Source organism: Haemorhous mexicanus, chromosome 18 (assembly GCF_027477595.1).
Source record: "Haemorhous mexicanus isolate bHaeMex1 chromosome 18, bHaeMex1.pri, whole genome shotgun sequence".
NCBI lineage: Eukaryota > Metazoa > Chordata > Aves > Passeriformes > Fringillidae > Haemorhous > Haemorhous mexicanus.
This window is the reverse complement of record NC_082358.1, coordinates 9,391,064-9,460,405: the sequence shown is the minus strand read 5'-3', so window position 1 is coordinate 9,460,405 and position 69,342 is coordinate 9,391,064. Positions and strand designations below refer to the sequence as shown.

At 52.9% G+C, this 69,342-nt stretch overlaps 3 protein-coding genes and 1 long non-coding RNA gene across 5 annotated transcripts; 3 read left to right on the top strand and 1 right to left on the bottom strand.

Moving 5' to 3' along the window:
- Positions 1-24,103: 24,103 nt before the first annotated feature.
- RGS19 (regulator of G protein signaling 19) lies at positions 24,104-32,514 on the top strand. Its single transcript, XM_059862367.1, has 6 exons — positions 24,104-24,724; positions 27,467-27,603; positions 27,756-27,892; positions 29,250-29,324; positions 30,330-30,564; positions 31,094-32,514. The coding sequence occupies exons 1-6, from the start codon at positions 24,640-24,642 to the stop codon at positions 31,280-31,282; spliced, it is 858 nt and encodes a 285-aa protein (XP_059718350.1). The 5' UTR covers positions 24,104-24,639; the 3' UTR covers positions 31,283-32,514.
- A 2,073-nt stretch (positions 32,515-34,587) lies between these two features.
- Positions 34,588-49,850, bottom strand: TCEA2 (transcription elongation factor A2). Of its 2 annotated transcripts, XM_059862365.1 has the most exons (10): positions 49,655-49,850; positions 47,201-47,263; positions 46,473-46,578; positions 45,296-45,386; positions 40,149-40,282; positions 38,660-38,716; positions 37,816-37,970; positions 37,316-37,462; positions 35,419-35,490; positions 34,588-34,885 (listed from the first exon to the last, which is right to left on the bottom strand). In XM_059862365.1, the coding sequence occupies exons 1-10, from the start codon at positions 49,721-49,723 to the stop codon at positions 34,877-34,879; spliced, it is 903 nt and encodes a 300-aa protein (XP_059718348.1). In that variant the 5' UTR covers positions 49,724-49,850; the 3' UTR covers positions 34,588-34,876. The 2 variants fall into 2 exon arrangements, with proteins under 2 accessions (XP_059718348.1, XP_059718347.1); XM_059862364.1 differs by lacking the exon at positions 34,588-34,885 and having other exon boundaries at positions 35,374-35,490.
- A 151-nt stretch (positions 49,851-50,001) lies between these two features.
- LOC132335706 (uncharacterized) lies at positions 50,002-54,164 on the top strand. The gene is made up of 2 exons (XR_009488722.1): positions 50,002-52,623; positions 53,368-54,164. It is a non-coding gene; the product is annotated as an uncharacterized LOC132335706 (long non-coding RNA).
- Positions 54,165-64,953: 10,789 nt separating this feature from the next.
- SOX18 (SRY-box transcription factor 18) lies at positions 64,954-68,948 on the top strand. The gene is made up of 2 exons (XM_059862683.1): positions 64,954-65,679; positions 67,181-68,948. Exons 1-2 carry the CDS (start codon positions 65,277-65,279, stop codon positions 68,029-68,031), a joined length of 1,254 nt encoding a protein of 417 aa, XP_059718666.1. The 5' UTR covers positions 64,954-65,276; the 3' UTR covers positions 68,032-68,948.
- The last annotated feature ends 394 nt before the right edge of the window (positions 68,949-69,342 follow it).

Here is a 69,342-nt window from a genome sequence, read left to right as displayed (position 1 = left end):
AGGTGGGAACCTGCATTTTGTTATAGGCTCACCAATATAACACTGTAATGAACCATTTATGAGCAAGCCTTATGAATAACTCTTTTACTCTAGGTTTGAATTTAAGGGCTCTGAGAGAAATTTACGATTTTTTTGGTTCATGCAGCTACTGACCTGAACTCAACTGCTTAAAAGCCGTGTAGATTAGCTGAAAAGAATCTGAGCTACAGTAGCTACACAGGAAAAGAAGCACAGACTTAGACTCTGTGCAGAAATACACAGGCACCTTCACTGAAAATATGCCAAATAGATACAGAGAGAGAGAGAGAGAGAGAGAGAGAGAGAGAGATAGATAGGTGAGAGATAGATATAGATAGAGATATAGAGATATAGATAGATAGATATATAGATAGATTATATATAGATATATAAATATATATAAATATATACATATATAAATATAGATATCTAGAATAGATATATAGAGATATAGATATAGATATAGATATAGATATAGATATATAGATGGAAAGATTGATTGATAGATAGATAGATAGATAGGTCAGAGATAGATAGAGATATAGAGATATAGAGATATAGATAGATATAGATATATAGAGATATAGATAGATTATATATAGATATATAGATATATAAATATATAAATATATATAAAAATATATAAATATATAAATATATATTTATATATATATTATTTATATAATCTATCTATCTCTATATATCTATATATAGATATAGATATATAGAGATATAGATAGATTATATATAGATATATAGATATATAAATATACAAATATATAAAAATATAAAAATATAAAAATATAAAAATATATAAATATAGATATCTAGAATAGATATATAGAGATATAGATATAGATATAGATAGATAGATAGATATGGATATATACACTCACAAAAATTCTGTTGGTGCACCCCTATGTATTATTTTTGTGCACAGTTATTTTTAAGCATATTCAAATCTGTGGCAAATGAGTGTCTAGAACAGAAACTGTTTTCATTTGCAGCAGCACATGTGATGGCAGCAGTCACACGAGGCTGTCTGCTGACAAACCCCCCTGCACCTCCTGGGGAGCAAAGGGCTCTGCTGCTGCCTTTGAACCTGCACACCACATCAAGGGGAAAGGAAAACAACACGCCAAGGACCTCAATAAAGATGGATTATCTTGTTTGCTGTAATCACCTCAAAATGGCCAAGGCAGGCTGCAGTTCCCCAGGAGTGGAGTGCTTTGCCCTGTTTCTACAATAACACCTCCTCCCCACAAGTGTCCCCACGAGTGTCCCAGGACTCTCGTGAGCTGGGGCCTTCCCCAGACACCTCGGGGAAGGCTTCACAAGTTTCAGTTCCTGGGGTTTTGCAAGAGCCCAGCAGCACCCTGGAGCCAGAGGGGCTGGGGCAGTTTGGGGTTTGGCTCAGGGGTGCTCACAGAGCTCCCCAGGCTCTCCATCCCCAGCTGGGCACAGCTGGGGTGGGACTGGCAGGAGCACCAACCCTCCTTGAGAGCCCAGCACGGCTGGCAGGGCTCAGTGTCATCCCCAAAACCACTTCCTTCTCCTCGTCAGCACATCCTGTGTGATTTCCTGTGCTGTTTTGTAAGAGCAGCACAAATGAAAGGATTCCTCATTTATAGAAAGCCTTTCTCTGTCTTTAGCAGCTTTTCTTTCAAATCTACTTACAAAATCCCTCTTTAAAGCATTTTTCTACCAGGTTTTCTTGTTTCTTTTCTTCTTTTTTTTTCTCTTCTTTTCCCCTGGAATTCAGAGTATTTTCTGTACAGTCAAAATCTTTCCTCACTTTTTTCTGTTTTTTTTTTTTTTTTAAATACAATTACTGTTCACATAGAAGCCCCAAGATTCCCAATTTCTGTTACAAAACATATTTACAGCACAGCAAAGCTTTTAGGTCATGCACAGGAACCAATTTTTCACTGTAATCACTTACTGGTCATAATAACCACAAACATTGTTGGCTTTATTTCAAATAGAAATTAATTTCCTTTCCATCTTGATCCCAAAATCCAGCGTGAAAAGCTAATGTATTCTGAGTCATTTGCAGGCACTATGCACCACTCCCACTGTGGTTGGGATGCCACTCCCTCCCACAGGAACATAAACTGCTGACTCAAAGACCCAGCTTTACACTGCTTTGATGGATCCTAACTTGAGATAAGTTGGAATTTTCTGGCAGAAATTTAACCTCCTATACACTCAACTAGATTATTTTAGTCTCAGTTAAATCACCATCTGCCTTCCATTGTGTGTTATAAACCCTCCAAACACTCTAAACCTTCTTCTTTTCTATTAATACACAAATTCAATCAATTTACTTCCCTGCTAGTCATGTTCATCAGGGTGCAGCTCTGAGGAGAGCCCAGCTGAGGCAAAGGCAGACTGTTTACACTCCACAATATTCCTCTGCTCACAACATGTTATTCTTCATGGCTTGTTGGCTTCTCTGCTCAGAGTCAAAGCCATTTCCTCAGTCTCTCTTGTTATTAAGAGCATTGCCCATGTAATAATCCCGGGGGTCTCTGCAGCACAGACAAATTCAAGGTTTGTTCACACCACGGGGATCAAACACATTTGTTCCTCCTGACCAGCAGCGTTTCCTGTGATAATAATCACTTCTGGTTACCACAGGCTGCCACATATTTACTACAAATTCCAGTTTCTGAGAACAAAGTAAGGTGTGCCCTTCGTGTGAAACTCGACAGGTTTGGTTCACATGACGTGGTGGAAACAACCCCAGCTCCCAGAGTCCATCCATGGGTTTGTTCTGTTCCCCCTGTGTCTTTCCCCTCTCCACATTTCAGCCATAATATCTGTGTCTTATCCACCTTGAGTATAGTTTTCACCTGTGGCCACCTTGTTTTAACCTGCAGCCAGCTGTGTTTTACCCTGAGGGCTGGAAGCAGGAGCTGAACTGCAGGGTTTATTCTGGAACACTGCTGGGACTCCAAAGAACCTGTGTCAGGAGCAACAAGCTAAACTCGACAGCAGTTCCTGTTTCACACAGCCTGTTTCCAGAAGCTGTTGGCCTCACCCTGCCTGTCTCTGCTGTGATGACACCCAGCCTGTGGGAGCCCCGGGTCTGTGTCACAGTGCTGTGCTCCAGAGCTGTGGTTTCCCCGTGCTGGGATGGATTCTGGGCAGTGCTCCCCAGCTGCTGTCCCTGCTGCAGGTGTGTGAGAGGCATGAGCAGAACTCCCCGAGGCCCAGGTTTAATGTGGGTGCTGAGTTTGCACTCCTTAGTCAGCTAATTACTATTTGTGGCCTCAGTAAAATGAAGATTGTGCTATTTGGGATCTTCCCAGGCCTTTTACACCAATCCCTTGGTTAATGTTTGTGGAAGGTTAGAATATGTATGATGCCTTTTGAGCACCATATATGTATAAACATATATATAAGCTTTGGTGGTTTTGTTTTTTTTTTTTTAGGATCCATCAAAGCAGTATTGAGACTTCTTGAGCAGCAGATATGCAGTGGTTCATACCCTCTCTGTTGTTTTCAGCCAGAAGCAAAGCACACACAAGGCAGCATCTCTGTGCTTTTTATACTTGGCAAGACCATGGCAGCCCCTCGTGGCTTTGACTCATGCCCTCAGCTCACACTGCAGCTGGGATGGCCACTGGCAACCTCAGCACTGAGCCTGGATTGAACCACAGCTCCAGGAATGCTGCCTGGCCCAGCCTCCCCACTGCTCTGAGCTGGGGAGCTGTGCTGACTTGCTCTGCCCAGCACCTGCACACCCAGCTCCTTCCTGAGATTTTGGGCTGGTTTCAATTCCTGCCTTGGAGCTGAGGGGGGCCATGGATCTCTCAGGATGCACTTGACAGGCTGACATGGTCTGAGCTAGTCTAACAGCCCCAGCCCACTTTCCCTGTGGTCCCTGAACACTTCCAATCTTTTTGCTTCACTGTGAGTGAAATTATTCCCTGTTAATTGTGCTTCTGCTGCAGATATTCTGCTTCCACCCAGAGAGAGCTTTTCCCAGAACTTGAAAACATTGTTCTTTCACCAACCAGATTGGACTTTGAATCTCATGAGTGGCAGGGACTAAGTACACTGTGCCTGTAATGCCCCATCTGTCTTCTCTGAAGTTGCACAGTGCACAGCCAGAGGACCTTTGGGCTCATGAAACCTGAACTAAAAATAGTAATTACTGGGAAACAAAGGGGACAACCTGACCCTGCAGCTGGCAGCCTCAGAACAACAGCAGCGAGCTGTAATTGCCTGCATATTTCTGGACTACACTGGGGAGCAGCTTCCAGGAGCTTCCAAGGAGAGATCCACACACAGCTCTGACAGATGGTTCCTCCTTGCAGGAGAGAGGGCTCCTTAGGCTCTCCAATCCCCATCCCAAATACAGACCAGGCTGTCTGGAATATTGCAGCTCAACTACCAGCAAAATATCCCAAGTGGGCCAGACCTGACTCTATTCCCTGACAGCAGAGGATTTGAAGAGAACAGTGAAGCTCTAAATTACCCTGATGAAATAAGACTGGGTCACTGTAAGAGTAAAGCCCTCTGTGGTGGTAGAAATCCCAGCGTAGATCAGGGTCCTGTATTATTTGGCAGTGAATGAATGTCCTGCAGTTCTTGAAGAGAAAATGGGCATAGCCCAAGAAATGACAAAGATTTGAGTTTGAGAGGGCTAAAGGACAGATCAGCATCAAAGCCACAAGTGTTGTCTATCTTCTGAGCCTGACAGCAATACTTTTATTTGCTGGCTGAATTAAAGAAGCTATTGACACTCTAAATTAGTACTAATGTCAGTTAACTTCTTCTATCCACTCCCTTGGCCAGATGACCTTTGCATTTTATCTTGTAACTCATACCAGATAATTCAAAAATCCTCTGTCCTCATACACAAATATCATTCCCTCATCTTCTTCCTCTCTTTTTCTCCTTTAGTCTGCTTTGCAATGTACAGGTGCAATAAAGATGACTTCAAGACAAAGAAAGTCACACACACAGAGGATTATTGCTAAACCAAAAGCATCCCTCTGTCTAACACAACTCAAAACAAGGTATATGATGTTTGCCCACTGCTGAGAAGATGAAAACCTTGCTGCCCTCCCACACCTTTGTGGTGGAGAACAGTTACTTCCCAAGTCAAGCCCAGAACAGGTAAAGAGCAAAAGAAAGAGGCTGGGGTTGTCAGGCTGCTCAGAGCTGCAGAAGCCCAAAATCTCCTTGAGAGCTGAGATTCTGCTCTCAGGATCTAAGTTAACCATCAGAGGATCTCTCACCAGGGATGCAGCTGCAGCAGTGAGAGGCAGGGCTAATGAATGCAGTGTATGCATCAGACTGGTTCAGCCTATCCCAAAATGTCACTTTTCAGATGCTGTCTGCATGAGCAGAATCAGGAAGAGCAGAAATAAAGACATTTCATTTTTTTACAGTGTGTTCAAGTTTATCCAATGCTTTCCATGGGGGGACTCCCTCTAATCCAACCCACTAAACTGAGGGAAAACATCCCAATGGTTATCACAGACATCTGCATGGGGCAAAACCCTCTTGCCTGGCATTAGAGAAGAAAAGAAATTTGAAATGGAATTTTGAGGGAAAACATCCCAATGGTTATCACAGACATCTGCATGGGGCAAAAACCTCTTGCCTGGCATTAGAGAAGAAAAAGAAATTGGATATGGAATTTTGTACCACAATTCTATGGTCCTTTATGCCAGGTTTGAGCACGAGTGGATCCTTTAGCAGGACAAATTCAATCCAGACCGTGCCTGGGCACACAAGGAGGTTTCTGTTGGATCAGCCAGGGCTCACAACACGGCGTTTGTGCTGGCTGCACGCCGGCAGCAGGGAGAAAGACAATATCTAATCTGGCATCAAGCCTACCAATACAGACCTCATGCCATAACTTCTTGAACAATTTTGAATGGGATCGGTGCTTTGGGTTGTGTGGTCTAGGATTTTGTACCCAGGAGCCCTAAAGCCAGGTTTCCTGTTTTATCAAAAAATGACCATTTTTTGCTGTGCATCAAATTTTCTCTTGTTATGAGAGACCCTTATCCCATTCGAGTGCTTTCTGTAATTCATGATAGTGCTGTACTCTCTAAAACAGATATTCAGGATGTCCCTCACAAGAGCCTTTCCCAGTTGCTCCTGCAGATCTCTGTGTGTGTGCAATTGTGTGTAAATTTTGTACAACAAACATCCCAGCTGTTTGCTCAACTGGGCCAATGGATGCCCAGGAGCTGGGACTGCTTTGTGCAGTTCCTCCAACGCTGCCCACAGAGCTGTGGCAGCTGGCAGTGCTGGCCTCTGCAATGATCATTTCTGAAGGGACCTTCTCTCCACTGCAGAGCTGGGGTTGGAAAGGCTGAGCTTGCTCCCACTCCCGGAAGGTGCTGTTTTCTAAGAAAACTGACAGAGTGCCAGGCTGTCATTCCCTGAGGAACTTGGAAGAATCTGCTCTCTGAGCTGTTTTACCTGCTGACACTTCTCATCCAGTCAGTTTTACCAGAGTAATCCTCCTAATTTACTGCCACGGGCTGGTGTTTGTGTAGTCTTTGGGAGAAAACTTACACTGGAAAAGTTGCTTATTTTAGAACCCACAGCCTCAAGGAAGATATTTTCCCCTAATCCTAAACTAAATGATATCATACTTGGCTAGTGCTGTAACCATGGTACTGCAGTTATTTATGACTCTGAAATTAATGCTATAGTTAGCAACACTGGAACAGGGTTCCTTCTATGCTACTGTCCAAGTGCTTTCCTCCCCCAGGCTGAGGCTACACTGGAAAGCAAGACAGAGTGTCTCCAAAGGGTCTTTAATTTGCAGTAAACAATGTCAGCCTCTGCTGATTTCCAAAACTTGGCAACACACAAGTGGATGTGTACAAAGATGCATCTTCTAAGCAAAACAAAGCACTTGGCTATGTTTTTATTGATCTTGTTTTGTGAGGAGATTTATTTGGGTTTTGTTTGTTTTAGTTCTTAAAGTAAATGTTAATTTCTGTGAAAGGACCTGGAACTCCAGTGTGAAGAGCCAGGGCTGGCAGGAGGAGGGAGATCTGGGCTGGACACTGCTCATCAGCTCCACATCAGGGAATCACCACGAGGGCAAAGAGGAGAGGTCAGCTCTATGCCTGGGACACTCTGGAAGTCACCTCCTGGAAATGGACAGCCTGGGTGTACAAGACATCTGGGGACCAAACCAGCATTATTCCAGCCTGATCCCTCTGCAAAGAAATCCCAGAGAAAGCTGGGGAGAATCCAGCAAAGTAGAACAGAGGAAACACAGAAAACCACCCAATGCTGAATCCCTCCTGGTCAGAGATCAGGCAGTTCCCTGATTCCACAGTGCAGATCCCTGTCAGGAATACTCAGGGCCATATCCTGAGGGTCAGATGGCAGCCTGGAGACCCAGGCACTTCTCTCTGCTCTTGGAGGGAACTCGTGCCAGCAGCAGTAGCTTCTGCATGCCTTACACAGTGCATCACCCTCAGTCAGGGAATGAGGAGAACCATAAAACAAAACTGCAACAAAAGCACTGAAACAGAAATAGAGAGGGCAAAATGCAAAAGTGGGGGGGGGGAAAAAAGGAAAGGAAAGGAAAGAAAAGAAAAAGAAAACAAAGGAAGGAGAGACAGAGCCAAGTATGAAGATGTGATGGGATTGTGCTGTGGGATGCAAAGGCAGCCCATCCTCTGATCCACACCTAGGGGCAGTTGGAGTGGATTTGGGTGAAGGAAGCTCAGGTCACAGTGTAGGCAAGTGCCCATCCTCAGTGCCTGCTCTGGGACAGCAGCCTGGGGTAGGGACTCAGCACAGCATGGCTGGACACCTGTGCCACTGCCATTTGATGTAAGGGTCTGACTTCATGTCAGCTCTGCTGCCTGGATTAACCTTTTTATGCTGCCTCTGCACAGCAGTTAACAGAGTATTCTAATTCTGCTTATGCCAAGAATAAGGAGGATCCAAGTCATTACCCCCCAGTTTAGGATTTTCCAGACTCTCTGGCCTTGGGCCCAATCTGATTTACAAGTTGGTGGAAGAAAGTCTCAGAGCCTTCACTGAGAAGCAGATAAGGCATTCTGGGAAAATTTATTGGGTGAGAATGTAGCATTTATTTGGGGTTTCAGTTTTATTTTGGTTTACAGTCTAAATTTCCAATTCCCAGAGCCACAATTCTCTCATTGCCTTCATGGGATTTATAGTGGAGTCACTTGACCGGGTTTTGCTATGTCTAACATGTTTCTTTATTTTTTCTTTTTTTAATTTTTTCTCCTTTTGACCACAGGCAAAGCAAATAAATAATCTGACATCGTGCCAGCAAACTGCTACAGGCACTTTGAGATTGGAGGAGTTTCTCGTGTCCCAAAAGAGCATTAAAAAAAAAACTGGCTGATAACTTGGATGGGGTTCAGGTATGTTTGTGCACATACCAGCAGTTAAACTTATTTCTTTCACTATCTTATCTGTCCATTTCTGGTTTTAAAGGGGAGGAAGTTTGGCAGGCAAGTTACTCTTGGAATGCACTCAGTAAACCATGGGCAAGAGAAGTGAAGAGCATAAACAGAAATAACCATAGGTACAGCAGCTGGGAGCCTGACTGCTGGCTTCTATTCCTGGCTTTACCCATGACTCAGTTGGTGACCTCAGACAGCCACTTCACCCCTCCATTCTCCAGCTTTCTCACAGGCAAAATCACCCAGCCCACGGGTCACCCCAGCCAGAGGGACCCTGTGTCTTCCAGATGGGGGTGTAAAAGCACTGAAATAGAAAAATTCCTCTTTTTTTTTTCCAGGAAAAGCCCCATCCTAGTCCCTCTGCCAGCCCCAGAGCCCTCCACCACACAGGATCAGGACGTGGTGCCTCCCTCCCTGAGGGGAGCTGGCAACTTTACCCGAGTGCATTTTGTGAAGGAAAAGCACTATAACAAAATGTTGCTAATTTTAGCGTGACAGCATACAACACATTCCTGCTCTGGACAGAGCTCTGCTATCAGCCAACTTAATTATCCAGTACCTTTGCCCAGTTCCCTCCTTGTTAATCGTGCCCAAAGCACTCAGCAAGGCCAATTTGCTGCTTGCTCTCCATTTCTCCTTATGCAAGACCAATTCCTTGACAGCCTGGGCAGGTGCTGCGCTTTCCCCCCCAGCAGCTGCAAACGCGGCTCTGCACTTTGTTCCTGCAGCAGATTCCTGGGATGTTAATGCCAGGCACAGCCCCGCTCCGGGATCAGCAGTCCCATGGCTGGGGCAGGATGGAGCTCTGCTGCTGCTGCTGCTGCAAACAGCCCGGAATGCACCCCTGGAAAAGCAGACTCTGGTTTTGCAGGAAAAGCTTCTCCCTGGTGCTTGGGAGAAGCTCCTGCACCGCTTGGTCGGAGGGATGGACGGGAATGGAGGGATGGAGGGGAATGGAGGGATGTCCCTCCATCCTCAAACCCGAGATCTGTCCGTGGGCTGCAGCCAGGAGGATGTCAAGCACCAGCAGAAAAACAGAAATAAAACTCCGAGAGCCCACGGACAGCCTCTGTGTGCATCGGGACCGGCAGCCGCACAAAGGCATCCTGGATCTATCGAATTTCTGTGTGAAAACAGGAAACTGCCCCTCCCTTCACCAAAGCAGAGGGAGAGCTGCGCGTCTTGCATCTGTCTCACCGAGAAAAGGGGCGGAGGAAGGAGCCAACAGCTCCCTTCCTCTTGGCCCGGAGCGTGTCAGAAAGAGGATGCATCAGTCAATTTGTTCCTGGGACAAGGAAGTCTGTCCCCAGGACAGGTCTTAGAAAACAGTGAGAAGATTTCAGAGCTCAGAGCAGACAGGCTCAGACCTCTCCTAACACCCATTTGCAGCAGGAGAAGCAGAGTGGGGGATTGGTACGAGCAGCAGGGCAGGGATGACCCCCCCAAAACACCCTGGGAGTTTCAGGTGGTTCAGGCTCAGTTTGGGCTTAGGGCAGCTGAACCCCAGTGTCACCTTCTCTGAGGGTTCTTAGTGACCTGGAGGAAATGAATCCTCACACACAAACCTGCCTGGCCTCCCCTCCTCCTCCTCCAGCCTCACAGCAGGGAAAGCTGAGAGTGATCCAAGGCTGAGCAAAAATAAACCCTTTCCCTTCAGAAACGGTGCCTCCCCCACTGAGCCAGGCTTTGTGAGGCCCGGGGAAGGCTCTCACTTCTGACACTTAATTCTACAGAGAAAGCATCTTAAGAGAGCAGGGATGTCAAATAATACCTGGCCTCTGCCCCACATCCACTACAGAAAGAAGAGGGGAAAGTGAGAAAATATCTATATTCCTGCTGTCATTATTGCCCTGGACTGAGGGAAATTTATGATCATAACTTGGGAACTCACATATTTGCTCAGGGCACAGCACCCTGCTCTCCTTTACTCATCCTCTCACCAGGTCTGAGTGATGTAAGATGCCAATATAAATCCTGCAGCTCCACTGTTTGCTCTGGCATTGCAGGCAATGCAAATCAGGCTGTAATCAAAGCTTTACCCATCTCAGAGTCAACGAAATCAATGAGAAATAAGGATTGGTGTTATGGTGTTAAACCAAAAACCACATTCAAACACCATTGCTCTGCATGTCAAAGTTGTTCTCAGCTTAGAATAAAAGTGAGAAACCTCAAAATCATGACCAGCTTTTCCTGACAATGACTCCTGGACGTTGCTGTGTTCAAAAGGAAATATCAGGGTGATATTTGTTCACACACTCATAACCATCATTTGCTTTTTCTGCTGCCTTGTAGTCAGCAGGTCATGAACTCTGTGTACCAAATGATTTAGAGATGAGGAAGCAATGGGAAGATGCTCTTCATGCAAGGAGAATAAAAAGGGGAGAATGTAGATTCTTCTTGGGGTATATTATACAGCTGAGAGTATCTTTATCCTCCCCTTTTGGGCAAAGCATTTCTTTTCATGATAGACACTTGGCTTCTCAAACTTTCCTCTCAAATACACTCTTCTCATCTCTAAGCATCACCTTTCCCCTGCAGTCCAAGAGTGGAGACTTCCCATGGGCTCTCCACACATCCTCAGGAGCTGATCCACCTGCTTGGGAAATTTGATACAGGGACCAGACCAAACCATGCTCATTTTTACAGCTGGAAGAGCTCCAAAGTGTATCTCAATTCCTGTCTGTTCCAATCTGCTGTGATAGTTCCAAAACATCTGTGACTTTTTAAAATGTGGTCCAGCTTTTTCCACTGTCCATCTTGTAGTCAAGGAAAGGGCACATCTGCCCAGCCCTCCCCTGCTGGCTCAATTTCAGCCAAAAGTAATCAGAGGAGTCCAACTACCTCAGCTCTGTCCTTGTTGTCACCACTTCTCTCTGACATACCTCATAACGAGTGTTCAGCCACCACTCAAACACTGATGAGAGTTTGAGAGAAGGTCTGTAGGTCACTGAGAGGCTCAGGTGACAACTGTAATATGGATTTTAGTGCCCTCCAAGGCACTATCAGTTTGTGCCACCCAGCAGCAGAGCTGATAGCTTGCAGTGACTCCTTCAAGGGCAGCATCTTTACACCACCACAGGCAGGCTTTGGGACCTTTAGCCCCAACCTGGAACACCAGCACTGGCCCTTTTGGCCAAGATTTCTGCTAAGCTCCTTCTCCCTGCCTGCCCCCTCCCAGCCTGGCACCAGAAAGCAAACAAACATCTCTGGGAGCTGCAGGATCTGCAGAGTCTGGCTTTCAGCAGGCTGGCGTCTCTGGGGGGACAGACCTGGGTGCCCGCGAGGGCACAAACCCTGACTGAAGCTTTTCCCACGGTTTGGGCATCAATCAAATGTCAGCTCCTGTGGATTCTCCAGTGTCTAATAAGGTCTGACAGCATGTGTTGGTTTTTCTCACAGCTGCAGCCCTGGCAGGGTCATTCTTTGCCCAGCTGTTTGTAATGGCAGGAGCTCAGCTCTAACCACTCTCAGTTTTTGATAGAACTGGCCAAAGGGTTAAAAAGATTTTGAAGATAATAATTTGGAGGAACAGGAGTGGGCTGATATACAATGTGATTGCATAAGCTCTGTTACATTAGGAAATCAAAATAATCAACCCTTTTCCCTCTAAACAGGATAGAATTTAAATGCTGAGCCTGGTAGCACAAAATCCTCTTTTAAACTTTGCTCCACGACCTCCAGACACACTCCAGAACTTCAAGTTGCTGCTTTATCTTCAAGCTTGAGCACAGGAGAGGCAATCTTTGCACTTCAGGTCCCTGTGAAAAAAAAGCCATCAGAATGGCTCTTGAGTCAGCCTGTGAGCAGCCCTGGGGAGCCACAGAGCTATGCAGGTTTGTAGCACACCCGATAGCCAAGGCAGAGATTGGGATTGGAAACGTGTCTCTGACATTCCACAGGAAGCTTTGAGGCCTTAAAAGAGTAAAAAGGCTGTAAAGGGTGCACAGGTACTTCTCACAAGGAATAAATTCGCTGTCATGAGACTGCACAGCTCAAACCAGGTATTCTGCAAAGACAGCTCCACCACTGAGATTCACAGGGTGGATTTATGGCCTGGAGCAGGGCTGGTCCCCAGAGCAGCTCTGCTTCCTGCACCCTCACGTGCCAGCTCTGTGCACACACAGGAGCATCACCTCAACGTGTCCCCAGCTGCCCTCAGCACAGGAGCTGCACGTTCAGGGACAGGGTGAACATGACCTTTACAATCTCAGCTCTGACAAGCACTTCCTGCAGGGTGACAGCACAGAGCTGCTTCTCCTCTGCCTCTCACTTGGGCTGCAGAAGATCGAGGACTGTTGCTTCCTCAGAGCCCAGTGCCAGGAGCTTCTCTTTTGGTCACTCCAGTCTGAACATGCTCTGCTGCTTGGAAAGCTTTAAAAAGCCCACATAGCTGGTGGGAAAAAGGCTTTCCTACAGCAAAACATCTCTGAAGCCTTCATCCATCCAGCTTCATCACGTGCCAGCCTCTCAAGGAACTCACAAGCTGGAAACAGCCTGGAAGGGATCAGCCCGTTCTGCTGCTGCAGCCAGGCTGATACTGCAGAGCACTTTGGAGATGCCACTGAGCAACGCTGAAGGATTTCTCCAGCAAATTGTGCTTTGCAGACCCATTGGGAACCTTCTGTATCTCAGTCCTGACACAGGCTGGCTCATCTCAGATATTCATCAAAGGAGACCTCCTTCTCCTGAGCATCCTGCCTGGAGTTACTGGAGTTCTCCTTGAAGAGGAACACCAGCTCTGCAGGTGCTGCTGTTGTGCTGTACTCACAGCTCCCTGCAACCTATGGCAGAGCTCACCTCTGCTCACCCAGCACCTTCTTAGAATCACAGAATCAGAATGAAAAAGAATTGTTTGAGTTGGAAAAGATCATCAAGTCCAACCATTACCCCATGGCTGCCAAGCCCACCACTAAACCATGTCACCAAGTGCCACATCCACAGGGCTTTTAAATCCCTTCAGGGATGGGGACTCCACCACTGCCCTGGGCAGCTTTTCCAATGCTGAACAACCTTTTCTGGAAGAAATTTTCCCTTTTATCCAACCTAAACCTCCCATGGTGCAACTTGAGGCTCTTTTCTCTTGTCCAGTTACTTGTCCCCTGGGAAGATCCTTCCTGAGCCTCCTTCTCTCCAGACTGAGATCCCTCAGCTCCCTCAACAGCTCCTTGTGTTCCAGGCCTTTCCTTAGCTCTATTCCCTTCTGTGGACACCTCCAGCCCCTAAATGTCACCTTTTCAACCAAACACCGGTTTTGAGGTGTGACCTCAGCAGTTCCCAGCACAGGGAGGGCAGTCGCTGTCCTGGTCCTGCTGGCCAGGTCTGAGCCTACTTAGCAACACCAGCAGAAAAATAGGAGAAACACGGATGGAGTGCCCAGCTCCTGCTGTCAGGACTTTCTTCTGATGTGTCCGTCGGATCCCGAGGAACCGGCAGCAGCTCCCGGGATGGTGAGCGGCTGCCCCACGCTCCTGGGGCGCTGTAGTGGGTCCGCTCCCCGCTCCGCACAAGCTCCTTCTCCCGGCGACCGGCGGGGGCAGGGAGCCACCAGAGCCCCGCCGAACCGCCGGGAACCCCCGACCCACCGAGCCACGGGGACCTCCGAGCCGCCGGGGATGCCCGAACCGCCGGGACCTGCCGGGCTCCCGGGGATGCCCGAACCGCCGGGACCTGCCGGGCTCCCGGGGATGCCCGAACCGCCGGGACCTGCCGGGCTCCCGGGGATGCCCGAACCGCCGGGACCTGCCGGGCTCCCGGGCCCCCCCAGCCGCCGCTCCCGGCGGAGTCGGGCGGCACCTGCGGGCAGGTCCCGCTACTGCAGCGGCGGCCGCGGGGCCGGCACCGCCGGGACGGCTCCGGTGCGGGAACGGCTCCGGGGCACCGGCACGGGGAGCACCGGGCAGCGCCTCGGCCCCCGGCTGTCACCGTCCGGCACCGACACGGCTCCACCGAGGATGCCGCTCTCTCCGCCGGTGCCTCTGGGTGCGGCAGGATGCTGCCAGTCCTTCCCCGGGAGCTCTCCAGGCTGGCGCGGGGGGAAAGCAGCTTTCCAGCCCCCAGCTGTGTTCCCGGCTATCGATGGCAGCGTTTCCAACTGCTGGAAAAGGTGCGAGGCAGAGCTGCTGCACCCTGGGCAGCCAGTGGTGCGAGTCTGGCTGTTCACTGCCAGCCCCATGGTGTAGGGGGTTTGGAAGATCCAAGCATTTCCTCACAACCCACACTGATTTTAAAAAAGTGTGATTTGTCCTCATCATATGAAGGGACAGACTGGATGGAGAATCATAAGAAATCACAAGCCCAGAATGGCATGGATGAGAAGAGACCTTAAAGCTCATCTCATCCCAGCCTCTTGCCATGGGCAGGGACACCTTCCACTAGACCAGGTTGTTCCAAGCCCCATCCAACCTGGCCTTGAGCAATTCCAGGGTTGAGGCAAATGTTTGTGCAAATTTCTAAAAATCCCAAAGACACACTGAAAAGTAGTTCCTGAAGACGTGGGAGCCTTTATGGGCATTTGTGAGCTTCCAGTTAAATTGCTAAAGAAAATCGTGAGGGCTGGTGGCCCGGTCACACAGCAGGAGGGAGCAGCCTGGCAGTCACAACTCCACACTGGAGTTGCTCCCGAGATTTGCACAAGTTGCAGTCAGAGGAAGAACCCTGCTTTGTCTGCAGAGCTCCTGGGGCAGGTCCCCCCGGGTGAGAGCTGTGGAGATCCCACTGTCGTGAACTGGATGGGTGAAAAGATGAAAATCCAGAGTGCTGGATAGGGCAGGTTGAAAATGTGGGAGGCACTTTGGGTCTGTCTGATCCCCCAGTGCAGAGGCAGAGGGATCAGCTCAGAGATGCTGCTCGCATGGGTGGGGGTCAGGGTGGAGTTTTCACGGCAGGAGTCACATTTGGGGCCTGTTTTAAACACGTCCCCCACGTCGCCGAGTGCGCGTCTCGAGGATTGAAATAGATGGAGGTTTGATCATTGTCTCTCACAGGGAAATGGTTTTTAATGAGGTTTTAAATAATAAAGTGGGATAATTTCCCTGGCTGGCAAGATCATGAAATTTTTATGCCTCCTTTCTCTCCCAAAGTTTTATCACCCTTTATTTTTAGTGATGTATAATCCCCACTTTTGAGAAAAAAAAAGAAAAAAAACCCAAAAAACAGCAGAGAAACCACTGACACAGGGAAAGCCACTCCTGTACAAGGAGCCTTAGGTGGGAAGCAGTCTGGGGGAAGCTTCACAGACAGCCCTTCCTCATCCCCTGGGGATGGGAGAGCACCCCAGAGGGGCACAGGGGATCCCCAGTGTTGGTGGTGTTGGTGCCAGTATTGGGTGCACGATGCTGATGCAGGGTGTAAGTACAGAGTGCAGGGTGTGAGTGCTGGGTGTGTGATGCTGATGCAGGCTGTAGTACTGGCTGCATGGTGCCGGTACTGGGAGCCAGTGCTGGGTCCGTGATGCTGGTGATGGGTGCCAATAGTGGGTGCACAGTGCTGGTACTGTACCGAGTGCTGGTACTGGTTATCAATAGTGGGAGCACGGTGCTTGTCCTGTGTGCCAATATTTGACACTGGGAGCTGGTACAGGGTGCTGGTACTGAGTGCAGGGTGCTGGCACTGGGTACCAGTGCTGGTTCTGTGATGCTGGTGCTGGGCACAGCAGTGGGTGCCTGGTGCTGGCGCTGGGGGCAGGGGTCGGGGCCGTGGGTGGTGCGGGTGGGTGTCTGTGTGTGTGTGCGTGTGTGTGCCGTGAGGAAGTGCCAAGGCTGCAATCGCTTTCGGAAGTGGCCGGCGGGGCCGGGCCGGAGCCTGCGCAGTGCCGCCGCCGCCGCTTGGCTCCCGCTGCCGCTCCCTCTCCCTCCGGTGCCCAGCCCGGCGGCAGCGCAGCGGCGGCGGCCGGGGGCGGCGGCGGCGGCGCGGATGCCCGGCCCGTGAGTACCCCGCGCCCCGGCCGGGGGCTGCCGCGGGTGGGGGGGACGCGCGCCCATCGCCCCCTCCCTCGCCCGCTGCCCAGCCCAGCCCCGCTCCCCCGGCGGACCCCGCTTTACCCACCCCCTCTCCCTCCCCCAGCCCCTCCGCACGCTCCCCCTGCATGGACCCCTGCCCCGAGCATCCTCCCTCCTGCACCGCTCCCCCCACACGCGCCGAGCCCCGCGGAGGATGGAGAGCCCTGCCCGTGCCTGTCTGTCCGTGCGTCCGTGTGTCCGGCTGCCGCCTGTCACCGGCCCCATGTGCGAGCGCTGGGGCGGGGGGATGCTCCGTGGGGACCGGCCGGCGGGGCGGGGGGACCCCGAGCACCGAGCAGGGAGGGGGAACTCCCCGCCGCATCCCCCCGGGGGAGGGCAGGGCTCCTGCCAGGAGGAGGAGGAGGATGGAGAGGGGGAAGGAGGGGGGCACCCTCCAGCCGCAGGGCCGTCTGCGCCGGGGTTTGCCCAGCCCGGGGCGGGGGTTGCAGGGAGGATCCCCCCCGGAGGCCTCCCCGGCTCTTCTGCACCCACAGGTGGGTGCCAGGGCGGTGCCGGAGCATCCACGCAGCGGCTCGGCCGGGCAGAGCTCCCTGCCCGTGCGGCTCCCCGGGCACCGTGCGAAGGGTGCCGAGCCCCGCCCGGGCACTGGGCAGCCCTGAGCCGGGGCTCGGGGAGCGCCGGGGCTCGGGAAGGTTGCCTGAGGTCAGGGCAGCCTCGAGCTGCGGTCCCCGCGGGGTTCTCCAGCAGCGGCACGGCCGAGGGCTGGCTGAGGGACCTGCCTCGGTGGTGTCGAGGACGCGGCTGTCCCCCGAAGGGACGTGACATGCGACGGTCGCCCAGCACGAGCCCATCACGTGCACGGCGTCGCGGGATGCCCTCGCTTGGCGCTGGGACTCGGTGGCCAAGGGATGGAGAGGGCCAGCACGGCCACCGCGCCGTGTGCGGGTCACCGCGCGTCCCCCGGCACCCAGAGCCTCCCCGGGAAGCTCCCTCTCCCCGCTGCTTCCATGAGGCTGCTCTGGCACGGATCCACGGCCTTATTTAAGAAACTAAACAAAACGTGTGAAGCGAGTGGGAGGGATTCCCCTGCTGCGAGGGGAGTTCATTCCCCTCTGGATGCGTCTCCATCCCCGTCAGTGGAGATGCTCATCCTGTGTCACGCTGGGTGAGCGGAGCTGTGGCATTTGCTGGCCTGGTGCACGGCGTTTTCTTTGGGAAAACGGGTCACCCCAGTGGGCACTTATTTCAGAGTATCTCCCAAGGGAGAGCGCCACATCAGACTTCCCTACAAGGATTTTAGCTGCTCTGCATCAGCCCTTCCCCACAAATGACTCAAGCCACTGATCAAAATACAGTCATGCTCTTCAGCAATTAAACATCCTCCACCTCACAGGATTGTAGTGGAGAAGCAGGAGTTTAGTGACAGGAATATATCTCAGTCAGGGTGCAGGCACCCATTTTGATATTATTATTTAAGAAAAGAAAGAACTGAAGGCAGATAAATAATTCAAATGAAACCCAGAAAGGGTAAGGGAGAAAAATACCTTGGCAGGGTTGCTGGTTCTGAGTCTGCCCAAGGTGTTGGAGCAGCCTGTCTCAGCCATCTCCTGAAGTGCATCCTCTCCCATCTTGGCTGAGCTTTGGTTCTAGTCTTTGCTTTTAGGCTGGACCTGGGTTTCAGCTGGGCTGATGTGAAGTGAGTGGGTGAACTCAGTGCTCTGAGCTCTTCCCTGTGAGCAACAGGTCAGGAGTAGCAAAGCAGCCACAGTGTCACTCCTCAACCTCTGCAGAGCATGAGCTTGAGCTGCTGAGGCTTTTCCTCTTTTTTTTTTTCCCAAATTTTTATCCTCTGGATAAAAATAATTTTGGAAAGCTCATGAGGAGGTAAGATCCACTCTGCTTTCCCCCCCCAGCTCCTCCTGCTCCTCGGATTAGTTCATGCACCAACCCCTGGCCATGCCTGAGCACCCCAAAAAAGAACAGGCAGGGCACAGCAAGGCCAGCAGGCACCCCCTGCCATGCCACACTCTCAGGGTTCAGCAGTGGGCTCTTGCCTGGAATAGCAGCAGGTTCTGAGTGATCTGGTGCCCAGGGCCTTCACCCGAGACTTCCTATTGCTCAGTTCCTTATTCATCTGCACATCCCTCTCTGCATTTCCATTACAGAAGCTCATCAGAGAGGGGGGTATAAATCCAGATGGTTTTATGCATTATTTCATAATTGTCACTTATTCTGGGGAGAAAAAAAGATCCTGGACCTTATCAGTGATTTTTTACATCCCCCCAGCGTGTTACAACCTGGGTTTCACCTGTGGGGAGGACAGGAGAGGGAAGTGTCCGACATCTTCTGTGGTGTGAGAGGGGAAGGAGCTGAACTCGCAGGGACTCTAAACACCCTGTCACAGAGGGGAAGCAGCTCTGTGGTGCCATCACTTCCCCAGCTCTGGCAGCTCAGGGAACGGGCATCCAGCCACAGCATCTCCCTATTCACTGCCCATCCTGCACCAGCACCACTCGAGCCTCCTCCAGCTCATTCCCATCACTGCTGGGCTCAGCCAGCCCTTTTCCTTTCCCAGCTGCCACTCCATGGGTTGCCCCATGCAGTACAGGGAGGGTGACCTGCAGAAAATCCTGAATCCTCACTGCCCTGGCCATCCAAAGGGTGTGATCGTAACTCCAGTAACACCACTGGCCAGCTCTCCACTGCTCCCACGGGTTTCAGGACATCCAGAACTTCTCACAGGGATCAAACATCTTAAATCCAGCTGTGCATGCTCTGCAGGAGCCATTGGCTGTGCTGGTTCACAAGCCCTGGGGTGAGTTCCCTGTGCAGCTGCCCAATCTTCCTCAGGACCTGGAGACACAGGAGCTGGTGGCTTTGGGGTAAAACTAGTGAAGGCAGAATCCTGGCTCCATCTAGATCCTGAGCACCGTATAAAACAAGGCAGCAACCCCAGAGTTTTGATTAACCTTTCACCCTTCTGCGAAAGCACTCCCTGGGAGCATGGAGAATTATTTTATTTCTGTTATTTTTGGCTGGAAATCCACTGGGTTCCTTCTTCGAAGTGGACCAGTAACAGAAACCTCCTGCCTGTGATTCTCCCCCTCCCCAGACACTGTGCAGGGCATGGAAGGTGATGCCTCAGCCCATCCCGTCATCTCCTCTGGGTCCATGGGACCTCAGTCATTCTGGGTGAGTGTACCAGGAGAGGCAGGGAGTGCTCTGCCACTCACCCATCCTGCAAAACCTCCTGCCCTTGGCTATTTCGTGAGAGCAAAATTTAACCAGCAGAAGGGTGGAGCAGCAATGAAAACAACAACAAAGTTCTTTGGGGTTCAGCTTCACCGTTCATCTTAGACATGGAAAAAAGGGGGTTTCCTGACAGCAGGAAAATGCATGGTCGAGTTTTAGAGCAAGCTGCCCTTCCAGTTCTCCAAGCACTTGGAACCAGCCTCGGTTGACCTTTTGAGGGCTCTTTGCTCCAGCTGTGGAGACACGCTGGGCTTGGGGGCCCAGGTTTGCCACACTCCACACTCACTTGTCAGCACTTGCCCACTCTGGAGGCAGAAATGCTGCAAAGCCTCCAGGGCAACAGCGGGATGGGCACGGCAGAGCGGGGCTCGCGGCATTCCTGTGCACGGCTGTGGCTCTGTGCAGGGGACAGGCTCTGGGTGCACTGGCTGCCCACTCCCAGTGCTGGAAACACTGCTGGTTCAGCCCACAGGGGGTCAGCAAAAGGGTTTGGGGTAAAGATTTGGGTTTTTCAGTTGCTCCCCCTGCTGCAGGTTTAACCCAAGCAGGGCTGTAGCTGCCTCGACAGAAGGCGAATGCCCAAGCAGCGTTCCAGGGCAAAGGGCAGGAGAAGAACAAACAGGTACATATTGGCATTAGTGGGCAGAAAGCTTCAAGCTAGACTGGAGAAAACCCAACAAAAACCAAGGGAAGATGCTGCCTGAGAGCCTGGTGTGGCTTTCACGGGGAGGAGAGGGCTGGCAAAGCAGATTTGGGGCTGCAGAAACATGACAGCAGCTCATGTCCTCTGATGGGACCTGCACCCTGCAGCAGCCTGGGGGCTCAGCAAAGGGCATCACTATGGTCTGTCAGATCAGGGTCTCACTGAGATGACCTGCAAGGCCCACTCACGCCATCTGAGCCCGGAAGGCCTGCAATGGGCACCCACCATGGCCAGGGTCCTGCACCCCTGCTGTGCCTGCCCGGTCTGGCAGCAGGGGGATGAGCAGCTGCACTGCCAGACAGTGTCCCAGGGCATGGGGCCACACAGGGTGTCAGTGCTTCCTTCCTCCCCACACTGCCAGTTCCTCCCTGGGCTGATGGAGCTGAACCCCACCACCCTCAATCTTCCCCTTAGGTTGGGGTTTAAATCACCAGGGCAGCTGGGTTCGGGGGACGAGAATTGCTCACCCTGATCCCTTCTGGTGGCTGGGGCAGGGCAGAGCCTCCCTGCTGCCCTGGCACCATGACCACACCACTGGGGTCACCTATGACCCTTGGGATTCTCCACAACTTGGGCAGGGCATTGGGTCAGCAGATCCTCCTTTCCCTGGGTGTTTGCCTGCAGGATGAGTCCTGGGGGGCTCCTTCCTCAGTCCCTGTGTTTTAATGCAGGACTGAAGTCTGATATGGGAGGAAGTTTTGCTGGTATAAGTGACAGCCCAGTTCTGAAAGCTGTAGTCCAGGGACCTGATGCTGGGGACTTGTCCCAGCCCTGGTACATGTCCCCAGCAGCACAAAGTGACATCTGCCTGACGCCAGGCTCCAAAGGCATCTGTCAGGGCTGGCAGTGTGCAGGCAGCAGCACCCACAACTGAATAAACCATGGTGGGCAAATGCCCCTGGGTGCAGCATTTGGGATGTGCTCCCCTTGTCCCCAGCTGTCCCCAGCTGCTGGTGTGGCCCTGGCCTGGCTGGTCCCACTGCTGGTTGAGCCAGGCTCTGCCCTGCCCTGACCACATCAATGCCATGTGGGGCCATGCTTTGGGCAGGAAGTGTGGCTGGAGAGCAGGGCCAGACCTGTCCTCAGCGTGGTCACCCTCACCTCCTGCCTGTGCCAGCACAGGCTCCCAAACCTCCTCCTGCACATCCTGGTGCCTCCCATGCAGGGCTCTGCATGCAGCCAGTGGGCTTTGGTCTTGTGCTGGGGCTGGGGGAAGAATCATCTCTCAGCTGTGTTGGGAGCTCTCAGAGCTGTGCCAAGCCAGCCCTTTGATCCAGCATTGCCCTGTGATGGAGTGTTCTTCCTTTTCATCCCAGTCCTGACTTGGTTCTCTGTCTGGTTCCTCATTTCCTTGAAAGATGCCACTCTTCATCCCTCAAATTACACTGTCCTGTGGTCCCAGGGGCCTGGCAGCTTGCTGTGAACAAGCAGCACCCCACCACCTGCCCAGCTCAGCTCTTTCCCTGGCCATGCCGATGCCACATCCCTCCCTTTCCTCTGATCTTCCCTCCCATCAACCAGCATGCTCCTCCATCCGTTTAGCTCCTGCTGAGTATTGATCACTGATCTGTCTTCTCCTCTCCCATGGATCATTACCGAAGGCAGAACAGGCGCCTGCCCTAACACCACACCACCTCTGGTAGTAGAAACATAATTGTCAGGGCTTGCCTTACTAAATCCCCCAGCTGATTAGCGTGGGGCTATTTTTATGCTATAAAATAATTGACTCTGTTTCAGTGTTTCAGGGTCAGGGGGTGGGTGCTGGCAGTGGTGTGCCTGTCCTGCTGCCCAGCAGCCATGCTGCCAGGACAGAGCCGTGGGTCTGTTCTCCTCTTCCCAGCAGGTGCTGGATAGGTTCATGTGGTCCTTTTGGGAGGGCTTTTGGTGGGATTCAGCTTGGAGGATGCTCAAGCAAAAATACACTGGGAGCAGAGGAGGTGGCTGGTCTGGAGAAGGACCCTGGCATCATCCTCATCCTGGCAGGAGAGGGGCTGTCAGCTCTCATGGTGTTAAGGACTGGGGAGGTGTTCGGACGCACTGAAGCATCTCACAGTTCCCATCAGCAGGATTTGCCTTTCCAGCCTCTGGGAATGGCAGAGGAATCACTGCAGGGCAGAGGATCTCCCCAAAGGTACCTGCTGGCCACCGCTGCCTCAGCCACATGTGTGAGCACATCTGCAGTGTTATCAGTGCCGTGGGCTCCTTATCGGTGCCGTGGGCTTGCAGGGCAGCGAGGACACGGCAGGGTGCAGCCACATGGGCACAACCACGCCTTCATCCCAGCAGAGCCCACCCAGCCACTGCCAGGGATCACTGGCACCTCTGTGCTGGTAAGATTGGGGTCAGCCCAGCCCCATCCCTCAGAGCCAGGGGGCTCAAGTCCTCAACCTCTTTAATCTTTTTCTAAAAGATTGCTAGGGGGGGGATTGAAAACCGAGTCTAAAAATAACTCCTAAAACTTCCTGTGCTGCTGGCAGGTGGCTGGGACAGGCTGCGGGGGCGGGAGGCAGCTGTGGGGCTCGGCGGCCGTGCCTCAGCTGTTACCGTGGGGTAACCCCGGCAGAGGGGTCCCGGGGGGTGACAGCCCCCTGCCACCGTCCCTGGCTGCCTGCTGGGCTGCCTCGCCTCTGGTTGCACTCAGTGGCTGGTTCCAGCCAAATTTGGCAGAGATCAGAGGTGCTGGGACCTCCTGGGAGAATGCCAGGGAGGGGGTGGGGAAGCTGCAGGCTGTGCTGAGCCCTTTTAGACACTGGAGAATCCAGCAGCACGCGGGCAGCCACGGCTGCCAAGCTCTCCTTGTGCTGATCCAGCACGGCTGGTCTAGCAGGTGATGGGTGTTTGCAGTTCCTCTGAGGCATGGAGAGAGCTCAGATCCGGTGCTGCTCCTGGCTGGGCTGTGACAGGGACTTGGACAGGGATGGTGTCTCCATGCCACTGGGGGTTTGTTCATTGTCCCCACCCAAATGATCCCTGCAGGGTTCTGTGATGAGCAGCAAAGCTGCTGTCCCGGTTTTGACCCATAAAATACGAAGGGAAGGTCCTTCCTGGGGTGGAGAGTGACAAGAGGTGGCCAGAGAATAAAAATACTCTCGGTGCCTGTGAGCTGGGGGTGCCAGAGGCCGTGGGAATGTGTCTGCATCCTGACAGCCCCAGCTCTCTCCCTGCCTTGTAGCAGCAAAGGGAATCCTGGAAAACCATCTGGGAAATAAATGAGGTTCAGGTGCCCGGAGAAGCGGAGCTTGGCTGAGCCCTGGAGCGCCAGGGGGTGACAGCAGAGGAAGGAGCTGCCCAAGCCGGTGGTGGCTTTTGGGTGACGGGAAGGTTTCCATCCGGATGGAGTGGCGCTGGGGACAGCAGCAGCCCAACCGCGTGGGGTTTTGGGTGCCGGCTGTGCGGGCTCGGGAGGAGGGGAGGTGATAACTCGTGTCCGGGGAAGGCGAGGGAAGCGGGCGCAGAGCCCGGCGCTGGGATGAGCCGATAACAGGCACATGGCGCTGTCCCGGGGGAGCGGGGTGGTTGCCAGCATCCCTCCTCCCTCTTTCTCCCTTTCTGCCCTTTTTCACCTGCGGTGAGACCGTGCCACTGAGGGGCAGCCGCCAGCAGAGACCACAAGCGGTGCTGGTCGCTTGTGGGCTGGAGCCTCCTCTGCCCACAGCAGTGCTGAGGGTGAATTTAATCAAGAAAACGGAGGTTGGCGGCTGATTTCTCTCCCTCTCTCTCTTCTGTTTCTATTTTTCCTGAAGAGGAAAAAAAATCAAACAACTTTGTTTGTGAGTCACTCTTGGCCGAGCGAGCAGGGCTGCGCTCTGTGCATCAGGCTGGCACATCCCACCTCGCACGGACGATGCTGCCGGGAGGCACCGCCGGCGGCTCTGACTCAGCCCACCCTCAGCACAGCCCCCTTCCAGCTCTGCCCACCTCGCTGCCGGTGTCTGTACCCTGCGAGCAGTGCTGGAAGCCCGGGGACATCGGAAGCACAGCGTGGCAGAAAGCACTGTCGCTTTGAAGTGGCCTCGGCTGGTCACCGAGGACCTCGGTGCAGCCTGCACGCACCCTGGGGACACATCCTGCCTGTCACTTCGGCAGAGCCGCTTCCTCGGCCACGGGGTTGTTCCAGCACCAGCGTGCCCGGGCTATTTCCGAGAAGCTGCCGTCAGTGCCAGTCCTGGCTGGGGAGCCCCATCTTGGTAGCCCTCGTGCTTGCACGGATCCAGCCCTCCTGGGAGGCAGGAAGCTGACCTGGCTCAGCCCCTGGTGCGACCCACCGTGCCCCTCGATGGGGCAGCTGGCCCCGCGATGGAGCAGCAGGGAGAGCGTCTGGGCCGGGCTGGGGCTTTCCCAAAAAAGGCCTGAACTCTTCGGTTGAGTTTGCCACTTCCCTTACCACTCCCTTTCCTGTGAGAGGATGTGTTCAGCCGCTTTTCTTTTCTCTTTCTCTCTTCTTTTGTCCCCCACCTCCCTGCCCGCAGAGCCGGCGGTCCTGGCGATGCCGCGCACCCCCTGAGCCAGCCGGGGTCACCCTGGCTGGTGCCATGGCCAGGCTGCAGGTATGGACACACCACAGGAGCTGCCCCCACACCCCCCAGTCCTCCCAGCACCCACGGCACAGGTGGGCACGTCGGGGGTCTGCACAGGTTGTGCTGGGAGTGCCCCTGCACTGAGGTGGGTGCTGATTTGTGCCCCGTGCTGCAGAACTGGGGGAGGCTGCTTTGCCCAGGGTGAGCAGGGCACAAGGAGCTTCATATGCAGGTGGGTGGGATGGGGTCAACATCTCAGCAGGGCCTGCTACAAGGGGAGGTGCCCCTTTGAAAGTGATTTTGGGGTGAGCTTATCTTGTCTGGTTGCATGGAGGGTCCCCGCTCCATTTGGCAAGAGGACAGTGTGGTGCCAGACATCATGGGGACATCACAGGCATGTGATGCCACCAGGCACAGCCCAGGGACACCTGGCACACGGGGACTCCCAGACTCACAGGGGGCTTGGGGAGCTCAGGGAGGGTGACTTCTGGGGTGCCTCTTCTCTCTGTGGGGAAATGTCCCCTTTTTGTCATCCTTCCTCTTTCTGCAGCCTCGAGCGCACACCCTCGCCTTCCCTCCAGCACTTCCCTATCTGCCAGCCCCAGCAGCCCCGTGGGGAGGCCTGGCACTGGGGCAGCTGAGGACAGCCCCATGGCACCCAGTGCCTGCCAGCGTGGGGAGGTGGGGGTGGCAGGGGCATTAAAGGGTGCTGGGAAATCAGCCCTGCAAATCCAGACCCTGATGGCAGTGCCCTTCGGTGTCCATCAGAGTGTGCTGGCATTGCCTTTTGATGCCAACCCAGATGTGCTGGCATTGCCTTTTGATGCCAACCCAGATATGCTGAGCTTGCCTTTTGGTGCCAACCCAGATGTGCTGAGCTTGCCTTTTGGTGCCAACAAGGATCACACCAGCAGCCCCTCTTGCTGCCATCAGACAAGGTCCCTGTGGTCCCTGTGCAAGCCCACAGTTCCTTTCTCCCCGTTCCCCATGGCACAGCACAGTCCTCCAGAATGGCCCTGGGTGTGTCCCACAGCACCCACGGTGGGCAGTGACCTGATCCTGCTCCTGGCTGGGTGCTGAGCACACCCCCTGGCATGGGAAGGGGGTGCTCCTACCAGGGGATGCTGCTCCCTCCTGCTGCCTCTCCCAGGGTGTGTTGGCTCAGCCACTTATAGGTCAGCTCTGGCCAACGAGCAAAGTGAACTACCTGGATGTCCCCACAGAATAAAGCCACACACTGTCCCCACATCCCAGTCCCTCAAGTCACCCCCAATCCAACCGTTCCATAGCCAGGGCTGTGGCAGAGCCAGGCTGAGCTGGGAGGGAGCTGGGTGTTCCCAGTGCTCAGGTTGTCCTGCTCATCCCATTCCCACAGCCTCAAACCCAGTTCCTGTTGGTGCCACAGCCTCTGGCAGTGCTGGGTGCCATGGGATGAGCCGTGGGATGTGGGTGGGCAGTGGGAAGAAGGGTGCTGGGAGTGGAAGATGGTTGGGCCAGGGGAGGGAGAGGAAAGGGAAAAGGTGGGGGGTTAAGTGGACCCGAAGGCAGCACGGTGTGAGAGGGAGCAGAGCTGCTGCTGAACCAGGTGACAAGGTCACAGCCATCCTGCCAGCACTTGGGGCTATAAATAGGGACAATTGGGAGTGAAACACAGACTCTCTCCTTTTTCGTTCCTGTGGGAGCACTGGGACTGTGGGAGAGTTTCTGAGGGCCCAGGAAAGCACTGCTAGGTGATGGCTGTTCTCGGAACAGGGGGGCTCTACCCCAGGGCTCATGGAGGGCTCTGGGGACAGCTGTGTCCCCAGCTGCATCCCACAGCCTTGCTCTGTCCCTTTGCTGAGTAGCAGCAAGACTCAGACAAGGCCTGGGGCTGCTCAAGGTGGGGATGCTGAGGCTGAGATCTCCAGGGCCTCTCCCTGCCTGCTGCCTCTGCTCCCGTTCCTTCCTTCTGGCAGGGGAAGGACCAGGATTTCTGCCCATCATCCTTGACAAGGCACAGGGAGGTAGAGCCAGCTGTGGCCTGACATGACCAGTGCCCATGCTGAACCCAGCATCTCTCCTACCCAGGAGCATCCCTGCTCTGGGCTGAGCCAGTGGTGTGGGCAGGGACAGGCAGGTGGACTGGGACAAGGTTTGGTTTAGCACCAGGAGCTGTGAGAACTCACCACCACCACTCTGTTTTCCTCCACTCACATGATGCTGTGGAGCAGCTCAGACTTCCCCATGCCATGCCTGAAGACACCAGGGATTTCAGCCACTCCTCCTCATGGCAGAGGGCATGGCCAGAGGTGTGCAGAGCTAGCACTGAGCCCCTCACCCTGCCAAAACCCACTGCTGCCTGCAGTGAGCCCCACAGCATCCCCGAAGTGATGGGATCCCAGGCAAAGCAGAGGGCTGACAGAGCATGTCCCAATGCATTTCCTCTTCTACTTTCCTTCTCACTTCCTTTTCTTGCACTTTCTGCCTGCTGCCCTGCCCTCGCTTGCCACCTGCCCAGGGCTTTCCCCAGCACAGAGCTGCCCCGGAGCCGCTCGAAGCCGCGGGTTCTGTGCAGTAACGAGGTGCCACTCCTCTCCCTCCCCACAGGCTCCATCCAGGAGGCGGCAGGGACAGTAGCCAGGGGGTCTCACAGCTCACCCGCGGGCTGGGAGGAGCTGAGAGCGGCAGAACAGCCCCTGAAACACGACCCAACGCCGTCCACCGTGTATGAGGCTGGGGCACAGGTGAGGCGTGACAGGCCGGGGGCCGGGGTGGCAAGCAGGAGCCAAAACTAAATTACAGCAAGTCACTGCACGGGGGCTGCTCCTCTGTTGCTGTGTGCTTGCACAGGTGGGGCTTGGTCGCTGGCAGCTCCCTGACCCTCCCCACCTTTCAGTACGCAGGACCCGCGTCCACAGAGTCACTCCTTCCGATGTCCCGGCATGAGACTTCTCCGACAACGGTGCAACCCGCCAGCAACCACCGCCCCAACGCCTGCTGCTTCTGCTGGTGCTGCTGCTGCAGCTGCTCCTGGTACGTCCCACTGCCCCCTGCCCTGGCTCCTGCAGGCCCAGTGAGCATCACCCACCCACCTTGCCAGGTGGTAGAGTGCTGGGTGCACTGTGACTGCTGTTCGTGAGACAAATCTCTTGGAGTACATTGAGGGACTCCCCAGTGCTGCCCTGGTGGTCTGCAGGGAAGGATGGCCCCATCCATATGAGCCCTCTGGGAAGCTCTGCCTTGGAGTAGTGGGCACAGAGTCCAGCCCTGCCCTCCCAACACTGCCCAAAGCCAAGGATGGAAGCAGCTGCTTGCCTCCATCTGCATCTCCTGTCCTTACTGAGGATCTCCAGCTCCTTATTCTCTGGATAGCCCAGATTTTGAAGAGCCCATCTGCTCTTCCTCCTCAGCATCTGCTCATTCAGAGATTGCCGATGACTCCAGCTTTGCAGCAGCTTTGGTCTTTACAGCCACCAAGAGCAGCAAGCTTGGAGGAGTAAAAAACCCTGGAGCTGAGCCCTGTGCATCTCCCTCCTAGACATTGTCCTAGGCTTGTCTGTCCTTCATTTCTGCAAGAGCCTGTGAGCAGAGAGGGAGCAGAAATCCCAGAGATGGGACAGCTATCCCTCCCGTATCCTGTTCCTGAGCAAGCAGGGCTGGTTGCTGAGTGGGGCTCAGGCCTGGCAGGCAGAGAGCCCTGGGGGTGGCACAGGCAGGGACATGCCCAGAGCTTTGCCCACCCCAGCTGCCCACGCTGGGGCAGAGGTTTGCACAGCCAGTCCTGTGTGAGTAGCGAGGACAGTGTCGCAAGCAGGAAGGGCTGTGGTCAGTGCTGGGCACTGAAATTCACGGGCCCAGGGGAAGTTGGCTGATGGCTGCTCTCCACTTGTGCCACCAGCACCCTCGGGGACAAGGGGACACGGACAGGGAACACCACATCCCCAAGCCCCAGCACCTCTATTCCACTGTCTGCCTCCAGGCCGGACTGGTGCTGGCACATCACCAATAAACAGTTGTTTATTTCTTGGTGATTTTTCGTGACACAACAGCTCACAATTGTTGTGAACACATCAGCTTCGCCTTGGGCTGGTCCAGCACTGACCTCTGCCGGCTGCTGTGGCCACTCCAGCTCAGCTCAGTCCTGGCACATGGCCCTGGCTCACAGCCCGAGTGGTGGAGCAGGACCAGAGCCTCAGCAGCCCCTGAGCACAGGGACACGCTCACATGGTGACAGCAAAACTACATGAGGGAACCAGGGTGCCACCAGGGCAGTGGGTGAGAGTAAGGCATGGCTGGGGGGTGCTGGTGCCCACAGAGGAGATTCAGGGGTCAAGATGGGGTCTGCATGTGTCCCCCAATGCCCCTGACTACCTTTCTGTCTCCCCGTTAGGAACGAGGACCGAGAGCGAGCATGGAGGGCATCCCGGGAGACCAAACTGGAGAGCATCCCAAACTGTGAAGCGTGGTGAGTGGAGGGCCAGTGCAGTGGGCTGGGGACAACCACAGCATGGCACAGTATGGCACTGTCCCCTCTGCCACCCTCCATGGCAGCCAGGACTGTGTTCTGCCCTTGGGGTACACACCAGGGCTCAGGGGTTCCTGGTGATGTGTCCAGTTCATCCCCAGTTCTCACCAAGAAACAGGGAATCTGCAGCCACGGGCTGAATCCTACTGTGATTCTGCCCTCAGGCTCATTGCAAAGGGAAACTGAGGCATGGAAGAACCTCAGCAGATTTTGGACCTCATTCTGCCATTTAGACCCACTGCCAAGAGCATCTTGCAGCCACAGGGAGAGGAGGGGACAGGCCATTCCCAGGGGGTTTCAGCACTGAAGTGGAAGCAGCAGCAGTGTCCACGTCCACTCAGGGAGGAGCGGGAGGGGCCAGCACCCCACTCCAGGAATGCTCAGCACCGAGCACCCATTCCCTGAGTGACAAGTGTGACACACCCAGCCGTGGGGGCTCTGTGCTGTGCCTGCAACAGCTGGGTTAGGGTTAGATGTGCTAATTAGCCATGGATAATGAGTGTACCTGGCCTGCTTGAGCAGGTGCTGAGCATTTGCCAGGAAACTGCCTCCCTCCCTCCCTCTCCACCCCCATCTCTCCTTTCCCAGCTGAGAGGGGTGATGGACCTATGTCAGTCTCTTGGCTCAGAGCTGCCTCTCCACCAAAGGGCTTTTCCTCCTGTTGGGATTTGTGCAGAGCCACATCAAAATATATCCCAGTTTGGGAAATCCAGCCCAAAGCAAGGCCACGCTCCAGCCTGGCTGAGCAGAGCCGGGACAGAGCCCAGGAGTGACCTCTGAAAGCTCCACACCACCGGAGCCTGAGCAGGAACATCTCCTCTTGAGCACGGGGGATGCAGTCGGGCACAGTTCCTCTGGGGTGGGACCAGGGATGTGCAGGAGGGACCCAATGGGATCTCTGGCTGGCTGTAACGCCATCCCCTTGCCTTGCCATGGACCTGTCAGTGCCAAACCCACGCCGGAGGAGGTGCAGGGCTGGGCACAGTCCTTCGACAAGCTGATGAAGAGCCCGGCGGGGCGCAACGTCTTCCGGGAGTTTTTGCGGACTGAGTACAGCGAGGAGAACATGCTCTTCTGGCTGGCATGTGAGGAGCTCAAAACCGAGTGCAACAAGCACACCATCGACGAGAAGGCCAGGATGATCTACGAGGATTACATCTCCATCCTCTCTCCCAAGGAGGTAGGAGGCAGAGCCTTTGAGGGGAGGGCTTAGGGAGAGGGCTCAGTTCCAGCTGCTGCCAGAGCCCTGTGACAGTTTGGGGATGAGTCTGGCAGGGTAACAGCGGTGGGAAGGGGGTATCCAGCCCCCCAAAACCCCCGCGACACTGCTGGCGGTGGGACTGCGGGCCGGATTGTGCTGCGGGGCCGAGACCTCACGAGGGCACCAGCGGGCCGAGAAAATGCTGCATCCCGGCCTGCAGCATCCGTGGAGTGGGGGTACCCAGGACGAGACCACCCCAACCCACCTCCCTGTGCCCAGCTGGGGACCACAAAGGGGACCCAGAGAGATCCCCACTCCTCCCTGCAAGCCTCCCCAACCACCAGGGCTCCAGTGCCAATATCTTCTGGGATGGAGCACACTGGTCTCCCCACATCTGGTGCCGTATTGTTACTCCATTTCCCTTGAGAGGGTGTGCGGGGATGGGTGCTGGGCCGGGGGCTTGTCCTTGGGTGTCCCTCAGCCCCCACTTTCTCTCTGTGCCCCCCAGGTGAGCCTGGACTCACGGGTGCGGGAGGTCATCAACCGGAAGATGCAGGAGCCGTCCTCGCACACCTTCGACGACGCACAGCTCCAGATCTACACGCTGATGCACAGAGACTCCTATCCCCGCTTCCTGAACTCTGCCATTTACAAATCGCTGCTCCAGACCGTCTCCCACTCCTCCTCGGAGTCCTAAGGGCACCCACTAGCCGTGGGGACACCAGTGGGGACATGGTGGCCGGGGCGGTCAGTGCCTCCTCCCCTCTGCCGCCCTCCTTGCCAGACCTCACCAAGTTTTTAGCTTTTTACCTATGAACTGTCACCCTGGTGTCTGGGCCACACTGCAGGACTGTCCCCAGGACGCAGCCTGGGCCAGTTCATACTACTGATTCTCTGCCCTGTCCCCAGAGCTGGCCAGAGCGAGCTGGGGGAGCACGGGACAGCACCCAGGGCCTGGCTCTCCCCACACCATTTGGAAGAGGTCACTTTATCCCATCTCCACCACACCTGGGGACATGGCACGTCCCCATTTGCCACCTGAGACCCAGTTGGGGACCGGGTTGGGGGTTTTTTGAGGTGGGGGGAGGTCGACTGTTGTTGGTTTGGGTTTGTTTTTTTAATTTTAAATGCTCTTTTGGTTGGCTTTTACTGGGGGACTTGAGGTGCGGGGGGGGGGGGGGTTGACGAGCATCTCTGTACATATAAAAACTTGTCAGGTTTACCTGGTTCCAGCTGTTTGAGGTGGCCCACAGGGCAGGGGGGTGGTGCCAGAGGCTGTTTGTATTCCTGGTGGGGCAGAGCTCTGAGGTGCCATAAGGGACCATGGGGATGTGCTGGGGGGTGGGAAGGAGATGTCTTACAGCTGCCTCCCCTGCCAGTCCCCATGACACATCAGCACTGCTTCAGCCCCAGGACGCCACACACTGCCACCCCAAATCCTCCCTCCTTGGTTCATGGACCTCAGAGAGGGGGAAAACACCTGTGCAGGCATAGTTTGCCCTCCTGCAGAACCCACAGGCACCAGGATGCCTGCAGGAGAGAGCTCCCAGCTGGCCCAGGCCTGCTGTGCCAGCAGGGAGAAGCCCAGGGGTCTACCTGGGTCCCTCACTGAGCAGGGACCTGGGCTCCCATCACGCAGGATGGGAAGTGTCACGGGGGGGGATAGAGAATTCCCATGTTTTTGCACAGCACAAGGAATGATTTACTGAATACTGACTCAGTATTGAAGGCTCAGTATCCAGGATTAAAACACGTCTGTCCCTGCCCTTCACACTGAAACAAAGCCAACACAAGGGTTTTGCTGCCAGTCTTTGCTTCTCCTGATCCACCACAGCAGTTTCTTATTTATCCATCCCTTCCCCTCCTCTCTTCAGCCCTTCCAAAAGAAAAAAAATGCTTTTTATTGAACATATTTTTTAAACAAACCAATTCTTTCAGCTTTTTTTTTTTTGTTTTTGTTTCCTTCCTTCCTCATGGCATGACTGTGTGGAAATTCATGTCAGTAAATTTAGTTTTCTTTGCCAAGCTGGAAATACAGTTCAAGAAAATGTATTTTTGAGAGAGACCAGCAATGGTTTATTAGGAATGTTGGTATTGTTATTATTGGCAGGTTTTCCCCCAGTCTGCAACCTTACAGCATCCCCACCCTGCACAGGGGAAGTTTTAGTTCTGGGTTTATTCTGTGAGTAAGGGAAATACTCTCAAATGTGGCCCCAGCCTGAGGGTTGGAGGTTGAACATCCCTGAAGCTGTTCAAGAGCATGGCTGGGGGTCAGAACCCCTCCACACAACACAGAGGTCTCAGCACAGGGAAGACCCCACTGCCATGAGATAATCTAGTTTTTCTCTTGCTCCCACTCCTTTTTAAACACCTTACAAGCAAATCTTTACTTCTGAAACTCCTCTTTATCCAGTGTGCTTCCCCTCCCTGGCCTTCCTCGGTGTTATCCCAGAAAATGGAACTGTAAAATGACATGGTACTTTTCCCAAACTCCTGCTCAGGACTCTTGGTACCTAATTCAGGATTGTCAGAAGGCTGTACACAAGCTCAGCTCCGCTCCTCACAGGAACACAAGAAGAAAGGCAAGAGGCACTGGTAAAGAGCTGGCTCCCTTTCCCAGCACACGAGCCAGTGCTGTGGTCAGCGTGGGTTTTAGATCCTGAAGCTTTTTCAGCATCACTGCGAGGACACTGCTCCCTCCCAAGCCTGGCTTGAATAATCCCATTCACCACAAGACTCGTGAGGCTTAAAGGAGTTGTCAGCGTCTTTGAATATTTTCCTTCTTGGGAGACTTGGCTGCACCCTGTAAAGTGAAAGCCCTGAGCGAAGGATGCTGGTGGGATCCCTGCCTCCGGAGCAGCACAGCCCTCAAAGGGGCTGGGAGCACGTTTTCCGCTGCTTTCATGTGGCTGCTTACTCCTCTCCAAACATCTCCGAGGTCTCTGCTCAATGTCTGCTGTCTGGCATGCTGGGAAGCCAGTGGAAATACTTGTTTTTCGTTCTGGAAGAGGGAAGCGATGCCATGAGAGATGTGACTGCAAATGCTTCTGCCCTGCCCGTCAGCACAAGAGCTGGAGGGCACAGCACTGCTCCTGGGCAGCCTCAGACCCACAGACCTTGCTGGGGCCCCCCAAATGCTTCATCACCCCAGCTAAAGGCTATGAAAAGGAAAGAAGAGGGATTTTAAGTCTGGCTGAAAGCTGTTGTGAGCTCAGATGGAATTTCCCCACCAGGTTTTAGTTAGGTCCCAGAAGGAGCCTGATTCTGCAGGTCTCCTTCAGAGGGTCACATCTGCAGATGTGGCACCTGGGGCTGGCTTTGCTACAGCCTTTCCTTATCTGACCCCTTCAAAGCACCAGCTCTGAGCTCACTTCAAACCTCCTCCACTTCTACAGCTAAGTGCTAACAGCACCCACCCATCCCTCTAGCCCTTACCTTGTCCAGATCCAAGCCTCTGCAAAAATTCCTGTATTTGCAGCATTTTCCCTCCTCCTGAGCCTCTCCAGCAAGCCTCTCTGAAACTCCAGGCTGTTTCTCAGCTGTCAAGCTACAAGCAGAGCACAAACAGAAAGTGCCTGGCACTCACTTTGAACAGTTTGGGGTGGGATTTTCTGTGGCTGGTGTCACCCTGCTCTCAGTCTGTTACAACCTGGGCAGTACATTCTGATCTTTGCAGCAGCCAATGCTGTTGGCATTTAAAGGCTCAAGATGACAAGGAATCAGTGCAAAATCCAGTGAATGCTGCCAAGATGGAAAGCAACATCTGATCTCTGCCTCAAAAGCTGTGTCCTGTCAACAATACTGCCCACCCAGCTGCCCCAGGCCGTGGCCCAGTGGTTGAGATTCCATGAGGTGACCGAAACAAGCCTTCACACACCAAGGGCGTGCCTGCAAGTCACATCTCACTTTCTGCTGCTCAAGGCATTATTCAGTCCTCATCTACCTGGACATGGACTGCCTGTCAAGTTCCCATGCTGGAAAAACAAAGTGCTTCACACACAGTTGAAATAAAAGTCAGAAACTGACAAAAATGTTTAATATTAGTTTTGAAGAGAAAGTAACCGTACTCGCTTAGATGAGAAAGTAATGACTGGGTGTGTTTAGTGAGCTCTCCTACCAACCTGTCAGCCCATGGCTGTGGCTCTCTGTGAGGCCCAGGCCTCCCCACTGCTGCTCTCAGCGTGTGACAATGCAAACTCACTGGGACACAAAACACAACTGCCATGGGAGCCGGCGTGTGGAGGCTGCGCTCGGGTCTGCGTCTGGCTGCCGCTCTGGGCCTTGGCACATGTCAGCAGAACTGCAAGAGAAGGGAGTTTAAACCCCAATTAGAAACCTCACCGCTAAGGGGAGCTGCAGAAAAAGGTAAGGATCCAGGTGTGGGCTTGTTTCAGAAGCTGGCAAGGGCTTGGGGGTTCTCAGAAGCAGGGGCCAAAGGGAGCTCCCATGTGAATCTCTCGCTGTGGCTCTTTGGCAATTTGTAGTGGCATCATTTCTGCTCACCCCTGAGCTCTGTGCACAGCATGAAAGAGCCATTCTGAAATCCTGAACATCATCACCACTACCCTCAGAGGCAGCATGGAAAGCACTGTGAAGCTGGTTATGGAAGAAGGGACATGAGGAGAGAGCAGGGAATGTGGAAGTGAGACTTGACCCCAGCTGGTCTGCAGGGATGAACCCAGGAGCTCTCGCCTCTGTGCTGGGAGGGAAGATCACTCTCTAGAGCCAGCGAGGGTTTGGCATGCACCTCTGAGCAGCAGCCAAGTGGCTGCAGCCTGCTGGGTGCAGCCACCCCAACACCCCTCAGTGCCAGTAATAGCCCTGGTGCACTACCTTCCAGCGATTCCCACACTCATTGCACACGACGAAGGTGGTCATGGGCTCATCGGAGCTGCGGGTCTGCACCTGGGGGGACAGAAGGGAGGTGAGAGCTGAGCATCACACATGGCCCTCTCCCTCTGGCCTCCAGGGGTTGGTGTGCTGGGCTCACAAAATCAATGAGAGACCGAGGTTTGGGATGGCAAAAGGAGCTTTCCAGTAAAATCAGTCTGGTGGTTGTGTTACACACATGCACGCATTACGACTCCCTTCAGCCTGACATTACCTCAATGACAAGTTTTGGGACAGCGTATTTCCCTCCTCACCCAATCTGCTGTCCATTTCTTGCAGGTGACTGTGGAAGTGGACATGCCTACAGCCAATCCCTCCCCAGACTGTCCCCCAGGAAGGGATGTGGCCAGCACTGCCACGACAAACCCCTCAGTCCCAAGCACAAGAGCATAAAAAAAAGCACTCAAGCCATTCCCATTTACAGAGCAGTCCAACATCCTGGCCTCACAGGAACACACTCTGGGTTACCAGGTTCTGCACAGTTCCAATCTGGTTTGTGTTTGAGCCATTAAGGAACTCTGATATTTAACCCAGATGTGATTGCTGCCTCTGACTGGCTCTTGCCAGAAACACATACTTTACTAAAAACCAGATTTTCGTGGCATTTGAATACCACAAGGCAGATCTAGACTGCAAACACTGGTACTCCCCACATTAGTCAGGCAGAACTGTGCCGAGGGGTGATTATGGTGATCTACGTGTGTAATTACCCAATGTGCAAGAGGCACAGTATTTGCATAATGCAAATTAACCATTTTTGTAAGAATGCTGGACAGCTAAATTCTGTAACTCTCCCCCTTTGCTGTCTGCTTCCAACATGCTCATAAATGCCAGTTCATCTACTTGAGACTTACATCTCATCACCCCCTAGCGATTTCACTAGAAAACAAATCAAAATACAGAAAGCCTCCTGATATTGCTATTTAGAGGACACTGCTGTCTCCTGCTCAAATTCCAGGCACTCCAACTCTAGCCCACTCCAGGTGGAGACAGTGCCATATGCTGGGACAGCCCAGGAATGGTTACTGGGAGCACTGGCAGAGCGAGGCCCCTCGCCTGAGCCAGCCTGTGGGATGCAAGGCTGCTGCTGAGCCAAAGGAAACTCCCTGGTCAGATTCCTGGATCTCCTTCTCTTTCCATGTGTTTATATGTCAAGTCCAAGCAGATGCAGGAGTCTCACCCAGCACTTGCACACGCAGTTTGTGCGCAGTCACTCAGCAGCAATCTGGTGGCTGCTGGTGCATTTTTGGGTATCTGCACATTCTAAACCACTGACTCACAGCAAAGGCACATTTATCTCCAGATGCCTGGCATGAACATGGGAGCTAAAAAGCACTGGTAATGTACAAGGCTTCCAACAGCTGGCCACGGGGAAGAAAAATCCTCTGTCTGCTCACATCACAGCTTCATTTATTCCTTTTGTTTCACTCATTTCATGCTATTTGATTTTAAATAAGTTGGGACTTATCCAGCTGCAGGTAATCTATATTCTTAATTTGTACTTTTGATACCATCAACGTGTCTGAGTCAGTTTCTGCAGCCTTTCCTCTACACTACCCACTCCTTTCTTGTCTGAATCCCAGCATTCCCAGCACCTGCTTTCAGTGTAGAGCACTGCTGAACCTTTGAAAGCTTCCTCAGTGCTTCACAACTCCATTCTTGTACAAGTGAGTCAAAAATTACACAAGCTCACAGAAACATGTGCACAAGTACATTTTAGACAGCCACGAGTGTTTTCTGTCCACCAGTAGCAAAATTTGTGCTGTGCTGCAGGGCCTGTCACAGAGCAATGTGAGCTCATGACCTGTGCAGAGGCCAAGACAGGAGCAGGAAAACCAACCTGGGTGTAGGTACAGTTTTTCTTCTTGCATTTCCCACAGGTGAAGAGGTCAGTCTGTGTCCCTCCTGTCTTGGCCATCTGATGCTCCCGGATTGCTTCTTTTGTCATGGCTTTCCTGATCTCTTTCAGCTCATTACTGGCCATTTCCTTTCAGAAGAAAAAAAAAAAAAAAAAAGAAAAAAAAAAAGGGCAATAAAATCACATCTGCCCAGTTTTACCACCACACCCACTACAGTGGAAACAGCCAACAGGACAAGGCAGCCTGACAGATGGGCATTAACACAGAAAGCCTGTTCCAGTTCTGGTTTCTGGTTCATACCCAGGGCCCCGGGATGATGGGAAGGCTCAACAAACCACTCTCCACACTGCAAACCCCACTGCAAGCTCACTCCATGCACTCTGGCAGCAGCTACTGAGAAAACTGCAACCCTTGCAGCAGCCCAGCTAAGTCTCAGGACATCCCCTGTGAGAAGCAAACCCTGCTCCTCAGGCTCCCTCACCTCCGAGGTCATCACGGCGATCTGCTCGGGGGTGATGGCCCCACACAGCACGTTCTTTTTCAGCTCGGGATTTTTGGAGTCCTTCAGGTTGGAGATGCGGCTCCTCACGCGGTTTTTGTATTTCATGTCGGTGTTCTTGACATCCTGGTAGATGCGTAAGGGCAGTCAAGGAGCCTGCAACCAGCCCAGAGGCATCAAGCACTTCCCAGCCACCCGTGAAGAGCAGGATTGTCGCCCACTGCCAGGATGGAGGTGCTGGGACACAACAGCAGCATCTGCTCTGGGAGGTCAGTGCTGGACTTGAGAGCTGGTTTATACAATCCCAAACTCCAGGGGCTTCCAGCTTGGGCTTTTTCACTGTGCTGGAAATATTCAGCTATGTTCAGGTTCTACAACCTCCACTTTCTCTCAGCAAGGCAGCCACAAACCCCTCCACTGAGAAACCCCAGCTGTACCTCCAACCCCACAGTTCCTAAACCAAGCAAATTCCCCACATAAGGCTTATCTCACATCAACATGGAACTTGATCCTCACTGCTCCATCCTCTCCATTGAGTTTGTCTAGATCAGCACACTCTCCTCAACAGGGAGCACTGGGAAGTTGCATGTATTTGGAAGCAGAATCAAAAGCAGGAAACAACACTCTGATGGGAACAACAAACAAGGGACTACAGCCTCTGAACTCCAACTCCACACTAGTAGTTCCTTAGCAGACCCAGCCAAGCAGAGCTGGAAACAGACCCAGAACCCTGACAAGCTGCAGCAGAACATTTATCCTGTTTTTCCTTTGAGCACATGGATTTCACAGCTGGAGGCATGCAGGAAGCACAGTACAGCAAGGATATACTCTTCAATCTGGGCTGCTATGTGCTCGCAGTCAGCACCGATGGCGATGTAGTCGTCTGTAAGACAGCACAAACAGGAGCTCAGTGCCTTCCAACCAAGCCAGGGCTCCCCAGGCTCAGGATTTCTGAGCTACACATCTGGACAGCTTGCTGGTTTGATTCACATGCTCTTCCCATCAAATGGCATCTTGGCCTTTGCTCTTGCTACTCTCAGACCCTTTGGAAAAGGGCAGTGATGAAAACAGATTAATCTAGCCAGTCTGTGACCTCTCTAGGATATGGACTGCATGAGACAGAGCTAACAACAGCCTTGGCCCAAGAACTTATTAGTTTTCCAATATATTTTTCACACAATTGAAATCAAATGTATATAGGCAGGAATTGAGTTTCATCAGATATTCACCTCAATAAGTAACTCTACTCAGACCAACCACCTGTGAGGGCCTGGAGGTGTGCAGCATTGGGATCAAGCCTTTTTTTCTCATCTCACCTTAGGACTGTCTGCTCCTCCCCTCTTCTCCCACACACCAGTTAAACAGCATCATACAGAGTGCATGACCGCCATGGACTTGGACAGCCAGTATGATATCCAACACCATAAAGGAAGGAAGGTGGGGCACAGCTGAGCTTAGGGAAAGGCTCAAGGGAACTCTTTCCCAGATTTCATATGGAAAGGGCTTTTCTAAGAGCTGTGCAAAGCATTTAATGCAGCATACAAAGACATGCACGGGAAGGCTAGAAATAAAGACCTCATGAACCTCTCCATCTGTCATCTACATTCCTTGGCTCCAAATTAGTAAGACTCTGCAGTGCTTAGACCCCAATTTTTTAAAGGGATCTGCAATGTGGACACAACCAGATGCTCAAACTTCCAGACATGCTAAGTACCTGCAGTTGCCTCTCACTTGAGATGGCACAGTCTGAATGCAAGAGGGACCTGTTCCACCCCAGATCCAGAGGACCACAATATTTAAGGAGCTCCTGTCAGCAAAGACAGCAGAGTCGGACAGCAGATGCTGACTGGCATAAGCACCATTCCTATAAAGTCCATGTACTGAGTTACAGCTTCACTTTGTGCCCCAAGGGTGACAGGGAAGACAGCTTCACTTAACAGCAATCAGAAAAGATCTAGAAAGTGAAGCAAATCCCTGCACACCTGAAAGATTAAACTTCAGCACAGACCACCCCATGTTGCAACCCTGTGTGACAAACCCTGTGCTGCAACCCTGTGCTCTTAACAGCCACTACTTGACACATTGTCATGCCTCCAGCTCCAGCCAGGTCCCTGTGTAAGAGTCTGAAAATGCTGCAACAGCAGCCAGTTCATCAAAGGGTGACCAGTGGCTAGACTGAGCTGCTGGCAATAATCCTTTGACAAGGCTCCTCTAGAACAGTATGTCTAAGCTGAGCTGGCACTGACAGTCTCTGTGAGAATGGTCCAGGACCTGTGAAGCACTTGAGGCATTGCAGGGCTTCCCCCAGCACTTACCATCAGCCTGCAGAGCTGCTGTCAGCATCTCCCTGCATTTGTTGCGCACAGCGTCGCACGTGATGGGGGCCGGAGGGAAGGTGGTGATTTTGGGGGTGGTCGGAGTCTTTGGAGGCTCCTGCCTTTTGTTGGAGCTAAAAGAAAAACTTCACCTGTCAGAATGTCTCAGTTTGGGCCACTGAGAGCAGAGAAGGAAGCAGCAGATATGTGGCCAAGCATCCTGTTAATCACAATACAGAGCCAGTCAGAACACAGTGCAAAGTCATTGTCCCAACCCAGCACAGAGCTCAACATGGCAACCAATGCCCTCAGCCCAGACACGAGCTCTCCTGTGGACACTGCTGGCTGCCAGCAGAGGTTTAATCCATGAACAATCCTGCCAACCATCTTGTGTTATTCAACACACATCAGCTGCTGCACTACTGGGCATCAAGTGAAAACATCACTGTTGAACACCACCAGTAACCCAAATACACTCAGGACATCTGAGACCATCAGCACTCTCGGTTTGGCAGTACAGTGCACATTCATGGTACTTCATTCCTCTTTAACTTTGCAGGACACCAGGCCTATCACTGCTCTCAGCAGAAAGCAAGCAGAAAGCTCCAGAAGAAGGAGCTGCGCTAAGGAAAACAAAGAAAAAGAAAAAAATGGCTCCTTCAGCTTTGATATTTAAAAAACAACAACAACAAAGCGTAGCACATAAAAGGTTCTTCCTTTTTCCTGTAATCTAAGCAAGGCACTGATTACTCATCTCACTGAAGAGCACCCCTACACAGCCATACACAGCTCATACATGGGCCAGGATAGCACAGGACTAAGAAATACTGCTTTGCTCTCAAAAATAACTCCATTTCCACCTGCGGGCAACCACGGGCACAGGCAAGGGAATGCAAACACCTGCCTGCTGTGGCTGACTCAGTCAGGTCACCTGCCAGGGGAGCAGGATGGAGACCTGCCTGCACAATCAGCACATGATGTGGGCAGGCTGAGTCACTGCTGCGGGGTCTGCATGCAGAAAGGAACCTCAATGAGCAGCTCAGCTGGTTGTGCACACAGAAAGCCTAACATCTGCACATGGCGTTAGTCAGCCCTGCAAATACTGCTGGTAAAAGATCTGGGTTAGTATGAATCACAGATGATTTTCTAGAGCTTTGTTCTCCCCCTGAATCTAGGGAGCAAAATAGCAATTTTTTTTTCAGCAGAGATTGCTCTGGCTTTGGTGATTTGGCTGTAAAATGCCCTGTATTTATGGCCAATGCCTGGTACCATTATTGCACAGAGACAGGGAAAAAAAGAAACCTCAGTATTTCACCCATGGCATGCCGGCAATATCCTCTTGAAGATCCAAGTGGCTTGACAAATTTTGTTAAGCTGGGTCACTACTGCCAGTTCTTTGCCATCAAAAATAAATTTGTTATGAACAAGCACTTCCACTACACTGTCCTGGAAGGGATTAGTCAGCCCACAAAAAAACAGCACTAAGCTGGAAACCTTCCGAATCTGCTGCCACACAAACTGAGCCAGACGACTTTAGGGACTTATCCTGTGAGCTTCTGTGACTAAGGTCATATCCAGTCTGGCTCAAACCCCACAGATCACCACTGGGGCTACCACATTTCCTCAGTTCAGAACCTCACCCAGCCCTTTTCAGAAGCATCCATCAGTGAACCTTCAGCAAATGGCTCACATCAAACCAAAGCAGAACTTTGATTTCTTGCTTATATGAATGAGATGATGCATTCTGTGAGGGAGATTGTTCTGTGAGCTCAGTGTGTTTTACTGACCAGTAGCTGAATAAACTCCTTTTTACCAGCTGGTTTTACTGGTCAGCACTGCAGGATCTCATTAAAGAACAGATTTGTGTCCAAGCAGCTCAAAACATCAATAGGATTTACACTGCACATGTTACAAAAAGAAGAAACAACTTAGCCTGTAAATAATCCATTAGATGATGATTTTCTCCCATCTAGAATGTAGAAACTGCCATCAGGTACTTTTGTGCTTAAGAAACTACACACAAATCACAGGCAGCACTCATGGGGGTGTATATACCAGAGCATACACTAAGGAATAACCCATAATTCAGGAATAATCCATCTAAAAAATCACAGCTTCTCATGTTACATAAAATAGTTTGGAAAAATTAGACTTCCCAAAGGACAAAGGCAAAGCATACTTACAGTAAAAGGAAGGACTGAAGGAATATGGGTGGTTTGTGGCAAGAGAAACTTAAAGGAGACAAGTCCTGAAATTCCTTACAAAGGAGGATGGTAGGAAAAAATCCACAGAAGGGTGTAGAAATGGGTTTTGTAAGACAGGTTCTGATTAAGAGCAAGTTTTAAGCTGTAAAGGTGAGTTATGAATTGGAAATACTGCCAAGGGCAGCTGTGGAAATGCCTTGCCCTGAGGTTTTCTAGGGTTGTCAAAGAGCTTGAAAAAAGCCTATCAGGGACAGCTTGGGCAGAGGTTGTGCTGTGCTGAGAAGGGGCTGCAGGAGAAGTTTCCTGAGAGCTCTTTCAGATTTAAGTTTTGTATCATTTTGCAAACAACAAACAAAGGTTTCCCAGAGCAAAACGCTGTGTGTGAACTCAGTGTGAACTCAGAACATCGACCTTCACTACAATGAGTCCTCAAAAACAGGTCTTCAAACCTGTATTTGAAGAGGTAATATTTGATTTTCAGGAAAGTTCTATCTGCAATTGAATATTTAGATGTTTATTCCTTGGGGGTAGAAAAAAGCTCAACAAGATGCACGGTAGTCCCATTTCTGTTAGCTGAAGAGGAAAGATACATTTGCCTGCACACACATCAACCATGCACTAAGATGAGAGCTGATCCCTCAAGAATTAGATGAAACAGACTTGTCAGCCATTCCAAAGACAGAAAATTATTTATTAAGGTTTAGAGGTTAGTTTATAAATAGAATCATTGGGAAATAGAGCTCAAACACACCTAGAAGACTTATTTCAGGAAATCCTTGTGGTTCACACTGTTCCTGTTAAACATGAGAAAGAGCTTGTAAATCTATCCAGGCAGCAAAAGTTTATACATAAAACAAGGCTATGCTGGAACAAAATGGTGGCAAAGCAGCAGCCAGGGATTGCAAACAGAACTCAGGGCTGCACTGGAAGAAAATGCCACAGAAGAGCTAAATTCAGGCCACAGATCCAAAACCTCCTAATAAAGGCAGTTTAGAGAATCCTGGAAAAGAAAAACCTCACGCTGCCAGAGACAGAAACATTAGACACAGCCCATTAAAATGTACTACACTATGGGTCTGAAACTCTACTGCACAACAGAATATGCTTTGGATTAGAGTAATGCAGTATCTATATTCACAGGTGCCAGCTCCACGCTGGCTGGCTCAGAGCTTTCAGGTCTTGCAGTGATAGCTCCAGTCACTACACAGGGATTTCTACATCTGTGCTCCAGAAAGCAAGATGAGCTTCAGGCTAAGAGTTAGTCAAATATTTTTCCCTGACCAAAATGGAAGGCGTAGCCAAAATCTAACAGACTAAGAGGCTGAAATATCTGAATACAAACTGATTTCTTTGGTGTCTTGACAGCAGCCTCATCTGAACCAGCTATCACACACTGAGCAACCAGTCTGACTCCACTGCAGTCTCTGCTTCAAAGAACAGACACTCTCCTCTGCCAATAAATTATTATTTTTTTAAGGCAGATTAGTAGTTTATTTTGCAGGATTGGAGAACAAGCATTCCTGTCTCTGGAAGAGAGCCTGGCTCAACAGACTAACACCAGAAGCTGGCCCCTGCTCCTGGTCTAGGCTACACAAATCCATTGGCTTCTGTTCATCCTTCACAGCCAAGGGGATGCTTTGCTAGTCAGAAGATGGAGGCTGAATACAGGTAAAAAGCATCAAGGATTAAAAAACCCCATCAAACTGCAGTATCTGCAGCACATTAAGGCACAAGGGAACATCACCAGCACAAGACAGACAGCTCCACCCCACATGCCCCAAGATAAGTGACAAAGCAAGGAGGCAGCAAGAAGGGGTTTTGTACCTACAGCCAAGATCCTGTTCTGAGTGAAATGCCACACAGATACACACAGATCTGGACAGCCCTGGCTCCCACTCTGCACTGCATCACTGAATCCATCCTGGCTGTGAAGTCTCCCAAGTCCTTTCATTGCACTACTTAGCAAATCCTTTTTGCCATTTCATGGAAGCAAGATAACCACAGATACCAATCATTTAAAGTCATGGAGCATCAGCAGCCTTCTCTCCATCAGCAGCTCTGGGTCGAGCTGCAAAGGATCACCCTGAAGTGCCAAGCCTTGAGAGAGCTGAGCAAAACCAAAGAAGTGACAAGAAAGTGACAAACAAAGGCTGCAAACATGGAAAATCCTGCAAGCCAACAGGACTACAGCCTGAATACTCTAAATCTTCTGTCAAACTTGGGAAATTGGCTAAATCACTTAAGAGCCAAATCTAGGAAGCACACACCCTCCTGGGATCTGAGGCTGGGAGAAATTTCTAGAAGAAAGCTTTAAATCCCATTTTTCCCCTCCCCTTTGATCACTGTCTGCACTCAACAACTGCAGTCACAGGCAGTGGAAACAGGATGCAGCATCCAAGGCATGGCAAGGAGCAAGCATGCAGCTGACCTGCCAGCTGGGGGACATTAGCCACAGGGAAAAGGGGACTTCTGCTGGGATTTGTCAAGGACAAAGAAATGGAAGTTTTACTTTAGTAATGTATCAATCAACCCCATCCACTGCAAAGGCCAAAAATATTCTTCATTCTAAGGAGTTCAAAGTTAGAAATAAACAAAAATGCATAAAAATGCAACATAAAAAAGAATAGGGAAATGTTCTACTACTAGGCCACTACTAGAAAAAACAACACATAACCAAGAGTAAAAAACTTTAAATAAAATATTAATAAAATTCAAAAACTCACTAAAGCCACTGTATTTTTAGATGTGCATTTCTGCATTATAGTTAATTATTAACACCACACAGATCAATCTTGAAGAAGAAACACTTCCAGCATCTCTGACCAGAAATTTGACTATACAAAATTCCTGACTCAGATACTTAAACATAAAGATTAAAGTAAGGTGCCTTAAGAAAACATAAATTCTCCAACAGAGTCATCTTTGGTAAAAGGGAAGTATTACCTTTGGTCTCTTGAGTTACCAGTCTCCCTGGAGGAAGATGTTGGCAAAGACAGGCTTTTCTTTTTGTCCTCACTTTTTTCCTCAGAAGCATCTATGTTCAAAAGAGGAATAAGTTCAGAACTGGTCTTTATGCTACAGCCCTGCCTATATTTCTCAGTGTTTTCACACTACCCACTGTTGGCCTAAAGTTCCTATTCTCCCAAAAAGAATCAGGAGAAAATGCCTTTATGGCCTTCCTGCTTCCCAACAGACTTTCTCCTTGCCTCCAAGTAGAAACTAATTCAAACAAGAGCTTTCCTCACCAAACCAGAAATCAATCAGTTTCCCTGCCTGGGAGATAAGCTTCCTCACAAGACATGCCTCCTCACAAAAGTTTCTTTCAGAGGCTGCTGAGCAGGGATTAGATCAAGTTCTTTCAAGCACAACTAAAAGCAGAATTTCCAGCCAACACCAGCTGAAGGGCCAGTACAGGCTGGTCCTTGTGGAACGACAGCTTCTTCTGATTCCCAAGTGCTGCTGAAAGCCAACAGCACAACCCTGGAGAGGACCTTCTTGACACTGTAGAACAAGTTTGACCCAGAGGTAAATTGTCTGAGTCTAGCCAACACACACCCAACCTAATGAGGAGGTAACAATCCAGGCAGGACAAGAGCCCTTTTAACACTCATCCAGCCTGGCAAGAAATGGGAGCACATAACAGGGAAAGCCTCCCCAGCTGGAAATGGTCCATGTGAGTTTGTCTATAAGATGGTGAACTCAGATCCTTCTCCAACTCACCACCCCAAATCCATTCCAGCACTTCCCTTCCTGAGCTGCTGCACGAGGCTGACAGCACACATGGTGCTAATGCCACGCAGAGCACAAGTGGGAGCAGAGGGCTCAGAGCACAAATAGTTTCTACAAATAACGTTGCTAATTATTATGTGATGAGGTATAAGTTAATAGTCCTGAAGCTTTCAATGCTCTTCCAATTATGAGCTGGCTAAACAGGAGCTAAATCTAGGGGGATGCATGATAGGACACAAAACTCGAAAGACAGAGAGGGTGGAATTGTAAAGGCTGATTTGCTAGAATGTTTATTCAGATGAAGAGATAAGCTCTCCCAAAAAATTCAGCCTCCCACTGAAGGCAGCTTGTTCACAAGCTGAATCTGACAGGAACATGCTGATTTCCTTACCTAGAAGTTTCTTCCAAGATTTGATGAGGGATTTGGCAAGTGATATCACTTCTTCATCTGTGCTCTGCTTCCTCAGTGCATTCACCGACATCCCAATGCGGGTGGACTGCAAGGGAACACCCCAGTGAACCACTCCAGAACAGACTCAATATTAGTCACTAACTGAAATCTCAAATAACCACGACAAATTCAAAGCCATGACCAAGACAGGAGTATCCAAAGGCTTGCAGAATGATTCTGTGACCCTTACAATTTTGGAAGAGTGAGGTGACACTCTCCAGCTTGCACAACTGAACAGAAGTCACATCCAATCTCCCACAAATCCCTTCCCTACACACCTGTGAGTGACATTCAAGCTTAGAGTGAAAAACTCCAAGATGCATCACAACCTCCAAATTGTAATTCTGCTCACTCCTCCCCAGTGTTCTAAATATCAACATTACAAAGAACTTCTCCCACGACTGCCCTCTGTGTTTGCTACTTTAACCCAGTCTTTCCTCTTTTTGCAGCCTGCAAACAAGATTTGAGCAGTTACACACATGGTGACCAAGAGCTCTTTTACTGCCAGTCTAAAACCCAACTTCTGCACTATTTTGTTGGATTTAATGTTTATTTTCATTTTTTGCATGAGGTGAGAAGTGTGAGGAAATCTATTAAGTTTATTTAGACAACATTTTGAACTCATCCAGATGTAAACTTAAGCTTTTTACCATAACTGTGCAACTCACCTGCAGTAAATCCAAAGTCATAGGCATACTTTTCAGTTCTTTCAGTAAATCCATTGCACCTTCCTGGAGAGGAAAAGAGAAAGAGAATGAGTGCTTTTATTAAAGAAATTCAACAGGTTGGGAATAGACACAGAAAGTTGAATTCAAAGGGAAAAACACCAACAAGCATTCCCTGAAACATCAGCAAGCACACTGCTGGGTGCTGTTCCACACAGACAGTAGATCCTGCAACCTGAAGGCACCTGAATCACTGGAATGGGCAAAACAGAAGATCACTGGAGTGCTACAGGTCCTTGCTTGTGTATGGTGCAAGTGCAGCACTAGTTTATTATTCTTACCTGGCACGCTAAACAATTTTAACACCTGAAAACCACACTCTGAATTGCCAGTGACTCCATGTAGCTGTTTCCTAGTTTTCATATTAATACCCCACTGTGCTCAGGAGAAAAGAGAGAACAGGAACAAAGCCAGCAAGCTGTGATGCTGAAGAGTTGGTCACTTGAAACTTGTTCTGTGAAGTCTCCTTATATTATCTCTACATCCCAGAACCCATGACCAGGAAAAATCTGACGAGAAATCTGTAGATACCTAAAACTGGCAGTCACTCTGAGAATTGGAAATCACTTGTCTCCCTCTAGCACATCCCAGCCTGGCATAGGCCTTTCTCCATTCAGCTGGCTCTTTCCTCCCAACCCCCTTCCCTCAAACAAGGCTTCCAGTGTTCACACTGAGCAGCTCATTTACAACACCGACCACTCCAAGCCCAGTTGCAGCAGAAGGCCTGCACAACCACCATTGTAGGGGAGCGACGCCGCCTGCACTGCCAGCCCTGTCCTCACATCCCATCCTCCCGATGCAGAAGGGCTGCTTCCAACTCATCCCAGGAAGCAATCCAGCTGCAATCCACCCTACAGAACAGATGCTCAAATCAAAGCAGAGTCAAAGCTTTCAGTGTGCACACAAACAACTCACACCAGCATAAACCACACACATTTACCATACCCAGAACGACTGACCGCCCCCTCAGGCAGTTTCACACCTTCCTGCTCCTCCAGCCCTGAAAACCCAAAGTGACCCAATGACTCCTGACTCCAAGTGGAGCCACAATGGCAGCAAATGAGGATCCACAAAAAAACAAGAGCAACAACCAGGTACTCCAGGAAACTGTCCTGCAGGAAGAGTTCTAAGATTAGACAACACACAGCATGCTGCAGTTCAGCACAGTCTCAAATACCAGCCAAGAGGAAATGTTGCATAGCCCTTCTGTAAGAAGCTGCCTCTTTCCCAATGAAGCTGGAAGCAAATTCTGCAAAGTTGCTCCTTTCCTATTTCAACACTGATGCTGAAAACCTGCCACCAGTGAGAACAGACATCGCAGGCTGTTCTTTAGCCCAAACACACTTCCCTGGGCTGTTCCAACAGTGGCACAAGTGACAGTGCTCACCCTACCCGCGGCTGGCAAGGTCAGTCCAACATCCAAAAGTTCATGTGATAACAGCACCCAGCATCCCACCACAGAGTACCACACTCCTCTAATCCCTCCCACTCCTCACCCATCATCTCCCACTCCCCACTGCCTTTCCCAGCCCCAAAATTCCTGTCCCCCACCCCAAACACAGATGTACAGCCTACCTCTATCACAAACCCTTGTCAGCTTTCTGCCTTAGCACTTGCATGACACTGTTCCTACAAGCACTGATATATCCCATTAAGCTGGAAAACACCAGCTTCTGTCCCCCCAGGCTGTCACACGGGTCACAGCACACCCTGCGAGAGTCCCTGAGTGCAGACAGCAGCTTGGCCAGCCCTCGCACTCCAGAGGCCACGGCAGTGAGCAGTGGTGCCGGGGTGGGATGGAGATGCAGGAAGCAAATCCATCAACAATGGGCAAACCGGGGCAGCCCCAGGCCGATGCTGGTGGGGACTCCCCTTCCAAAGGGACAGGGGAGCAGGGCTGGGGATGCTCTCCAGGGGGGGAACACCGGGCAGGCAGCACAGGGCGAGCCCCGGAGTGCTGAGATGTGAGCTGGGGATGCCGGAGGCCTGCGGTGCGGGGAATCAGTATGGGGACTGGAGAACGCCACAGCACCCAGAGGGGCAGATAGGGCTGCCCGCCCAATAAGTGGCAGTGGGTGGATCCCACCTCTCCGCAAAGGATGGGGAAGGGAGAGGGCGACGGGGTCCGGGGGAGGGAACCCCACTTTAAACGGGAGAGCGTCTGCTCCAGCACGATGTAATGACCGGGGCGGCACTGGAAGAGAGGCGCCCAAAATGGGGTCTGGGGAAGGGGAGGCCCCTGACAACGGGCACCGAGGGAGAGGCGGGGGTCCACCAGCGCGGCAGCGAGGAGGGGATCCTGCGGAAGGAGGGGGCGCGTCCGCCAGACAAGAGCCCGGGGCAGGGGGCGGCTCCCCACGCCAACCGGGCTGCGGGGGCCCTGCCGCCGCCACTCACCGCGTTTTTCTTGGCCACCATCTTGTCCAGGCGCCTGGCAATGCGCACGATCTCGTCCTCCCCGCCCATCTCGCCGCTCCCCGGGATCGGTGCCGGGGCCGGACGGGGGTCCGGGCGGGGGGAGCTGCGGTCGGTGCCCGGTGCCCACCTCAGCCCCCGGTGCCGCAGTCAGGGCGGGCGCACGCGGAGCACGACGGGAATTGTAGTCCTCGGGACGCCAGCTCCACCCGCCGCCTGCCGGAGCGCAGCCCACCGGCGGGACTTCATCTCCCAGCGTGCCCCGCGACCGTCCCGTGCGATGCCGCCCGGCCGCCGGGGGCGCTGTGGGGGCTGCGGTTCGCCCCGCGCAGAGGGCTCGGAGCCGAGCCGGGGCTGAGAGACCCCCGGTCCCCACCCGCGGGGCTGTGCCACGGCACGGCAGGAACAGCCGTGTCCCGAAGTGCTGCAGCGGGTCCGGAGGAGGCCACGGAGATAATGAGCCCCTCTGCAGGGGAGACAGGCTGAGAGCTGCGGGGTTCATCCTGGAGAAGGCTCCGGGTAGACCTTTAAAGCCCGTTCCCGTGCCTAAAGGCGCTCGAAGAGAGGTGGAGGGAGGCTTTGGACAGGGGCCTTGGAGTGACAGAGCAAGGGGGAATGGCTTCACACTGACTGAGAACAGAGTTAGATGGGGTATTGGAAAGAAATTCTTCCCTTTGAGGGTGGTGACAGCACTGGACAGGGTGCCCAGAGAAGCTGCCCCTGGATCCCTGGAAGTGTCCAAGGCCGGGTTGGATGGGGCTTGGAGCAGCCTGGGATGGTGGAAGGTGTCCCTGCCCGTGGCAGGGGGTTGGAACAAGATGAGCTTTACAGGCCCCTTCCACCCCAAACCATTCTGTGACTGTGACTATTGTCCATGGCTGTGCTGAGCCATCGGAGCAGTGCTGGATAAACTGCTGGATCAACTGGATAAGTGCTCCCTGGATGAACTAAGGCTGTGCCCCTCATACGGCCTTGGGGACTGGACAGCAGTTACCAGTGGCAAGAGGACAGATGCTTTGGGGGATCCAGGCTGGACCCCCTGTAGATGGCACTCGCACACTGTGCGAGGGCAGCGCATCCCCCGGGAGCTGCTGCTGAGCGCTGTCGCTCCCTCCAGCTGGTTCCTGGCAGAGGAAGAATTTCCATGCACAGCCGCCTGCACAGCCCTCGCCAAGCGCTGTTTCAGAGAGGGCCCTGATTGTGCTGGTGAAGAGCGGCCGTGTCCTGCCCCGGTGGAGCTGCAGATCATGTGGAAGCACAGGGATATGCTACGTGTGGCCTCGGGATGCACAGTCAGGTCTTGGGAACCAGAATTCGCAGCACTCATCTCCAGCTGCACTCTGTCCTGGGGCAGGCTGAGTCACTGAGGGCATAATCACAGACTCACAGAATTGGTAGGGTTCAAGGGCTTGGAGATCGCCCAGGTCCCCTTCAAAGTCACCTAAAGCAGGTGACACAGGAACTTGTTCAAATGGGTTTTGAATACCTCCAGAGAGAGAAGTACTGAACAGATCTGTGCTAAAGCTCTGATGAGTGCCTGACCCCCAAATCTGCCCACCAGCAAGCTGCCAGCTTGCTGCTCTCTATAGCAATACCATGGAGATTTATAGAAATACCATGGAACTCTGGAATCCCCTTGAGCAAGAGCTGCTCCCTGGATGTATGAGACACATGTCAGTTCATCCCTGAAGCAGCAAAAATGGTCCCAGACCAAAAGTGAGCCCTGGACCCTCTCCCTGGCATGACACCTTGAAACTTCCTGGCTTGGCTCCATGTTTGTGAACACGAGTTCCCTCCACCCCACGGTCTGAAGTCTATGCAGCACCTGGAAATCCTCCAACCCTTGGCAGGGTCTGGCTGTGGAGTCAGGGAGTGCCATTTTGGAGAGGCCCACCTCTGTTAGGGAGGACGAAACAAGTCCCAACAAGGGGACCTTCTGGAAAGGAGCAGCTGCCTGTCCCATGTGTGGGGTCGGGTCACGCCGGTCCTTGGCGTCAGAGACACGCTCGAGCGGCACTGCTGCCACTGTCAGTGTGGTTTGTGTCGCTGCAACGCAGAGATGGTTCCTGACCACAAGTATGGCCGGGGATGTGTCTCAGATTCCAGAGCACACAGTCACTGATGCCAAGCGCCATCACCCCGTCGCGCCCTGCCTCGAGCAGGAGCCATCACCCTGCCAGCGCTGGCCTCCTGCAGTGGCAACCAGCCTCACCAAGGGCCCACCTCTGCCTGCCTGCCAGCGGGTCCCCGAGGATAGAATGGCACAAAATCCTCATGCCTGCAGCCCCACATGCCTGCTGGGCATGTCCCCTGCCCCTGTGTGCCCATGGGCACAGGCCAGCTCCGCAGCCCAAGCCTGCCAGCCTGTGGCTCCGCTCTTCCCAAGGGTTAACAGGACACCACAGGCCAGGCGCTTGCAGAGCGGGGAGGGTTTCTGGCTGACCTTGGCTGGGAAGCAGCGGTGGCGTCGCTCAGCCCTGCCCCCCAAGCGTGGAGCCGGTGGCCAGAACGCTCCCCAAGCCTGGGTGGAGGTAGATCCAGAGGAAACTCCACCTCCGCGGGAGCCAACCTGCTATTGCAGGAATTCCCAGAGAAATTCCCGCTTGGGGTGATCTGTCAACGGATCCATGAACTTTCTTTTACCTCTTGTGAAAGCAGCTACTTGAATGTGCTAAAAACAGAGCAGGGGCGAGTCCATCAGGGAGAGGCTGGGAGGGGGCTTTTGCTGACCCCTGCACACCAAGAGACTCCCTGAAAGTCTCTGTTTGTGGTGCCTGGCTGGCAGCTGCCCTTGGCAGGCAGATCTGGGAGAGCCAGGAGAAGTTTCCTGCAAAATAAAACCCCACAAAATCTCACCTGTTTTTTCCACTGGGCTACTGTATTTCCCAAGCAACTCTCAGCAGATTTGAACACAGCGAATGGGCTTGATCAAGTTGCTTCCACTATCCCCAGTAAGTTCAAGTCATTTGGAGATCAGCCATCAAACCCCACCCTTTCTCTGCTCCCAACCACCAGAGGCTTGGTCTGGTCCACTTTTGGAAAAAGCAGAGATGAGAGGCGCTCCTGGGCCTGCCTTGTCCATCCACCCACCATAAAACCTACAGGGAAGCTCTGTCCTGAGAACACCCCCTAACTTCAGGGGTGCTCAGATCTCCAGGACCTCAGCAGGTCCCTGTTTGGAGGACTGGCTGTCCTGGGCGACACACTGGGCTCTGAGCTGATAATGAGTAACCCCATCTAGAGAACAGCAGACAATCAGTAGCTGGGAGACGCTGAGGCAGGAGATGGGAGCAGCTGCCGTAGGCTCTGTCAGAGTACCACTTATTTTGGGGAGGAGTTTTGATCTGTCTCTCCTCCTGGTTTTTCTGTGTCTCCCCTCCTTTTCACCCTCGTGGTTTTGATGTGTCTCCCCTCCTTTTCACCTTCATGGTTTTGATGTGTTTCCCCTCGTTTTCACCCTCAGCCTTGGCTGGAGGGCTCCTGGCTGATCATCTAACCATGCACTTGTGCCAGCCCTGGAATGGAGGTAGGGATCTGCCTTTTCTTCCCCTCCTTGCTGCATCTGTCTGATGTCCTTAATCTCCTAGCCCTGGCACCGGGGACTTTTGACCATAGAGCAGTCAAATGCTCCATTCAAACACTTAGGAAACCTGGAGAATGTGGCATGAATGGTGACTTCCATTTCTGTCTTACAGACCATCCTTTGAGGAGCCAAGGGACCTCTCCACACCTCTTGTGGCACATACACTCCTAACACAACAGAAAGCATCACGGTTCCCAGGAGATATTTTAGGATCCATCCATGCCATAATGGAAGAGCAGCCCACAGAGACTCTGTGTCCTCCACTCCCTACATCCCCCCACTGCATCTGTCCTGGAGCTGCAGGTGAGCACCCGTGCCTGGGGACACTGCCATCTGGACCTCCTGGGACAAGTCCTACACCAAGAAAAGCTGCAGGATTTGGCTACAGTGGGCAGCAGCTGCAAGGGGAACGTGGCCAGGACCACCCTGTGTGTTAGCCCAGCCTCTGCCACCCTGAGAAACAGGGAGCATGGAAAGGAGGATGCAGAGGAGATGATGGCTCCCATGGGCCCTGCTCATCGCGAGTGCCAGGGTGGAGTTTGGACCTCCAGCTTTGCAGATGCTCTTCTGAGACATTTTGGATTTTCCCTAAACCTCTTCCTCCTAACGATTTTAATTATACTGGCTGCTGTTCAAAACAATAATGACAGGGAGAGGAATAAATGCTAAGCAGCAGCCTGTCACGCTTCGTGAGATGCCTCCAGGGGACACTGGGCCAGACAAGCAGCCAGCCCAGAGCCATGCCAGCCAAGTGGGTGCAGGCTGCCACCCCACATCAGCCACCAGCAGATGGTGGGTCTGGGCTGGCCTGTGTGAGCGTGAGAGCCTGTGCAGGCACTCAGGTCTCCCTTCTCTCCCCCTCTCTGTCTCCTTTTATTCACCTCCATAAAACATAGGAAGTTCAAGCCATTCATTTTGCTATTTGTGTCTCCTTCCCCACGCCCCGGTTCCCTCCCTTGCCCCCTGCAGCCTCTCCTCTCACTGCTTGCCCAGCATCCTTGACCCCGAGAAGTCTGGTGTGTATGCACTTCCCTTTTGGCCCATGGAAAGCACCACTCTGAACTGGTGCCTTGATAAGTCTGCTGTGGGAAGGCAGGGGCTCCTGGGCTCCCACACAGGGCTTTCCCATGCAGCATTTCCTATGCTGTCCCTGCTCACCCATGCGATCTCCAGACCCGGGCAGTGGGAAGCTCTTTGGATGGCAGTGCCCCTCCGTGGCAGCAGGTCTGACCTCCTCAGGATCTTGTGACTTACTCTGTGTCAAAAGCCACAGTGGAGGCATCCTCCTGAGGAGGAGGAGGAGAAAAATTGTTAACTTCTCATGGGATAACATGGCACCTCTCAGTTCAGCCACAACAAAGGATTGCAAAGGGCTCGAACACCCCAGCCCCTTCCTCTCAGGGCTTTTGCAAGCAGAGCTCTGATACTGTCTCCCACAGAGTTGGGGATCAATAGGACCTGTGTCCTGTCAGCGAAGGAGCAAGCATGTGGCAGAGCACACAGGATTGGGATGGAGACCTCAGAGGGGCTGGATACAGGGATTGACTGGCAGAGAGGGAGGAAGGAGAGGCTCAGCGAGGAGGGCTGGGGCCTTTTCCATGAAATAACCTCAGCAATTCAGCCGTGGTTTGCCGGAGGGCAAAGGCAGCGTGTTCCTTCCTTAGTGCCCTCATCGAGCAGAGCCAGGTCACCGCGGCTGTGCCGTGCCCTCTGCTCCCGCGGCGATGGCAGCACAGATAAGGACCTTGTCGCGCTTATCGCCCCATCAGCGGCTCTGCAGCGGCTCCGCTGCCCCAGCGCCGAGCACCGAGCCCTGATCTCATCAGCGCGCCGCACACTTGCAGCTCGAACAATAACCAACACAATTCCCAGAAATGCACAGCCTCCTGCTAAAGCCTCCCTGGGGGAAAGCATGCCAGCCGGCCTGTCGGCACCCGCACAGCCATCGCTGCCAGCCGCTGGCAAACGCAGCCTGCGGCGGCCCCGGCACGGAGGCACCCCTGCGAAAACAAGGGTGTGCTGGGTGGGGTTGTGGAGGAAGAGGCCGAGCTCGAGTCCTTGGGGCCACCCATGAGCTCGCTGTCCTCAGGAAGTCCCTCTCCCTCTTGCTGTTTGCGGCCAGGTGTCTCACCCTGTCCCAGCCACCCCGCTTGGAGCCCCTGCCCTCTCTGAATGCCCGCTCTCAAAGGGGCATTCACAAAGGGGCCAGGATGGAAAACTTAGCCCCAGCTGCCTGGGCTGGGAGGATATAGGCAAGGCCATGGACGCTCCTCACCTCAGGGGGGACCTGCAGCCTGGAGAGGCTTTTCCACATCTCACAGCTTTCCTAAGTGCCTCAAGCTCACAGAGCCTTTCCTGTCACATTTGAGTAATTGCTGTTTCCACTTCCAGATGGAATATCTGGACACCAAAGCAGGCATGGCTGGATGCTCAAAGCAGGTATGTGCCTTGTATGAGCTGAACTGGAAGTGGGAGAGGGCCAGCAGCTGGCATGGCCATCCTTTCTCCAAGCACTTCCTCTGGAGCTCACCAGCCTGTCTTCTCCCCACATGAGGCCAGATGTGCCAGAGAAGCAGCACAGTACAGCAGCAGAGCTGTCACCTCCAGACCTCACAGCGATGCAGCAGACACACCAAATCCCCCCGCAAAGATGCAATGCCAGCACCATTCCAGAGCTCACATGAGCAAAGAGCAGCACCGAACAGCACAACGGTGTTCCCAGTGTAGGAGGATAAACCTTGTACTGTCCCAAGTGAAGGAGGACCTGCCTCTCAGGGTCCCTGACACGAGGTGCATTGTTCATGCAAACACATGGGGAAGTCCAAGGAGGACAGACTCGCTGGCTGCGTTGGGCTTCCTGCCTCCTGGCCCTGGCCGCCGCCTGACATCATCGCTCCCGGTGGGAATGGCCACCCTGGCCCCACTCGGTCCCTGACATTAGCCAACAATTTCCTGACCTCCTGTCCGGCTTTTCAGCCTCCCACGGCCCCCCATGGTGGGGAGGCTTTTGTGCCTGAGATGATAGAAAGATGATAGATAGATAGATAGATAGATAGATAGATAGATAGATAGATAGATAGATAGATAGATGGATGCTTGACTCCTGCCACCGTGGCACGACGGCTGGCAAACCTGCATCCTCTTCCTCACTACCATGGGCACAATAGAGATGATGCTGTCCATCACCTCACCATCCTCATCTGAGGGTATGGTGTGGCATGGGAGTGTGTGTTCTCCAAAAATGCCCCATTCAGATTGAAAGGGACCAGGAAGGCTGAGGAGAAGGAATGTGGGGGTAAGCCACACAGGTGCTGGAAAGATGTGTGTGAAACACACAGGTACTGCCTGGCCTCTGTGCACCAGCCCTGTGGAGGCACCCACCTGCTCCCCATCATCCTCAAATCTGCCCAGGTGACAGCAAGGTCTGGATACAGTGTGTGCCACGTGACCCATCCACCCTGCAAACACTGGCTTTTCCAAATAAACAGACTTTTTAGTGAAAATGTGGAGGATTGTGCAAGCCTCAGGCTGTTGCTGCACAGCCTCTCTTGCCTTGCAGCTGTGAGTTTTTCCCTGAATGACTCCTCTCAAGCAGAGCACAACCTTGGGCTGACGTGCTGCAAACCTGCCCTTGTCCAAACCCGCTGCCATCAGCACTTTGCTGCAGCTGCTTCCAGTGCTGCTCTAAGAGTTTTCCCTTGCAGCCTCAACCCCCACCTCTGGCTCCATCTTTCTGGCTCCAGCCCACTGGGGATGGAAGGTTTCTCTTTCCCGAATACAAATATAACTGTAATCTGCTAAACCCTGCTGTTGATCCCGACTGCATCCTCCTGTCCTGAGCTTTCCTACAGTGCCTTTTATACCGGTAATAGCACCAGGCTCCTTCTCCCATCATTGTTGACTCGACAATGAAAACTGTTTGTATTATTGTGTCCCCGAAGCTTTGCCAATAGCACATGTGTCCCGAGCTGATAGCAACAGGCTTTGGCAAGGCTGCAGCTCCATCAGATAAGAGCCTTTAACCTTATTTCTGCAGCTCAAGCGCTCCTCGAAGGGCCATTCTGTCGTGAGCCTTTCCTTATCCTTGCCCTGAGCTTGCAGATCCACGGACTCCATGGGCCAAGAGGAGGGGTCGCTGGCAAAGGGCAGAGGTGGAGGTGTTCAGGGCAAGCAGCCTGGGAAACAGCCTCAGCTCGGGTGGGGGAAGAGCCCTGGAGGGAGATGGAAAGACAGAGCTGCTTTCCCAGGCAATTTAAGGGCCAAATGCACGGCCGTCCCTTGTCCCCTGCCTTCCTCAGGGACCCGCTCCACCCCGCCGTGCTCCACCTTGGCTCGGCTCCCGCACACAGCAGGAGCGAAGTGGAGGAGAAACGCTGGAGCCCGGAGGCCCTCGCACGCTCCCGGCTGGCCCGCGAACAAAGCCTTTCCCTTGGAGCCCTTCCCTGCCGCCTCCCTCCTGCCCCGGCCCCCTGCGCTCCGCCAGCCACGGGGATCCCCGGCATCGGCACAGCCCCGGGGGTCCGCAGCACCCTCCTCATCCCACCCTGCATCCCTGTGCCAAACCCCTCCATGACTGCCCCGAGCTCCAGCTCTGCTGCTGGGGGATTTTCTGAGCTGCAGCACAAAGGATGCTCTGAAATCAGAAAGCAAAGAAAACGATCCTGCCTGTGACAAGCTTTAAAATCACATTTTTAGGCCAATTTATGGGAGGGATGTCACAATTCTTGGGGTTTTGAGCTGCAAATGCAGCACATCCCCTTTCCCTTCCTTTGATGTCCCCAGTGCAGCACCTAAAAGCAAAAGTTGTTCCTCTGCTGGCAAGAGAGAATGCTCTCAGGTTCTTCTGTTTATTCTTAGTGTTATTATTGTAATTATTATTGTTGTTGTAATTATTATAATCATTCTTTCTGAGGATAGAAGCACTCTGTCAGAGGTACATCCTGCCCTTTGCTGGGGAGATTGTTGTCTTTAAAGGTCCTGAGGAGAGACTGGGTCACCCTATGCCCTGTACAAGACGTGGAGAAACTGAGGCACAGTCTACCCCACTCTGGGCCAAAATTCCTCTCTTCCACATGTCTTTCCCTGTCTGTGTGAGGTGAGGTTCTCTCAGCAACATCCTCATTCTTTCTGCTGGGCAGCAAAAGCCTTGGTGAAGCACAGAGGTGGCCACGAGATCCTGTGTGCAGTGGGGTGGGCTGCAACCTTTGGCAAAGGTTGTCACTTCAGGGATGCTGCAAAGGAATCCCCTCCTTCCAGGGATGCTGCAAAGGGCTCCTCCTCCTCCAGGCCTGGTTGTGGTGATGCTCAGAAATCAGGCAGCCACCTTCCTCTGAGCAAAAACCAGCCTGTGCATGGAAACCCTGAGCAGAAAGCACTGGGCTGGGGGCTGAAGGGGAGTGGAGAGAGGGGAGGGGAAAGGGAAGAGGGTAAGGGAAGAGGGGCACAAGGCACAGCCAGCAGCCATCTGCCATCTGCTGCTGCTTGTGGAGGTCATGCCTCATGCTAAGTTAAACCATGTCAGGAGCCACAGCAGTTCCTGAGAACAGCAAACCTTTCCTAGATGGAGATGTGCTGTGCTGCTGCTTCCATCCCAGTGAGAGAGAGGATGGGTGACCCTTCTGCTGCCAGCCAGGGGGCTCAGTGCCCACAGTGGTGCCACCCCCCACTGTCTCACATGGGCGCAGATGTTGGGAACGCACAGAGCAGAGCCCTGTAAGAAAGCTGTATTCAAAGGGGAGACTGCACTTCTCCTGGGGATCACATCCTCTCCTGGGAGTCCCCAGGGCTAATGTCATGGAGAGGGGCCATGCTGGAGCTGCAGATGGCTGTGGTTCTTGTGGGCATGTGTGGCTGCAGGGTCACAGATGGGCAGCTACAACCTACCTCCCAAAAAATCCAGGCTCAGAAATCATTCTAATTGCAGTTTTCCTTTCCTTAGCACCCAAAAGGAGGTCAGGCATCCCGAGGCAGCCAGCCTGGGCATGCAGAGGGAGCAGGATCCCAGTTCTTGGCTGCATCTCCTGCACAGACACCAGCAAGCAGCGTTCTCTGCCAACTGAAGCGATGGAAGCAGCGAATAACCCCGGCATGCCCAGGCTCTGCACAGCCCAACTGTCGGCCAGCTGCCTGTTCCTGGGAGGATGCAGTGCCACAGGCAGGGAGCATTTTCTTGCTATAATCAAGAAAAGAAATTGTGCGGATCGGAGCAGCTGAATGGCAGCCAAATCTGCTTCTCGGCGGCTTTTCTACACTCTGTATTCATGTATTTGGCATGAGTAGCTCTGCATTGAGGTAATTCATTAATGCTCAACCAAAAATGTGTTTATGGAAGTCTTGAAATAGTTGGTAGAAGTGTAAGACTTTCCTTCCTAAAAGCCTGGGCTCTCTCTGTGATGGGAACTGGGTATTAAAGCAACGAGTGCCGCTGCAATCAGCTGCCAGGGAAGCGACTGCAGGCAGCGTGTGCCCTGCGCATTCCCACATGCTCTGATCTCCTTGTGCTGAAGCCTTTCCCAGGATTTAGTGTCCATAAGCACAATGGGTGGGATTTGCAGCAGTTCTGCTCATGCTTGGGGTGTGGGCACCTCACCCCAGCTTTCACAGAGAGCAGCTTAGGGAGCAAATACAGGGTGATGTGGCTGGAAGTGCAGCACCCCAAGCTGATGGTGGGACGAGAGAGTCAGCTGTGCCAGAAGGGGCTGTGGCAGAGCAAAAGCAGGGGAAGGGGAGGCAGGACAGACCTGGGGAGGCCCAAGGTCTCTGGCCATCACCCAGGAGGTGCAGTGGCTGCACCCATGCAGAGCAAACAGCTTTTTCAGGTTAGCTGTGGGTTTTGCTGCTCGCACAATGGATATCGCTGTTGTCGTTCCAGTTATAATCCTGTATAAACAAGACTGACCTCTGGTTATTGAAAACGGCTGAAAATAAAGACAACTTTCTCTGCTTCCTCAGATGTGGTGTCTGATTGCCAGGCTTGGCTGACACAGCCCACATCGTGCTCCCAGCTCAGCCCCTGCAGCTGTTGGGGACCGGCAGCAGGGCAGAGGAGCAGTGAGCACCCAGGCAGAGAGCCACTGTGGCCCAGGACACCTTCCCACTGTCCCTGATACCCTTAACTTGTCAGAGGGAGCTGGCAGCCAAAAAAAAGAGCACATGAGCAGAAAATAGCTGAGCTGGGCATTCCCTGGGCTGGGAGTGGCACAACCGCCCACTTTCCCCCACTTGGGTGGGTGTTTGATCCTGGCTGGGGACACAGGGGATTTGTCACCCTTGTACAGGCACATGGCTGCAGCCAGGATGCTCCTGACACGGATGCTGAACCCCAGCTGCCTTGCTTGGCACTTTCCAGCTCCACCTGACCCACTGAACTATTTGTGCCCGAGGAAACCAGGCGCTGAGCTGGGCCCTGGAGCAAGGGAGGCTCCGGTGAACACAGCATTTCCCAGGGATGACTTCAGCCTCCCAGCAGGGCTCACACACAGCCCCAGCCCTAAGTCCTTTGCTCTCCAGGAAGTGCCTTTCTTTGGGAAGCCTTTGTTCCAGCAAGGCTGTAGCAGTCCCAGCCCAGGGGAGCCCACTGGACCTGCGGCATGGGGGCAGCTCTCAGGGCACTGGGGGAGATGCCAGCCTGGGCCGTGCTGCACAGGTCCCCAAAAACTGTGTGAGGAACAGCCTGTGGCCACCCCAAGGATCCCCATCTCCTTTGGCAGGTGTCACATCCATCCCACCTGGCTCCACTGCTCCTAGTGGCCTAATGATAATTATTCACTATAATTAATAACTAATCTCTTCCTGTGAAATGTCTCATTCATCCAACTGGACATACAATGGCACCAGCCACACACTGCTGGTAATTGCATGGTGATTAATCAGTTAGTGGTGTGAACACATCTAGAGGCAAGGCTGGTCTGTGTGAGCAAGGGAAGGCAGTGCTGGGCACCAGAGGAGGGTGCAACACTTGCACCCAGGCCCAAGGACGCATCCTGCCCCTGCCCCTGCCCCTGCCCTGTGCCTTCTGTAAAATGAGGATAAAAAGCAATTTTCCCACTGCAGCTTGTGGCTACTGCTGTGCCACAGGATCCTGCCAGCATCCACCTGCCACCTCTGTTACCTGGATGCAAATTTTGGGGACAAGTCCCTTGGATTTGGTTGCAGAGCCTCAGCTTGGGTGTCCTGCACCAACCCACAGGCAGCAGCAGCAGAAATAACCACCAGGCTCAGTTAGCAACAGGCTCTTCCCTTCTTGCCCTCCCCACCAGCCCCCCTTTGAGCCCTCAAATCCCTGACATCCCTTGGGATGATCCAGGTGGTGCCACATCTATTTTTAGCCGGGTGGGAGCTCGGCATTGGACCTGGCTGGGAGAAATAATCGGGAGCGGGCGGGCTGGGGGCGGGGAGGGAAAATGCCTTTGTGCTGGGGAGCAGAGGCGGCCGTCCCGCCACGCTTCCTCTGCTAGGTGTGGTGCTGGGCTGCGCGGGATGCTCGGAAGGGAAGCCAGGGGCCGGGGTGGGGTCAGCCAGCTGCCAGCTCCATAAAACTGGGGAGGGAATGAAAAAAAAAAATAAATTAAAAACCACACAACTCCAGAGGCTGAGTGCTGGGGTCCAGTTTGCCTGATTCCTGGGCCAGCGAGGAGGGCATGGGGAGAGGTCACTCGGCTGGCACGCACCGGTCCTGGCTCCGCCCGGGGATGCCCAGAGCTTCCTCCCTGCGTGCGGCTGCAGGTGGGGCTGGTGAGGAGCCGCTGGGTCACCAGCACCCCACGTTCCAGCCCTGTGGGCAGCAGGGAGAAAGGAGGGCTTTATCCCCCTCCCAGGAAAGCTGAGCCAGGCCCTGACCCTGCAACTTCACCCCACACCTGGGTGAAGGGGCTTTCAGTCCTGGAGTGAAGCTCTGTGGTGCTGGCTGTGGGGATACCGAGCGGAGCAAAGCAGGGTGGCATTGTCCTTGAAGGCAGGCTCCTCCCAGGATATTTTGGGTGCTTTGCATTTCTGCATCCAGGCATTTTTGTCTGCTTTGTATACAGCTCCATCTCCCTCACAGCTCTCCTTCCCCTCTCTCCGTGCTTTGCCTCCTCCAAAATCATGCCACACTCCATGGCTCTTCATCCTATTCCTTTTTTTCCTCTTTGTTTCCTTTTTTGCAATTTTAAATTTTTTTTTCCTTTTTTTCCCTAATGATTTCCTAATGATGCAGAACCAACAGCAAATGCACTGTAAGACCAGGTTTGCAGACCTAGTGCAAGGCTGAGTTTCATGCAGGCTTGAGGGTCAAAGTGCCTGGCTTTGCTCCATGGTCAGGAGTTCTCCAAAAATGCCATTATAACAGGGACAGCAGCACCACCCTAATCTCTGCCCTCTGCAACAGGGAGCGCATCCTGAGCCCAGGCCCGGAGTGGCTGCACAGAGCAAGTGGATGACATGAGGCTCTACCTCCCCTGGGGAGGCTTTGCCCCAGCTCTTAACATCATTCCAGGGCTAGGAAAATCAGAGCTGCCCCCACTGCCACCCTGCTGCTGCTCATCCTCACCATATCCCAAATGCCAGCTGGTGCCACCAGGTCCAGCCCTGGCTCCAAGGTGGCTCTGAGCATCCCTGGAGGCCACGGATTCTGCCAGGGCTGCAGAGAAGGCACAGAGAGGATGTGACCAGGGAAAGCACCACATGCTTGGCTGAAGCCTGGGAGAAGGAGATGTCACCATCAGCTGCTGAGACTGACTGCCCCAAAGGCTGCTCACTTCACAGGCAACCACAGGTCCCAACTTGAGAGTCCCCAGATCCCCCTGCACCCACCTTGCTTCTCCCAGAGCAGGGTCAAAGAGCCAAAGCCTCCAGGGGCTCTGCTCTGGATGGCAGCAGGGACTGTTTCTCCACCAAGCAGTGCTCCAGCTTCCTCTGGATGGGGGAGAGAGGAGAGGAGACTCCTTGCAGCTGTGTGGGCTCTTCTGGGGACTGGTGCTGATTTGCACTTTCAAAATTTTAATAAGAAGCTCCAGAAACGTGAAGGAAATCTCACCCAAAACCTCTGTCGCTCCTGGTTGATGATTGAAGAATAAGTGAGACATGATTTTTAATTTTTTTTTTTTTAGAGGCCTTTGTTTTGTTTAGGGTTAACAGCAGATCGGCTTGTCCAAATCACTTCCAGACACACAGAAACCATGGCATGCAATACCCCACGGCTGTGAGAGGCTGGAGCTGGGCTCTTGCGCAACCCAGTGCCCCAAGTCTTCCCAAGGCTGAGGTTCACATTTCAGGCTGGGGTCTAGGGCATGTCCACAGCCAGAGAGGGCCTGGGGGCAGGTCCTCGGAGCTGGCACATCTCTTCCAAGTCAGCCCGACTGCCCCGGGGGTTTCAGGGGGCAGGCACAGGGGTGTCAGCCAATCTCCTTGACTGCAAATGCATCCCGCAGTAACTCCCAGTGCTAAGGGCAGGAAGGACCTTCAGACCACCTGGGCTGACCCTTGGCACTGCAAATCCCCGCTGGATGGCAGCCAAGCCAGCAGAGCGATGACCCGGTGGCAGGGGACGTGCAGCTTTGCTGTGGCTGCCGATGGCAGCGTGCTGTGGGCACCCAGCCGTGCCCAAGGCATGCAGCGATGGCATAGCCGTGCCAGCCCCGGCAACCCTGCAGGCTGGGTTTAGCCACCATCACCTGGCTGACACTGAACCCCCTCATTCCTCAACAGTCCCTAGAAAACACAATGCTTTTCATGTAAAACTCAAGGAGCTGTTTCTTTGTCTGACACCGAAATTCCCACAGAAAATTTCCGGGGAGAGAGGGCTCACCCCTGCCTTCACCCGAGGGCTGCTCCCGGCCCCGGATGGGGAATGCTGGCCAAAACACACACACCGAGTCAGTCGTAAGAAAAATAAAAGCCGAGCCCTGAACATCCCTGTGCTCCTGCACACAGCCTGGCAGGCGGAGCTGAACGCTTCCCTGCCTCGGCACCGCGGGTGGTGGGGGGCGAGGGCAGGGCACAGGCAGCCGAAAAGGGGCTCGCAAAGAGGAAAAAAAAAAAAAAAAAAAAAAAAAAAAGAGGACATAAAGAAAGACAGAGAGAAAGAAGGACAAGAAAGACAGAAAGAAAGAAAGACAGGCAGAAAGAAAGACAGAAAAACAGAGAGAGAAAGAGAGAGAGAGAGAGAAAGAGAAGAGAAGAAAAGAAAAGAAAAGAAAGAAAGAAAGAGAGAGAGAAAGAGAAGAGAAGAAGAGAAGAGAAGAGAAGAGAAGAGAAGAGAAGAGAAGAGAAGAGAAGAGAAGAGAAGAGAAGAGAAGAGAAGAGAAGAGAAGAGAAGAGAAGAGAAGAGAAGAGAAGAGAAGAGAAGAGAAGAGAAGAGAAGAGAAGAGAAGAGAAGAAAGAAAGAAAGAAAGAAAGAAAGAAAGAAAGAAAGAAAGAAAGAAAGAAAGAAAGAAAGAAAGAAAGAAAGAAAGAAAGAAAGAAAGAAAGAAAGAAAGAAAGAAAGAAAGAAAGAAAGAAAGAAAGAAAGAAAGAAAGAAAGAATTAGAAAGAATGAGAGAAAAATTTAACAGCCCTTCTCCTTGGACTGAAGGGAACGGGACAGAAGCTTCCACACCGGTCCCAGCTCGGCCCTCCCCGGGTGGTTCTTCCTGCTGGTGCCTGGGGACGCCCCCCTTCCCTCCTCCTCCTCCTCCTCCCCCTCATCTCCTCCTTCTCCTCCTCCCCCTCACCTCCTCCTCCTCTCCCTCTCCTCCTCCTCCTCCTCCCCTCGCCCCGCTGATTGGTCCAGCCCGGCTATATTTTGCCCCTTCCAGCCCAGCATCATCCCAAAAGTTTTTTTTTGGGGGGAAAGGGGGGAAAAAACCAAAAAAAGATAGGGGAAAAAAAAAAAAGAAAAGAAACCAAAACAAACGCAGGCGAGCCCGAGTCCCCCGAAGGCAGGCGAGGGAAGCGAGCTGCGGGCGGCTGCTCGGCGGTGCTGGACCCGGTGGGACGCGGCAGGAATCCCGATTCTCTCTCCGGCACCCGGTCGGGTCGGACACAAAGTGCTGTCTAGCTGGAATGAATATATCTGAGTCTAACTACTGCCGAGAGGAGATATCGCAACCCCGGGGCGACTGTTCATGGGTCACCGCCGCCGTGCCGGCCGCTGAGCCCGGGCTCGCCTTCCCGCGCCCCCCGGGAGCCGCCTCCCCCGCCAGCCGCACGCCCAGCCCCGAGCCCGGCTTCGCCTTCGGCCCCGGCCCCGGCGGCGCGGCCCCCGGCGCGGCCCCCAGCCGCACGCCCAGCCCCGAGCCGGGCTATGGATACAGCCCCCCGGCCGGCCGCCCCGAGGGCAAGGCCGCCGAGGACTCCCGCATCCGCCGGCCCATGAACGCCTTCATGGTCTGGGCGAAGGATGAGCGCAAGCGGCTGGCGCAGCAGAACCCCGACCTGCACAACGCCGTGCTCAGCAAGATGCTGGGTGAGCGGGAGCGGAGAGGGAGGAGGGCTGGGGGCGCGGGGATGCGGGGAGCGGGGCTGGGGATGCGGGAGGATGGAGCTAAGGATGCGGGGATGCTGCGTTACGGGGCTGGGGATGCGGGCTGCAAGAATACAGGGCAGTGGGATGGGGAGGATATCGAGCTGAGGAGACAGGGATGTGGGAGTACGGGGCTGGGAATACAGCAATACAGAGGTACAGGTCTGGGGATGTGGGCTGCGGGAGTGCAGGATGCAGGGGTACAGAGCTCAGAATGTTGGGGTACAGGGCTGGGGGTGTAGGGATAGGCATGTTTGGTTCTGATAGTCCAAGGCAGTGGGATGCAGGGCTACAGAGCTGGAGATGTGAACTGCTGAGATACAGGCATTCAGGGCTGGGAGTGTGGGATGGAGGGGTACAGGGATTTGGGGTGTGTGCTGAGAGTCCAGGGCTGTGGGATGCAGACTGCACAGATACAAGGCAGCAGGCTGTAGGATGCAAGGACATGGGGCTCTGCTAGCCAGGCTCCAAGGGTACAGGATGCAAACTGCAAGGATATAGGGGTGCAAGAGCTGGGGTACAAGGATAGGATGCTGTGGATACAGAGCTGGGGGATGCAGGGCTATGGACTGCAAGGGTAAAGAGCTGCAGGACACAAGCTTTAGGGATATGGGATGAAGGGTTACCAATTGTAGGTTGCAAGGATGCAGGGCTGCAGGGATGCGAACTGTAAGGATGCAGGAGTCTTGGATGGGACTTTTAGATGTAGGACTCAGGCTGTGGGATGTGGTGTTACAGGATGTGGGAATGTGGGGCTGCGGGATGTGAGGATGTGAAGATACAGAGCTGCATGTACACAACATGTGGGGAAACAGGTCTGTGGGATGCAGAGATCCAGAGCTGAGGGGTACACAGCTGCAGGGATGCAGGATATGGGAATACAGGCTGCAGGATGCGGGATGCACGACTATAGGATGCGGGATGTGGGAACACGGGAAGCAGGATATGGGTAAATGGAGCTGCAGGATGCGGGACTACGGGAAGCAGGATATGGCCAGACAGAGCAGCAGGATGCAGAGACATGGGGCTGCGGGGTGTAGGGATGTGGGATTCAGGATATGGTGCTGTGAGTTTTTGGGATGGGTGATTTGGTCTGCAGAGATACAGGCTATGAATGCAAGATGCAGGGAAGCGGGCACTGTGGTCTGTACCAAGGGGCAGTGGGAGGCAGAATCCCCAGCCCTGGCAGTGCAGTTCCCATTCCATTCTCCCACAGCACTGAGGTGCTGGGCACTGCCAGAGCCTCCTTCTGGGACAAGGGAACAGCCTGGCTTGGAAGCCCATTCCCCATCCCTTCCTGCTGCCAGCAGGGAGACCCTGCTCAGGTGCCAAGCCATTTGCAGGAGTCCTTCACCCCTGGGCTGCCTCTCTCTGGGTGTCCCCATGCCCTGGCCAGTGCCAGGTGGCTGAGCCACTCTCACAGAGCTTCTCTTTCCTCTTCCAGGCCAATCGTGGAAAGCGCTGAGCGCCAGCGACAAGCGTCCCTTCGTGGAAGAGGCAGAGCGACTGCGAATCCAGCATCTCCAGGATCACCCCAACTACAAATACCGCCCAAGGAGAAAGAAGCAAGCCAAGAAAATCAAGAGGATGGAACCCAATATCCTCCTGCATAACCTTTCCCAGCCTTGCAGTGACAACTTCAGCATGAGTCACCATGGCGGCAGCCAGCCGGGCCACCCCCAGCCTCCCCCACTTAACCACTTCAGAGAACTCCACTCCATGGGGTCGGATATTGAAAACTATGGCTTGCCAACTCCTGAGATGTCTCCCTTGGATGTCTTGGAACAGACCGAGCCGGCGTTTTTCCCTCCTCACATGCAGGATGACTGCAACATGATGCCCTTTCGTGGCTACCACCACCATCACCAGATGGAGTTTCCCCAGGAGAAGTGCATGGGGCGGGACGTGGCCGTGCCCTACACCCAGACCCCCTCACACTTGGCCGACGCCATGAGGACTCCCCATCCCTCCAGCCTTTACTACAACCAGATGTGCTCAGGAACTCAGAACGGGCTTTCCGCCCACCTGGGCCAGCTGTCACCCCCGCCTGAAGCCCACCACATGGAGAGCGTGGATCACTTGAACCAAACCGAGCTCTGGACAGATGTTGACCGCAATGAGTTTGATCAGTATTTGAACATGAGCAGGACTCGTCCCGAAGCCTCGGGCCTCCCTTACCATGTCTCCCTGTCCAAAGTGACTCCTAGAAGCATCTCCTGCGAGGAGAGCAGTTTGATATCCGCCCTGTCCGATGCCAGCAGTGCTGTTTACTATAGCCCCTGCATCACCGGTTAGGTTGACCCCACCATCCAATGCGTACACCAGGAGAGCCCCGACTCTCCTCTAAAAACAAAAAGCCATCCTTCTTTAACCACGAGCTCCATCATATTTAGAGTATCTCATTAAATGCATCGCTTTCTTGTTTGTTGTCTTTTATTTTGATTTTTTTTTTATTTTTTTAGAGACAGACCATGCTGAACTCACTGATATACCGTATAACTATATAACACAGATAGACGCCTTTTCCCGCCGTGCTCCCCGCTCCAGCCCTCGGCAGGGCACATCTCCAGCTCCCAACAGCTCCAAGGGGCATTTTCAAACCAATTCCAGTAAATCCTGCCTGAAACAATCACACCAGGATGAGCCAAAGTGTGACCTGTCCCCAGTATTTAACCCAAGGACAGGTGAACTTTTAGGGGGAAAAAGCTTTTAGAAAGACTTTGCCGGGGCTGTTAAAGAGTCGGCACCCATTAGGGGTGGGCTTTAGGACAGTTTTTTACTGTATTCTCAGCAATATATTTTAATTGGGCAACAAAACTATATTTTTACTAAGCATTTTTATATATTAAATGGTATCTAATGTCTTTTGGGGTTTTTTTATTAGACTTTTTAAAAAGAAATCAAGGGATATCCATGAGATCTAAAGCATTTATGTAGCAAAGCTGGATTTAAAGAAAAAAAAAGGAAGGGGAAAAAAAGGAGATATTTTGTGAAAAGGGAATGCTAATGTAAATATTGAGGAACAACTGACTGGAATTTTGTACAAAAGAAAAATATGACTGCAAACACTTTTATTGTCTAGAACTGTATGGAGAGCAAACTGTTTTATTCTGGTTAATTATTAAAACATCTTCATATAATTGTTCCCATCTTGTGTGCTTGTTGTGTGAACACATATTTTCCGCAAATACATGTTGTCCCAACCATTTCCAGATTTTTGTATCCGTTGATTAATGTTTTGACAACCTGGCAAATGTATTAATTTCCAAGCTGCTGCCCGCCTGCCCCGTCAGCCGCCTCGGGCTCCGCAAGCACGGCTCTGCTCTGCTCGGCTCGGGACAGTGGCTTGGGATGGGATGGGATGGGATGGGATGGGATGGGATGGGATGGGATGGGATGGGATGGGATGGGATGGGATGGGATGGGATGGGATGGGGTTCTGGCGGCAGCCCCACAGCACCGCGCTGTGCTGCCCGGAGATGCTCCCAGCAGGAAAAGCAGCTGTTCTCAGATTAAAATATAATAAAACATGTGATATCCTCCTCCGAAACGAGCCTTGGTGTGGTCATTGTTTTGGCAGGCTGGCAGCGCACCGATGCATGGTCC

Coding starts and splice junctions, on each gene's coding strand:
- RGS19 (XM_059862367.1), top strand. CDS start 24,640: ATGGGGCAGCTGGCCCCGCGATGGAGCAGCAGGGAGAGCGTCTGGGCC. Junction 24,725..27,466: donor AAAAAGGCCTGAACTCTTCG/GTTGAGTTTGCC, acceptor CCCTCCCCACAG/GCTCCATCCAGGAGGCGGCA. Junction 29,325..30,329: donor ATCCCAAACTGTGAAGCGTG/GTGAGTGGAGGG, acceptor TGGACCTGTCAG/TGCCAAACCCACGCCGGAGG.
- TCEA2 (XM_059862364.1), bottom strand. CDS start 49,723: ATGGGCGGGGAGGACGAGATCGTGCGCATTGCCAGGCGCCTGGACAAG. Junction 45,387..46,472: donor ATCTTGGAAGAAACTTCTAG/GTAAGGAAATCA, acceptor TTTTGAACATAG/ATGCTTCTGAGGAAAAAAGT. Junction 37,971..38,659: donor AGCAGCCCAGATTGAAGAGT/ATATCCTTGCTG, acceptor GACTGCCCTTAC/GCATCTACCAGGATGTCAAG.
- SOX18 (XM_059862683.1), top strand. CDS start 65,277: ATGAATATATCTGAGTCTAACTACTGCCGAGAGGAGATATCGCAACCC. Junction 65,680..67,180: donor CGTGCTCAGCAAGATGCTGG/GTGAGCGGGAGC, acceptor TTCCTCTTCCAG/GCCAATCGTGGAAAGCGCTG.